This window comes from Bufo bufo, chromosome 9, assembly GCF_905171765.1.
Source record: "Bufo bufo chromosome 9, aBufBuf1.1, whole genome shotgun sequence".
Taxonomy (NCBI): Eukaryota; Metazoa; Chordata; class Amphibia; order Anura; family Bufonidae; genus Bufo; species Bufo bufo.
The window spans coordinates 222,896,018-222,968,106 of record NC_053397.1 but is presented as its reverse complement, the minus strand read 5'-3'; the positions used below and the strand labels follow the sequence as shown (position 1 = coordinate 222,968,106).

Sequence of the window (72,089 nt, the reverse complement as noted above, 5' to 3'; positions counted from 1 at the left end):
TGAGCAGATTATATATACAGAGGACCTGTCACCATGTAATCTGCAGGCAGTGTGTAATAGAGCAGGAGGAGTTGAGCAGATTATATATAAGGAGAACCTGTCACCGTGTAATCTGCAGGCAGCGTGTTATAGAGCAGGAGGAGCTGAGCAGATTATATATAAAGAGAACCCGTCACCATGTAATCTGCAGGTAGCGTGTTATAGAGCAGGAGGAGCAGAGCAGATTATATATATAGAGAACCTGTCACCATGTAATCTGCAGGCAGTGTGTTATAGAGCAGGAGGAGCTGAGCAGATTATATATAAAGAGAACCCGTCACCATGTAATCTGCAGGCAGCGTGTTATAGAGCAGGAAGAGCAGAGCAGATTATATATACAGAGGACCTGTCACCATGTAATCTGCAGGCAGGGTGTAATAGAGCAGGAGGAGCTGAGCAGATTATATATAAAGAGAACCTGTCACCATGTAATCTGCAGGCAGCGTGTTATAGAGCAGGAGGAGCTGAGCAGATTATATATAAAGAGAACCTGTCACCATGTAATCTGCAGGCAGCGTGTTATAGAGCAGGAGGAGCTGAGCAGATTATATATAAAGAGAACCTGTCACCATGTAATCTGCAGGCAGCGTGTTATAGAGCAGGAGGAGCTGAGCAGATTGTATATAAAGTGAACCTGTCACCATGTAATCTGCAGGCAGCGTGTTATAGAGCAGGAGGAGCTGAGCAGATTATATATACAGAGAACCTGTCACCATGTAATTTGCAGGCAGTGTGTTATAGAGCAGGAGGAGCAGAGCAGATTATATATAAAGAGAACCTGTCACCATGTAATCTGCAGGCAGTGTGTTATAGAGCAGGAGGAGCAGAGCAGATTATATATACAGAGAACCTGTCAGCATGTAATCTGCAGGCAGCGTTTTATAGAGCAGGAGGATCTGAGCAGATTATATATAAAGAGAACCTGTCACCGTGTAATCTGCAGGCAGTGTGTTATAGAGCAGGAGGAGCTGAGCAGATTATATATAAAGAGAACCCATCATCGTGTAATCTGCAGGCAGCGTGTTATAGAGCAGGAGGAGCTGAGCAGAATATATATAAAGAGATCCTGTCACCATGTAATCTGCAGGCAGCGTGTTATAGAGCAGGAGGAGCTGAGCAGATTATATATAAAGAGATCCTGTCACCATGTAATCTGCAGGCAGCGTGTTATAGAGCAGGAGGAGCTGAGCAGATTATATATAAAGAGAACCTGTCACCGTGTAATCTGCAGGCAGTGTGTTATAGAGCAGGAGGAGCTGAGCAGATTATATATAAAGAGAACCTGTCACCGTGTAATCTGCAGGCAGTGTGTTATAGAGCAGGAGGAGCTGAGCAGATTATATATAAAGAGATCCTGTCACCATGTAATCTGCAGGCAGCGTGTTATAGAGCAGGAGGAGCTGAGCAGATTATATATAAAGAGAACCTGTCACCGTGTAATCTTCAGGCAGCGTGTTATAGAGCAGGAGGAGCTGAGCAGATTATATATAAAGAGATCCTGTCACCATGTAATCTGCAGGCAGCGTGTTATAGAGCAGGAGGAGCTGAGCAGATTATATATAAAGAGAACCTGTCACCGTGTAATCTGCAGGCAGTGTGTTATAGAGCAGGAGGAGCTGAGCAGATTATATATAAAGAGAACCTGTCACCGTGTAATCTGCAGGCAGTGTGTTATAGAGCAGGAGGAGCTGAGCAGATTATATATAAAGAGAACCTGTCACCGTGTAATCTGCTTCTAAGGAGAACTTCAGGCATGCAAATCAAAGTCTCATCTATTTTTCTAAAAACAGCTGCACTCTTGTCTATGGCTGAGTCTGCTTAAACATAGTATCTGAGCCTGTCACCATGTAATCTGCAGGCAGTGTGTTATAGAGCAGGAGGAGCAGAGCAGATTATATATACAGAGGACCTGTCACCATGTAATCTGCAGGCAGCGTGTTATAGAGCAGGAGGAGCAGAGCAGATTATATATACAGAGGACCTGTCACCATGTAATCTGCAGGCAGTGTGTAATAGAGCAGGAGGAGCTGAGCAGTTTATATATAAAGAGAACCTGTCACCATGTAATCTGCAGGCAGCGTGTTATAGAGCAGGAGGAGCAGAGCAGATTATATATACAGAGGACCTGTCACCATGTAATCTGCAGGCAGTGTGTAATAGAGCAGGAGGAGCTGAGCAGATTATATATAAAGAGAACCTGTCACCATGTAATCTGCAGGCAGCGTGTTATAGAGCAGGAGGAGCAGAGCAGATTATATATACAGAGGACCTGTCACCATGTAATCTGCAGGCAGTGTGTAATAGAGCAGGAGGAGCTGAGCAGCTTATATATAAAGAGAACCTGTCACCATGTAATCTGCAGGCAGCATGTTATAGAGCAGGAGGAGCTGAGCAGATTATATATAAAGAGAACCTGTCCCCGTGTAATCTGCAGGCAGCGTGTTATAGAGCAGGAGGAGCTGAGCAGATTATATATAAAGAGAACCTGTCACCGTGTAATCTGCAGACAGCGTGTTATAGAGCAAAAGGAGCTGAGCAGATTATATATAAAGAGAACCTGTCACCATGTAATCTGCAGGCAGCGTGTTATAGAGCAGGAGGATCTGAGCAGATTATATATAAAGAGAACCTGTCAGCATGTAATCTGCAGGCAGAATGTTACAGAGCAGGAGGAGCTGAGCAGATTATATATAAAGAGAACATGTCACCATGTAATCTGCAGGCAGCGTGTTATAGAGCAGGAGGAGCTGAGCAGATTATATATAAAGAGAACCTGTCACCGTGTAATCTGCAGGCAGCGTGTTATAGAGCAAAAGGAGCTGAGCAGATTATATATAAAGAGAACATGTCACCATGTAATCTGCAGGCAGCGTGTTATAGAGCAGGAGGAGCTGAGCAGATTATATATAAAGAGAACCTGTCACCATGTAATCTGCAGGCAGCGTGTTATAGAGCAGGAGGAGCTGAGCAGATTATATATACAGAGAACCTGTCAGCATGTAATCTGCAGGCAGCGTTTTATAGAGCAGGAGGAGCTGAGCAGATTATATATAAAGAGAACCTGTCACCGTGTAATCTGCAGGCAGTGTGTTATAGAACAGGAGGAGCTGAGCAGATTATATATAAAGAGAACCTGTCACCGTGTAATCTGCAGGCAGCATGTTATAGAGCAGGAGGAGCTGAGCAGATTATATATAAAGAGATCCTGTCACCATGTAATCTGCAGGCAGCGTGTTATAGAGCAGGAGGAGCTGAGCAGATTATATATAAAGAGAACCTGTCACCGTGTAATCTGCAGGCAGTGTGTTATAGAGCAGGAGGAGCTGAGCAGATTATATATAAAGAGAACCTGTCACCATGTAATCTGCAGGCAGCGTGTTATAGAGCAGGAGGAGCTGAGCTGATTATATATAAAGAGAACCTGTCACCGTGTAATCTGCAGGCAGTGTGTTATAGAGCAGGAGGAGCTAAACAGATTATATATAAAGAGAACCTGTCACCGTGTAATCTGCAGGCAGTGTGTTATAGAGCAGGAGGAGCTGAGCAGATTATATATAAAGAGAACCCGTCACCATGTAATCTGCAGGCAGCGTGTTATAGAGCAGGAGGAGCTGAGTAGATCATATATAAAGAGAACCTGTCACCATGTAATTTGCAGGCAGCGTGTTATAGAGCAGGAGGAGCTGAGCAGATTATATATAAAGAGATCCTGTCACCATGTAATCTGCAGGCAGCGTGTTATAGAGCAGGAGGAGCTGAGTAGATTAAAACTTGTAATTTATTCATTTCTATTCCTGCTCTTTGTGGGTTGTGAAGTCCAGGTCGGTCCTATCAGTGACTGACAGCTATCTCTGTAAACAGAGTCACAAAGGGAAAGCTGTCAATCACTGATAGGACCGACCTGGACTTCACAACCCACAAAGAGCAGGAATAGAAATGAATAAATTACAAGTTTTAATCTACTCAGCTCCTCCTGCTCTATAACACGCTGCCTGCAGATTACATGGTGACAGGTTCTCTGTATATATAATCTGCTCAGCTCCTCCTGCTCTATAACACACTGCCTGCAGATTACACGGTGACAGGTTCTCTGTATATATAATCTGCTCAGCTCCGCCTGCTCTATAACACACTGCCTGCAGATTACATGGTGACAGGTTCTCTTTATATATAATCTGCTCAGCTCCTCCTGCTCTATAACACGTTGCCTGCAGATTACACGGTGACAGGATCTCTTTATATATAATCTGCTCAGCTCCTCCTGCTCTATAACATGCTGTCTGCAGATTACACGGTGACAAGTTCTCTTTATATATAATCTGCTCAGCTCCTCCTGCTCTATAACACGTTGCCTGCAGATTACACGGTGACAGGATCTCTTTATATATAATCTACTCAGCTCCTCCTGCTCTATAACACTCTGCCTGCAGATTACATGGTGACAGGTTCTCTTTATATATAATCTGCTCAGCTCCTCCTGCTCTATAACACACTGCCTGCAGATTACACGGTGACAGGTTCTCTTTATATATAATCTGCTCAGCTCCTCCTGCTCTATAACACGTTGCCTGCAGATTACACGGTGACAAGATCTCTTTATATATAATCTGCTCAGCTCCTCCTGCTCTATAACACGCTGCCTGCAGATTACATGCTGACAGGTTCTCTGTATATATAATCTGCTCAGCTCCTCCTGCTCTATAACACGCTGCCTGCAGATTACACGGTGACAGGTTCTCCTTATATATAATCTGCTCAGCTCCTCCTGCTCTATAACACACTGCCTGCAGATAACATGGTGACAGGTTCTCTTTATATATAATCTGCTCAGCTCCTCCTGCTCTATAACACGCTGCCTGCAGATTACATGGTGACAGGTTCTCTTTATATATAATCTGCTCAGCTCCTCCTGCTCTATAACACGCTGCCTGCAGATTACATAGTGACAGGTTCTCTTTATATATAATCTGCTCAGCTCCTCCTGCTCTATAACACGCTGCCTGCAGATTACACGGTGACAGGTTCTCCTTATATATAATCTGCTCAGCTCCTCCTGCTCTATAACACGCTGCCTGCAGATTACATGGTGACAGGTTCTCTTTTTATATAATCTGCTCAGCTCCTCCTGCTCTATAACACTCTGCCTGCAGATTACACGGTGACAGGTTCTCTTTATATATAATCTGCTCAGCTCCTCCTGCTTTATAACACACTGCCTGCAGACTATATATAAAGAGAACCCGTCACCATGTAATCTGCAGGCAGCGTGTTATAGAGCAGGAGGATCTGAGCAGATTATATATACAGAGAACCTGTCAGCATGTAATCTGCAGGCAGCGTGTTATAGAGCAGGAGGAGCTGAGCAGATTATATATAAAGAGATCTTGTCACCGTGTAATCTGCAGGCAACGTGTTATAGAGCAGGAGGGGCTGAGCAGATTATATATAAAGAGAACCTGTCACCATGTAATCTGCAGGCAGAGTGTTATAGAGCAGGAGGAGCTGAGTAGATTATATATAAAGAGATCCTGTCACCGTGTAATCTGCAGGCAACGTGTTATAGAGCAGGAGGAGCTGAGCAGATTATATATAAAGAGAACTTGTCACCGTGTAATCTGCAGACAGCATGTTATAGAGCAGGAGGAGCTGAGCAGATTATATATAAAGAGATCCTGTCACCGTGTAATCTGCAGGCAACGTGTTATAGAGCAGGAGGAGCTGAGCAGATTATATATAAAGAGAACCTGTCACCATGTAATCTGCAGGCAGTGTGTTATAGAGCAGGAGGAGCTGAGCAGATTATATATACAGAGAACCTGTCACCGTGTAATCTGCAGGCAGTGTGTTATAGAGCAGGCGGAGCTGAGCAGATTATATATACAGAGAACCTGTCACCGTGTAATCTGCAGGCAGTGTGTTATAGAGCAGGAGGAGCTGAGCAGATTATATATACAGAGAACCTGTCACCATGTAATCTGCAGGCAGCGTGTTATAGAGCAGGAGGAGCTGAGTAGATTAAAACTTGTAATTTATTCATTTCTATTCCTGCTTTTTGTGGGTTGTGAAGTCCAGGTCGGTCCTATCAGTGATTGAAAGCTTTCCCTTTGTGACTCTGTTTACAGAGATAGCTGTCAGTCACTGATAGGACCGACTCTTGGACTTCAAAGCCCATAATGAGCAAAAATTTTAATGAATGAAATGCAAGTTTTAGTTAATCTTTTCCTATTAAACTATTCATCAATCTGCTCAGCTCCTCCTGCTCTATAACATGCCGTCTGTAGCTTAAATTGCATTTGCATTGTAACAGTTTCCCTTTAAGTGATTGAGTCTCGCAGTATGCAAGGGAATTGGGCTCAGACATGGACGGTGGTGGCGCTGTTTACAGAAAACAGAAGACCCTTTTTGTAATCCTTGGGAAATTCTTGATATTTATCTGCTGCACTTCGGATTTTTTTTTTCCCTGCTTCATAGCAAAGATTTTCCCTTTCATGAGACTCATAGGTTTGTCTTGGATATTTGCAGCGGCATGAATGTAATTTGCTGAGACTTGTGAGCTCAGTGAATAGAAAGTGATGCGCGGCCAGTAATCTCAACGGACGGCGCTTTACAGCGCCCCACGGGCGTTTATGTGGCGGCTGGCACCCTACCTACTGTATGTGAGAATTATTCCTACAGAGGTCCGTGCTTGGAAAAGATACAGGTTTCAGATGTTTTTACACCAAAAAGAATGAATGTCCCCCCACTAATAAAGAACAATCAAATACCAAATATAAATATCTTTTTTAAATTATGCAAATCGTAAACATATAAAAACAGTCGGCAAGCAAAGAGGATATATTGGTAATGCAGTAAATGGTTATATATATTTAATGAGCTACATCCATCTCAATATAGCGTCCCAGTCTATCTCAGGATCACAAAATGTTTACAAAAATACGTCTAAAGTGCATAGAAAGCTGTATAGTGTGTGTGGCATTGGAGCCACTTTGGTCTGTATGCTTTTGATTATTATGGGTTATATTCTGGCTTGTTAGGATGTGATGTAATTCGATGTGCTTTTTAGCTGTCCTTTTGTTCTATTCTCTTTTTGGGACATGTATTATTTCTACTATGTATTTCAACTTGCACTATGCACTTTAGACGTATTTTTGTAAAAATTTCTTGATCCTGAGATAGACTGGGATGCTATATTGAGATGGATGTAGCTCACTGAATATACACATACACCTAAAGAATTATTAGGAACACCTGTTCTATTTCTCATTAATGCAATTCTCTAGTCAACCAATCACATGGCAGTTGCTTCGATGCATTTAGGGGGGGGGGCTCCTGGTCAAGACAATCTCCTGAACTCCAAACTGAATGTCAGAATGGGAAAGAAAGGTGATTTAAGCAATTTTGAGCGTGGCATGGTTGTTGGTGCCAGACGGGCCGGTCTGAGTATTTCACAATCTGCTCAGTTACTGGGATTTTCACGCACAACCATTTCTAGGGTTTACAAAGAATGGTGTGAAAAGGGAAAAACATCCAGTATGTGGCCGTCCTGTGGGCGAAAATGCCTTGTGGATGCTAGAGGTCCGAGGAGAATGGGCCGACTGATTCAAGCTGATAGAAGAGCAACGTTGACTGAAATAACCACTCGTTACAACCGAGGTCTGCAGCAAAGCATTTGTGAAGCCACAACACGCACAACCTTGAGGCGGATGGGCTACAACAGCAGAAGACCCCACCGGGTACCACTCATCTCCACTACAAATAGGAAAAAGAGGCTACAATCTGCACGAGCGCACCAAAATTGGACTGTTGAAGACTGGAAAAATGTTGCCTGGTCTGATGAGTCTCGATTTCTGTTGAGACATTCAAAAGGTAGAGTCTGAATTTGGGGTAAACAGAATGAGAACATGTATCCATCCTCTGATGGCTACTTCCAGCAGGATAATGCACCATGTCACAAAGCTCCAATCATTTCACATTGGTTTCTTGAACATGACAATGAGTTCACTGTACTAAAATGGCCCCACAGTCACCAAATCTCAACCCAATAGAGCATCTTTGGGATGTGGTGGAACGGGAGCTTCGTGCCCTGGATGTGCATCCCTCAAATCTCCATCAACTGCAAGATGCTATCCTATCAATATGGGCCAACATTTCTAAAGAATGCCATCAGCACCTTGTGGAATCAATGCCACGTAGAATTAAGGCCGTTCTGAAGGCAAAAGGGGGTCCAACACCATATTAGTATGGGGGCACTAATAATTCTTTAGGTGAGTGTATATAACCATTTACTGCAGTACCAATGTATCCTCTTTGCTTGCACATGTATGCCGCTGTTGTGACTGTTTTTATATGTTCTCGATTTGCATAATTTAATAAAGATATAGATTTTTGGTATTTGATTGCTCTTTATTAGTTGACATTCATTCTTTTTGGTGTATAGATTAGTCTGGCCCCACTGGATCCCACTGACAGCATTAGTTGGTGGGCTCCATCTTTTGTTGTTAAAGAGACTGTACCATGAAAATTTACTCACCGAAATTTTTGTTTCCTGGAGTCCGTAGGCAGCACATGACCAAAGGGTTAAGTCCCCTAGGTACAATGAGGATAGAGACACATTAGAAAGCAATAAACTTAATTAAATGATTAGATAGCCGGCCATATAAGGCTACATATGACATCAGAGCCCTGGATTTGTATGTAGCAATTTATTAAGGGAGGGTAAACTGGGGCTTGTATCAGTCTCTTCTTTACATCTTTATATTCTCTTCTTTTGTCTTGCGTAACTTTAGAAAAGTCTGGGTATATCTCTATATTAGCATCGTTGTATTTCGCCCAACTAAAATATTCCATGATGTATCCCGCGAAACTACGGGTTATTTACAAAGAAACAGTTCAATTCTTCTCCAACCCAAGTGATGCAGCTGATTGGATGGACTCTAAGGGCATTAAATAATTAACCTGCAGTAATACAGGGGAGAGCTGGGGGGTTCGACGGCGGGGGGGAGGGGGGGATAGCCTATAGTTAGAGACCTATGAGTCACACTCAGCGACTCGCTGGTCAGCATGGGGGTAGGGGGGGGAGGGAGGGTTTTTTCCGCGGGGGACTGTCGAGGTATTGAGGGTGTACTGTTGGGGGCGCCCCTGTCTGTAATGACCGGCGACACGCAAAGGGAGGGAAATGGGAAGGCCCTGTCCAAGGGAGAGGGAAAGATGGTGACCCCTGACTCACCTTGCGGCTGGCACCTGACTGTCCTGACGTCCCTAGACGGGTTCCTCACCCGTACGCCGATCACGTGCCTAAACCCTGGCTTTCCCTAAGATGAGCCCTATGTAGTGAACGGGGCGGTGGGATCGCTAGTCCGCACCACTGACACTCAGAGGAAAACACCAAGGAGAGGACAGACAATACAGACAAACACATACACCCAGGTGAACGACAACAGCAGACAACAAAAGTCCAAAAGGGATCTGGAAGGTAATGCTCTGGAACAACAACCAGGAATCACAGCTACTCAGCTCCAGTGGGTCAGTATAGAAGTCCAGGCAGGAAGCTCTATATCTGGCAACCAGAGAAGTGAGAGAGGAATATAAGGAGGTTGGGATTGCTGGACAAGAAACAGCTGAGGAGAAGGAGCTATGGATCCCTGAGTGAGTCAAAAAGGATTGCAAGGCAAACCCAGAAAGCTACCATTAAGAATCAGCACTATCTTTAGACATAGAGCGCGCAGCCACCCGCTGCGACTTCCTGACCCCGGGTATAACGGAGTCAGGCGTGGCTCTTGACACCCTCGTGACAGTACCCCCCTCTCTACGAGGGGCCTCCGGACACTCAAGACTAGGTCTCTCAGGATGAGAGGCATGAAAAGCCCGAACTAACCTGTCGGCGTTTACCTCAGACGCAGGAACCTACATTCTTTCCTCGGGACCGTAACCTCTCCAATGCACCAGATATTGAAGAGAGCGGCGGACCCGACGAGAATCAACAATTTTGGATATTTGAAACTCTAGATTACCATCCACAACAACAGGAGGGGGTGGCAGCGGTGACGGTTCTAGAGGTGGAACATACTTCTTGAGTAACGACTTATGGAAGACGTTATGGATTTTAAAAGTCTCAGGTAACTCCAGGCGAAAAGCCACGGGGTTAATGATGGCTACTATTTTGTAAGGGCCAATGAACCTAGGACCCAGTTTCCAAGAGGGAACCTTTAATTTAATATTCCTAGTAGACAACCACACATAGTCATTCACTCCTAGGTCCAGACCTGGCGACCGTCTCTTATCAGCCATGCATTTATATTTACCTCCCATATTTTTCAAATTAGCTTGCACCTTCTGCCATACAGATGAAAGAGATGACGAAAACCGTTCCTCTTCGGGAACCCCAGAAGACCCCCCTCTTTGAAAGTGCAGAATTGGGGATGAAAACCATATGCACCAAGAAATGGTGACTTGCCAGTAGATTCCTGACGGCGATTATTTATGGCAAACTCAGCTAACGGTAAATATGATGACCACACCTCTTGGTTTTCAGACACAAAACACCTTAGATCAGCGGTTCTCAACCTAGGGGTCGCGACCCCTTTGGGGGTCGATCGGCCCTTTCCAGGGGGTCGCCTGAGGCTTCCTATTGTGGGTCCAGGCCCGTCGCTAACAGACAGGCAAAACAAGCAATTGCTTGGGGCCCCGAGCTGGTTGGGACCCCGAGCTGGCCCGGGGCCAAGCAGAGCCGGTGCTTGTTTTACGGCTGAGTAACTCAGAAGATCCGATGGTATATTCTAACCCCCAGGCGTTCCCATGAGCAATGATTAAAGTTAAAGTAGTTACTGATTAGTTTATAAATATACTGTTGTGAGCGTCGGGGAGGGAGATCTGTGGATGGCACTGTAGGCGGATCTGTGGATGGCAGTGCCATCCACAGATCCGCCTACAGTGCCATCCACAGATCCCCCCTCCCCTAAACAGTGCCATCCACAGATCTCCCCACTAAACAGTGCCATCCACAGATCCCCCCTAAAAAGTGCCATCCACAGATCCCCCCTAAACAGTGCCATCCACAGATCCCCCCCTAAACAGTGCCATCCACAGATCCCCCCTCCCCTAAACAGTGCCATCATGGCACTGTTTAGGGGAGGGGGGATCTGTGGATGGCACTGTTTAGGGGGGATCTGTCAATGGCACTGTTTAGGGGGGATCTGTGGATGGCACTGTTTAGGGGGGATCTGTGGATGGCACTGTTTAGGGGAGGGGGGATCTGTGGATGGCACTGTTTAGGGGGGATCTGTCAATGGCACTGTTTAGGGGGGATCTGTGGATGGCACTGTTTAGGGGGGATCTGTGGATGGCACTGTTTAGGGGAGGGGGGGATCTGTGGATGGCACTGTTTAGGGGGGGATCTGTGGATCGCACTGTTTAGGGGGGAGATCTGTGGATGGCACTGTTTAGGGGAGGGGTGATCTGTGGATGGCACTGTTTAGGGGGGATCTGTGGATGGCACTGTTTAGGGGGGAGATCTGTGGATGGCACTGTTTAGGGGAGGGGGGAATCTGTGGATGGCACTGTTTAGGGGGGATCTGTGGATGGCACTGTTTAGGGGGGGATCTGTGGATGGCACTGTTTAGGGGGGATCTAAGGATGGCACTGTTTAGGGGGGGATCTGTGGATGGCACTGTTTAGGGGGGAGATCTGTGGATGGCACTGTTTAGGGGGGAGATCTGTGGATGGCACTGTTTAGGGGGGAGATCTGTGGATGGCACTGTTTAGGGGGGAGATCTGTGGATGGCACTGTTTAGGGGGGAGATCTGTGGATGGCACTGTTTAGGGGAGGGGGATCTGTGGATGGCACTGTTTAGGGGGGATCTGTGGATGGCACTGTTTAGGGGGGGATCTGTGGATGTCTTTGTGATTAATTACTCTGCTTTAATTATGTTCAATTTGTAGCAATAAAAATACATCCTGCATATCAGATATTTACATTATAATTCATAACAGTAGCAAAATTAGTTATGACGTAGCAAGGAAAAAAATGTAATGGTTGGGGGTCACCACAACACGAGGAACTGTATTAAGGGGTCACGGCTTTAGAAAGATTGAGAACCACTGCCTTAGATATGTCTCAAGGTTTTGGTTGGTGAACCCCCAAACGGGAACAAAAAGCTTTCCAAAATTTAGAAATAAACTGGGTACCCCGATCCGAAACAACATCGGAAGGGACCCCGTGAAGCTTCACGATTTCACTGATGAATACCTGAGCAAGAGTCTTAGCATTAGGTAGTGCGGGTAACGCAATGAAGTGTACCATTTTGCTAAACCTGTCCACTACTACCAAAATAACTGTTTTACCCGCAGACAAAGGTAAGTCAGTGATAAAATCCATTGACAGATGTGTCCATGGTCTATTGGGAATGACAAGTGGCAATAAAGACCCTGCAGGACGTGTATGAGAGGCTTTCGCGAGCGCACAAGTAGAACAGGAAGACACAAAATCCAATACATCCTGACGCAACCTTGGCCACCAAAAACGACGAGACAATAGCTCCAAGGTTGCTTTACTACCCGGGTGCCCAGCAAGTGCCGAATTATGATGTTCCTTTAATAATTCGAGACGCAGGTTTAACGGTACAAACAATTTCTCTGAGGGGCAAGAGACCGGGGCGTCCCCCTGGGCCTCTAACACCTTCCCCTCCAGAACAGAGTGTACCGCAGAGACAACCACTCCTCTTTGAAGAATGGGCACCGGATCACTCACATTACCCCCTCCAGGGAAACAACGAGATAGTGCATCAGCCTTGGTGTTCTTTGCCCCAGGACGATAGGTAATCACAAAGTTAAACCTGGTAAAAAATAGCGACCACCTAGCTTGTCTAGGGGTGAGACGCTTAGCTGATTCGAGGTACAGAAGGTTTTGTGGTCCGTAATCACAGTGACGGGGTGGATTGCCCCCTCTAAAAAGTGACGCCATTCTTCAAATGCTAGTTTAATAGCTAATAGTTCCCTATTGCCGATATCGTAGTTCTTTTCTGCTGCAGATAGTTTTTTAGAAAAGAAAGCACAAGGACGCCATTTGCCAGGAGACGGACCCTGAGACAGCACAGCCCCCACTCCCACCTCTGACGCATCTACTTCAACAATAAAAGGCTGGGAGACATCAGGTTGGATTAGTACAGGTGCCGAGGTAAACCTCTCTATTAGAGAGGAAAAAGCCATTTTAGCGGCGTCAGACCATTTAGAAAAATCAGTCCCCTTCCTAGTCATGTCAGTAAGGGGTTTGACAATCACCGAATAATTTTTAATGAATTTCCTATAGAAATTTGTGAAGCCCAAGAACCGTTGCAGTGCTTTGAGGTTCTCAGGAAGATCCCAATCTAAAATTGCCTGGACCTTCCTAGGATCCATACGGAAACCTGACGCAGATAATAAATAACCTAGGAACTGTATTTCCTGAACGGCGAAGACACACTTTTCAATTTTGGCATATAATTCATTCGTCCGTAGGACCTGCAGTACTTGTCTGACATGCACCTCATGTGTTCTCAGATCAGACGAATAAATTAAAATATCATCTAGGTATATTACCACAAACCTGCCGATAAGATGACTAAAAATGTCATTAACGAAATGTTGGAAGACAGCAGGGGCATTGGTCAGACCGAAAGGCATGACTAGATTTTCATAATGCCCCTCAGGGGTGTTAAACGCTGTCTTCCACTCATCCCCCTCCTTAATACGAATCAGATTGTAGGCCCCCCTAAGATCAAGTTTGGAGAACCACCTAGCACCCGCAATCTGGTTAAACAGGTCAGGAATGAGAGGAAGAGGGTATGGGTCTCGGATGGATATCCGGTTTAATTCGCGAAAATCTAGGCAAGGACGCAGGCCCCCATCTTTCTTTTTAACGAAGAAAAACCCTGCAGCCACGGGTGAAGAAGAGGGTCTGATGTGTCCCTTAGCCAAGCTCTCGGAGATATAATCTTTCATGGCTTGTCTTCCTGGACCCGAAAGATTATATAACCTGGTCTTGGGTAATTTTGCACCGGGAATCAGGTTAACCGGGCAATCATAAGGACGATGAGGTGGTAACTTCTGACAACCCTTTTCAGAAAAAACATCCTCAAAATCCGAAATAAATGTAGGTAGGGTAGTTATGGAGGCGACTAAGCAATTGCTATTTAAGCAATTTTCTCTGCACTGCTCACTCCACTCCAATATCTCCCTGGCCTGCCAATCCACCACTGGATTGTGCGTTACCAACCAGGGAAGACCCAGCACTACCAGTGTGGGAAGCCCCTCCAGAACATAACCTGAAAGCATCTCGTTATGGTGGTCCCCTACCCGAAGGTGTAAATTATGGACAATGTGGGTGAGGTTTCTCTGAGACAGGGGAGCAGAATCAATAGCGAATATGGGAATGGGTCTCTGTAAAGTACAGAGAGACAAACCCATAGTGCGGGCAAAATGGGCATCTATCAAATTTACCCCTGCTCCACTGTCTAGAAAGAAAGAAATAGTCTCCGTCTTATCACCAAAAATAATAACCGCTGGTAACACAAATTGCGATGTACGTATGGAGGAAACGTATACCCCCCGGCTGACATCCTCCACACAGCCTGGGGTTAGTAGTTTTCCGACGGTCTTTTGTTTTTGAGGAAGGAAGGACAGACATTAATAAAATGATCCTTCTCCCCACAGAAAAAACAAACCCCACGCCTACGGCGAGCCTCAGGAGGACGGGCCTGACGAGCAGTTCCTCCTAGCTGCATAGGCTCGTCTAAGTCCGTACAGACTAACTGCTGCTTGGGAGGGGTTACCAATGGCTCCGGATTTTTCAACCTGACCCTAAGACGTCTATCTATCCTGATAGAAAGGGACATAACCGCATCCAGGGAAAAGGGGGTCTCATATAATGCAAGCGCATCCTTAACCCTTTCGGATAACCCAGAGCAGAACTGACTCCTGAGAGCCGGGTCGTTCCATTGGGTATCCGTAGCCCACCTACGGAAGTCAGAGCAATACTCCTCTACCGGCCGCTCTCCTTGTAAGAGTCTCCGTAATCTTGATTCAGCCAGTGCGACTCGGTCAGGGTCGTCATATATGAGACCCAAGGCCCCGAAAAACTCATCCACTGACCGAAGAGCCTGGGAATCAGTAGGTAAAGAGAACGCCCAGGACTGCGGGTCCCCCTGCAGCAGGGAAATAACAACCCCCACCTGCTGATCTTTATTACCAGAGGAGTAAGGGCGCAGCTTAAAATATAATTTACAGGCCTCACGGAACGTCACAAATTTGTCCCTTCCCCCAGAAAATCTGTTAGGGAGAGGGACCTTGGGTTCCGCAGCAACCTGGTTACCAGTAGCAACCGCTGGGCTTGCGGTCTGTAGCAATTGCTGCTGTTGCTGGAGGACCGACGCCTTCAATCCTGCCACCTCCAAAGACAGGCCTTGAAGTTGCTTTGACAAAGCAGCAATTGGATCCATACTGGATTCTAGATAGGTAGAAAGAAAAAGTAAATTTTTATTTTTTTTACCTACACAAAATAAGGGCCAGATATAATGTAATGACCGGCGTCACGCAAAGGGAGGGAAATGGGAAAGCCCTGTCCAAGGAGAGGGAAAGGTGGTGACCCCTGACTCACCTTGAGGTTGGCACCTGGCTGCCCTGACGTCCCTAGACGGGTTCCTCACCCGTGCGGCGATCACGTGCCTAAACCCTGGCTTTCCCTAAGATGAGCCCTATGTAGTGAACGGGCCGGTGGGATCACTAGTCCGCACCACTGAACTAAGAGGGAAACACCAAGGAGAGTACAGACAAAACAGACAAACACATACATCCAGGTGGGCGACCACAGCAGACCACAAAGGTCCAACAGGGATCCGGAGGGTAACGTTCTGGACCAACTACCAGAGAACGCAGCAACACAGCTCCAGTGGGTCAGTATAGAAGTCCAGGCAGGAAGCTCTATATCTGGCAACCAGAGAAGTGTGAGATGGGAATATAAGGAGGTTGGGAGTGCTGGACAAGAAACAGCTGAGGAGAAGGAGCTACGGATCCCTCAGTGAGCCAAAAAGGATTGCAAGGCAAACCCAGAAAGCTACCATTAATAAACAGCACTGCCTTTATACATAGAGCGCGCAGCCACCCGCTGCGACTTCCTGACCCCGGGTATAACGGAGTCAGAGGTGGCTCTTGACACCCTCGTGACACAATCTCGCCACATTGCATTGGAGAAGCCTGGTTGCCCGCCTGTTTCCTTTAGACTATGGCCCCATGTTGAAACGCTTGATTTTCCCCTGCAAAGACATGAAAGCCGGGTCATTTGGTACTTGCCCTATGTGAACAGTGATACCCCAGATAGCTATGCCATGGAGCCCATTCGGATAACAAAAGACTATGTGAAAGACTTTGGCTCCATGGCGCTTGAACTGTATTCGTGTAGTCTGAGTGCCATTCACCTAATAATTGAATGCACTCAGACTAAAGCTATCTGGGGATATGTTAAATGTCTATGTTTACTGTAATGGTTGTGACATTGTATATTTGAATAGTGATTTCTGTCCACTGCTTGACCCTCAACACGGAGCCTCGTCTCGTTCTTGGGGGGATTCACTGTATGCTGTTAGAGACTGATTGATAGGAGTGTAAGCCGCTTGGGTGCGTTTCCTATTCGTCTGCTAGCAGTAATTCGTGAGGTTCCGTTCGGGAGTTTGGAGCATTCCCTTGTAGGCCGTTACACCTATGAATTATCACCTTAAAGAATACAATTAATGCTCATTAATTATTGACCCAGTAGTAATAAAGGCATGAGGATATTAATGAAATTACCATTTACTTCTCTTCCAACACGTCTAAAATGATTCACTTGATTGATGTTTGTACAATTAAATTCTTGTAGAACGTAAGATTTTCACATTGTATTGTAAATTGCATTGCAGATTGTTGTTTAATCCTCACATATTAAATATTAAGAAAACAGCTTATAACATATTACTGTTCGGCAGGCTACAAAGTGTCTTCTGAATAGATTTCATCAAGCCGACAACACCCAGAAAATGTTTGCATGCTGATATTCTGTCACTATGACACAGACATACAGTACTTACACACTGACACACAGAGAACATGAGAGCGACGCTGAGATTCCGGGGTTAATGCATTCACCTCTGTCCATGTGATTTGCTGGTAATTACGTCAATACAATTCACTCATTTTACATTCATGTTATTTTCCTGAGGGTGTTTTGCAATAATCAAAAAAACATGACTGAGAATGTTTTTAGGTTATTTATAAAATCCTGTTTCCCTGTAACACTGGGAACATGTCCTTAGATAACTGCAACATTGTTACATCTTAACATGTTACATTATTGCCAGGGGCAATATCAGTAAAGTGGGCTGGAGAAGATTCTATTAGTGTCAATTCATATGGTGACAAATACATTAGAAATAAATGATTTAAATATCTAGAGATAATAGTAGTAGTAGTAGTAGTAGTAGTAGTAGTAGTAGTAGTAGTAGTAGTAGTAATAATAATTCAATTTTCTTTAGTTTTTTTTCTTTCTCTCTTCTTCTCTGGACCCTCACCTGTGGAGTTGTGAGTGGATGAAAGAGTCAAATCTAGTTGTATGTGATATATATATAATGTTAAGGTTCTTTGTATTTTGATAACATAGAAATAAAATATTTAAAAAAAACTTTCAGCAAATACAAAATATGTATTCCAGTTTTTGTAATGTCGTAAAAATAGAACAGATGCATAATAATGTGCAAAATAAATATGGACACAACTAAAACAAAATCATTACTAGTTTAGCTGCATTGATATCTAGCAGAACCCGGTTACCATCGTATTGTTCAGGATTTTCATAGCAAACGTTCATCTGTTGTTATAAAGTGTCAGACAGGTGAAATTATTATTCTGTAACCTGATCCTGACAATTCCCCCAAACTTAAGGCTACTTTCATACTAGCTTTTTTCTTTTCCGGTATTGAAATCCGGTAAAGGGTCTCAATACCGGAAAAAAAATGCATCAGTTTTGTCCCAATGCATCCTGAATGGAGAGCAGTCTGTTCAGTATGCATCAGGATGTCTTCCGTTCCGTCCCTTGTACGGTATTTGACCGGACAAAATCCCGGAACACTACTGCCCTTGCCGGATCCGGCATTCATTTCCATTGAAATGTATTAATGCCGGATTCAGTACCAAGTGTTCTGGAAATTGCCACATCGCCAGATCCGGGTTTTCTGGTTCTTTCTAGCTTTGAAAAAAATTTAATACTGGATCCGTTATTCCGGATGATACCGGAAAGACGGATCCGGTATTTCAGTGAATAAGTCTACCGGATCCGGATAAAAAAGATATCCATTTGTTTACGGATTTCCGGATCCAGCAATGGAACTGCCGGCTGGATTATAACAACACAAGTGTGAAAGTACCCTCACCTAAACCTTAAATGTTCCCCAGAACCAATACTCTTCCACTAAGCCATACCTTATACCCTGTTTCCCCGAAAATAAGACAGTGTCTTATATTAATTTTTGCTCCCAAAGATGCGCTAGGTCTTATTTTCAGGGGATGTCTTATTTTTCCATGAAGAAAAATACGGTACACATTTATTGTTGAACAAAAAAAAAGGAAATCAGGGTGGGGAGGGGGATCACTTAAAATGAAACGGGGGGATCAGAAGGGGGAATCAAAATGGTACAGGAGAATCAGAGGGGGGGGATTACTACAGCATTTTAGTACCCCCTTCTGATCCTCCTGTGTCATATTGATTCCCCCCTCTGATCCCCCTATGTCATTTTAAATGATCCCCCTCCCCACCCTGATACCCCTGTGTCATTTTGATTCCCCCCTCTGATCACCCTGTGTCATTTTAATTACCGTTTTTAGTCTCCCTCCCCCATCTTCACCAGACATCCCCCCACCTTCCATCAGATATTCCCCCCCCCTACCTGTCACCCCGTCCCCTGTGTGTCCGTGCCAGCCAAGTTGTGAGACTCCATCAGGGCAGAGCGAGCAGCGGGCGGAAGAAGGCGGCAGCTTGTCCTGGCGGCGGCTGCGGCCAATCAGTGAGCTCCTTACATTCAGGGGTGGCTTGCTTTATAATCGGGGAGTCATTATGTCCGGCCGATACTTTATAATCGGAGAGGCATTATTTTCGGGGGATGCTTTATTATCGGGGAGGCCTTATTTTCGGGGGATGCTTTATAATCGGGGAGGCCTTATTTTCGGGGGGATGCCTTATATTACAGCGATAGGCAAAACTAGAGGTAGGTCTTATTTTCGGGGGATGTCTTATTTTCGGGGAAACACGGTAATAACCAAATCACAATTCCCAACAGTCCCTTGACCTGACCCTCCATAATACGCCTGACTCTACTCCTAACCCTAGTTATATCCAAATCTCTAACCCTATCCCTATTAACCCATCCCTTCCCATTACACATCACTCTATCCTCAACTCTTATAATGATCATAGTACACTTGCTAACAATGCTACCCCTAACCCACTGCACATAACTCTTCACCATGACCACATCTGACCTCCCCGATACCACAATCCATATCTCTACCCCTAAACCTATTGCTTTCCACTGTATATTACTCTACCCAAACCCTAACCTATCCCATTGCACATCACAGTTTGGCGGGTTCACTCCCCAATTTCTGTGCCAATTATGTGGAACAAACCTTTCTCCGAATGCTCATTCCCAAGAGGTGCCAAAAGGTCCCAAGACTGTGGACACCTCCTCGTTTTTGGGCAGCACGGTGCTCTATGTAGACAGCAATCTTCTGCCGAGAAGCAATGAACCTGTGTGAAGCAGGGACCTACACAGATGGGGCTCTATAGCAAACTGTTTCCCAGGATGTATTCATCAATCTTTTCCAAAGAATGTAGAATACAAAGTGCAAAGCCCCAGATTTCCGATGAATTGCATTTTTTTTTTATTCAAGTGGAAGAAATTTTAAATAAATACAAACTGTAATTTAAAAAAAATAGCTTTTGGCCTCAACCGCTTAATCTGACTTTTATGTTGGCAAACGTGGAAGAGGTGCTTCAAAAATATGGAGCTTATTCTGAGCACTTTATTTCTCAATGTATTTACATGAGACAACTGGCAAAATACACTGATAAACTTCCTTCTTGCCTGAAGCCACCACTAGGGGGAGCTGAGTGCATAGGAATTTATACAATTACAATGAAAGCTGGAATTATCTCTTTGCATTGAGCTCCCAAAAGTGGCAGCTGCATGAAAATGCAGGGAGGAGAAGAAGTAGTTTAAGTCTGTCTGACTGACGAAAGGGAAGCGTTCCCTCCTGGCAATCGCCTGCTCACTAACAGAGGAGACCGCTGCTGTTACATGCAGCGATGTCCTCCTCGGCATGAGGAGAAGCTATCATTATGATATCGCTCGTCCCCATGATCTGCCGCTGCTTAAAAATCATAATTGCCCAAAGAACGAGATTTTGATCATTCATCGGGCAATGGTGGTATTACCCTGCGAGATGATCGCTAACGAGCCTTTGTATGAACACTCATTAGGTGTAATGCAGGCTTTAGTGCTGAGCACTCCTTCCTCCCGGCTCGTAGCAGTCGCAGGGTCTGTCCATGTTGCAGGAACACCCCCGGCATGAGGACGAGCGACTGCAGTAGCCATTGCTCAGCCCCGTACAGTGGAGGCGATGGCTTCATGTAAATGCAGCTCCGATGGATCGTACCGCCGAGCCGACCTGTTCATGGAGCAGACTCCAGCCCAGCACGTTCTTCCAGCTCCTGTCACTTCATGTCTCCTCCTCGATTACTCAGGTATGAGGAGCCGCTTCACCTGCGTCACCCAGAAGACAATGAAAAATATAGATTAATGTATGCAGAAAATATCTTATTAAAGAATTTCACCCAGATCCTCCTGGGGCTGAATACACCGGCGAGTACGGAGATATTCCAAGATTTCTCTGCTGCATTCTAGGGTTTGTCTATCACAACATGTACATTGGTTAAAGGACCGGCCAGGCGCCAGGTTATCGGATATTCTGGATTACTGGGCTGTCATAGAGTGAAGTTCTGGATTATCAAATGCTGAATTAAAGGATTTTTACTGTACAAGGATTACATATTATGTGGTTAATTTCTGCAATAGGGCCACGCGGCGATTCTCTCTGTCCGACCTTGCATCTACTACTGAATTATACTGACATAACGCTGTCAGTATAATACAGTAGATGCAAGGTCTTGCAGAGACACACAGCATTATAAATCAGTATAATACCTTGTGCTCCTTGGAAACGAGCAGTGTCCATAACGGGAAATCACGCTCCGACACAGAGTGCGATTTCCGCACAAGACACGTTCGTCTAAAATTATAGCAAGAGGAATAGGAACAATATGTGATATCCATGTAGGTGTGTGTACTGGAAGCCATACTGAAGTTGTGCTGCCATCTACTGGTCATTTGTAGTATTAGTGTTGGATAATGTAGGTGCACAAGGACGCTTTAGTCACCTGACTAAGGCTGCTTTCACCCTAGCGTTAATATTTTCCGGTATTGAGATCCGTCATACGGTCTCAATACCAGAAAAAAACGCTTCCGTTTTTTCCCCATTCATCGTCAAAGGGGACAAAACGTAACTGAACTGAACGGAGATCTCCAAAATTCATTCCATTCCGTTATCATACCGGAGAGCAGCGTGCTGCGGTTTGCTTTCCGTCCTGGGATGTGGAGCAAGACGGATCCGTCATGACCCACAATGCAAGTCAATGGGGACGGATCCGTTTTCTCAATAGAAAACGGATCCGTCCCCCATTGACTTTCAATGGAGTTCATGACGTCTTGGCTATGTTATAGATAATACAACCGGATCCTTACATAACGGATGCAGCTGGCTGTATTTTCAGTAATGGTAGTGTTTTTGCTGAACCCTGCCAGATCCAGCAAAAACGCAAGTGTGAAAGTAGCCTTAAATTACATAATTCATTCAGGCCTTTAAAGGGCCTGTCCGGTCTCTTGCTGGAGGAGGAGGGGGTGGGGATAGCCTAAAATAAAGAGTTCAGCTGCGCCTACCTCTCAGATCCAGCGCCACTGCTCCGGTTTTCCTGGTCAGGCTACGCTTACTAGGCTGCAGCCGTCGAGACTATTGCAACAGACGCCACATCTGTCCACAGGTTGTGCGTGGTATTGCAGCTCATCTCCATTCACCTCAATAGATGATTTTTTTAATCCTGAACCCCTAAGTAAGTCTTAGATAAAATGTCATAGTATATATGTATAATGTAAATGTCTGGGAACACCGGAAGGACAAACTCAGCTCTGCTATATGCTGTCGGTCAGTATAGCAGTATCTACATTTAAAGTTCTATGAAGGTAAAACGTAAAATCGTAATGGATCAATTGGAGTGAAGAATGTGATAAAACCAATGGAACTAGAGTGACACTGCCATCTCCGGGCCACGTGCAGGTATTACACTGTGTCTGTCGGGGGGCGCAATGCACATGACTGTATGAGAGGGGCTCTCCCACAAATGACATTTATCATCCATCCACAGGCCAGGAGATACACGTAAGATCGCTGGTGTCCCCAACACCTCTCTATTGACTTCTATGAGGGAGCACCGGGTACGTCAGAGCATTATACCGACAGGTCATCTCATCAATTTAGGGATTATTCTTTAGAGAAGGGAAGCAGAAAGACCCCTTAATGAATTATCCACATTTCCCAGTCCCACCATTAAAAGTAATACTTGACCTTCCATGTAGCAGATGGCAATGAGACCTAGACCCTTCGGTATTGAAATTAATTAATTCCCCCAATCCAATTTTCCCTTAACATCAACGGTTGGGGGAAGAGCCTGTATGGTGGCCTTAGAGCCACCAGTTCCACCTATCTGCCTATTATAAGCAGTTGGGGGGGGGGGGGGGGGGGAGCTCATTTGAACTGTAAATGCAAATAGAAAAGAAGAACAAAATATAAATAAATAATAATGTTTATTACATTATCAGATTAGATCAAGCGTTAGTTATAGGGAGTCTGAACCTCACTGCAACAAATGATACATCATAAGTGACACAGATACAATATGTTACACTGTTACATCCTGCAGTAACTATCATGGCAGACATGGGTGCCTGTAGAACGATCACGTGAGAATCCCATCCACTGCTCATTTTTTTCACTGCCACCCCAGCTTCGTCATTTGTGGGATTCACTAGAAAAAAAAAAAAAGTCCTTCCCTGTCTATAGAAGCAATCCCCCATGATATCCTCTAAGGAGGTCCGCATAATGGGGAAGATCCTTCCATCAGTAGTTTTATATCAGTGAAAAGGACACCTTCTAGAAACGTGCGCAGTGGTGCACGGACCTCGAGTAGAAAATATTGCAATAACTTTATAAGAGCCGCAAGTAAAAACAAAAAACAAACAACTAACAACTAATCCAGAACTGAGGACTAATGAGGAGAGCAAACGAAAAAGTAAAAGGAAGAAAAAAAGAAAAATGGTGGCTAGGGCGATATCATCTGCTGTCTTCAACCTGTGGCTCTTCAGCGGTTGCAAAACTACAACTCCCAGCATGCCTTGATAACCTATAACTGTCAGCGGACACTAGGAGTGTCAGTTTCAGTCACAGGTTGGAGATTACTGCTCTGCTCCACGTCTCCTCCAAAAAACTGTGGCAATTTTTAAAGATTTGCCCCAATGAGAATGGATCCATAGTGATCGCTAAATTCATATCCAATGTTTTCAGGACGGATATCTTCTTCCTATACAGTGTTCATGTCAATGTGCCTTTGTCATCATCACAGCGAGCTCCAGACAGTGGGCAGGTACGTCTTGTTGGTGAGGCCACTGGGAGGCTGACTATTGGCGCTGAGGTCTGGATTCACCTCCAGAGGCTCCAGGTTTGGCCAGTATTCCTCATTCTGGTAGCTCAGTGGAGCCAGCTGAACATAGTCCCGGGATACCTGCTGACCTTCACTGGTTAGTGTCAGTTCACAGAGGATCTCCAAACGTGACGGTTGCGCTGCTTCCTCTAGAGGCTTCTGATACGGAGTAGAATCAGGCTGCGAGAAGAACACAGTGGTCACACAATAAATCGGACTATTGCAGCCATATTAACTCTCATGGGGAAAATATCACTGTCCCCGGGTCAATTCCTTTCTTCTTCTTCTCTCATTTGTGCCAAATCAGGTCTCTAAGTTGTTGTTTTTTTAACCAGTCTAACTGCAAAAAATGCTGGGAAGTGTAGTGCTATAGTGAGAACAGTGCAGGAGGACGTAGCGAACGTCTCATCTGGCTTAGAGTTTCTTAGAAATCAATAAAGCTACAGCCTGGGCCATAATTCCTGGAACAGAAATACCATATTCTGTAGGAGCAGTAATTATGGACACATTGCTGCCCGGAGTTACCAGAAATGACTGAATTAAAATTTTAATCTACATTTCAAAAGATGTCAACTGTAGGAATCATTAATTATATTGATGCTGACAACTTTGTATTTATGATAATGAAGTCTTACTAGGAGTTTACCTGATACTGTTTCTGGATCTCAGCCAGGAATGTGTCCAGCACTCGGTGAAGATTCGGTAAAGGAGGCCACAACTTGTCTTTCAGCTTCCTAAAGAAAAAGTATCTTATAAACATGAAATATTCTATAGAATAACACACAGGTATTTATATTAATATACTATTATGTATTGTTTTTGCTGCAGTTTGGCCATTACCAGAGCAACATCTTGGCGTTATTTTGCCAGGTCCAAAGATTCACATTGCTGTTTCCATCCCTGTACCTAGTCAGAGTGGCTGGTAGGTGCCTTGCCTTCCCCCTACAACAATGCCCCTGGTAGCTGCATTGCTACAGAAGTTACAATATAGCAAATAAGACCTACAAACAAATCTTAATCAGACAATAAAGGAGGAGATAAAGGCACTCAGGGACCACCCACTTAGCCATGAACTTGCAGCTCCACAGGAAATACCCACTGAGCAGTAAACCTGCAACTCCAACTCCATAGGAAAAACCCACTTATTTCTAAACCTGCAGCTCCACAGGTGACACCCACTGAGCTCTAGACCTGCAGCTCCACAGGTGACACCCACTGACCCCCATCCTGCAGCTCCACAGGGATCGCCCACTGAGCTCTGAACCTGCAGCTCTACAGGTGACACCCACTGAGCTCTAGACCTGAAGCTCCACAGGTGACACCCACTGACCCCCATCCTGCAGCTCCACAGGTGACACCCACTGAGCTCTGAACCTGCAGCTCCACAGATGACACCCACTGACCCCCATCCTGCAGCTTCACAGGGATCACCCACTGAGCTCTGAACCTGCAGCTCCACAGGTGACACCCACTGATCTCTGAACCTGCAGCTCCACAGGTGACACCAACTGAGCTCTAGACCTGAAGCTCCACAGGTGACACCCACTGACCCCCATCCTGCAGCTCCACAGGGATCACCCACTGATCTCTGAACCTGCAGCTCTACAGGTGACACCCACTGAGCTCTAGACCTGAAGCTCCACAGGTGACACCCACTGACCCCCATCCTGCAGCTCCACAGGGATCACCCACTGATCTCTGAACCTGCAGCTCCACAGGGATCACCCACTGACCCCCACCCTGCAGCTCCACAGGGATCACCGACTGATCTCTGAACCTGCAGCTCCACAGGTGACACCCACTGAGCTCTAGACCTGCAGCTCCACAGATGACACCCACTGAGCTCTAGACCTGCAGCTCCACAGATGACACCCACTGAGCTCTAGACCTGCAGCCCCACAGATGACACCCACTGAGCTCTAGACCTGCAGCTCCACAGATGACACCCACTGAGCTCTAGACCTGCAGCTCCACAGATGACACCCACTGAGCTCTAGACCTGCAGCCCCACAGATGACACCCACTGAGCTCTAGACCTGCAGCTCCACAGATGACACCCACTGAGCTCTAGACCTGCAGCCCCACAGATGACACCCACTGAGCTCTAGACCTGCAGCTCCACAGATGACACCCACAGACCCCCATCCTGCAGCTCCACAGGGATCACCCACTGAGCTCTGAACCTGCAGCTCCACAAGCAGACATGTCAGGGAAAGTAGGTCTTAAAAGAAGATGTTCTTTTTTTACTTGCCTGTAAAGTGAGGGGAAGACACAAGGCAGGCAAAGTACAGCAGCCAGGAAAATGAGAATGGAAATGATGATCACTGGAGTCACCCAGGCTGCAAAAGAGGAACAGACCGTAATATTTACTGATCGGCTATGACAGCTTCCATTAGTGTTATGACCCAGCTTTCCTAGAAGCCTGAATGGCAGATGTGCTTAGTTCACATTTAGCTTAATTTGACCTTTTCCTGGGTGATAACCCTTTTGAAAATGTTTAATGGTGGGCACACCGGTTTCCACTTATTGTTTCTGTGTACAGATATATACATACTGTATATTGACTTCAGATTGACTTTATTTTTGGTGGCCATCCCTGTCACTATACAGTATATTCCAATCACTTCTTTCCTGTGAGAGTTTTGCTGCACATCCCCATGGAATTACAAAGCTGATCTTCTACCAAACCCATTTAATATTACAAGTGTTTTTTTTTTTCTGGTGCCCTTATACAGAACCTACGACCCTCCTGTAATATTTCTCACCAATACTGGAAGGAGATTTGGTGGAGACTCTTGCAGACCACTGGCTCCAGGATCCTTGGATTTCCTTTTGGTTGGGACTTGCTCTGATTTGCAGGGTATAGCTTGTATCAGAGACCATGGACATCAGCTTGCTGTTAACACCAGACGGGACCTGCAGAGTCTGATATAAAGCACACTAAGAGCCCAGGTTCACAGTGTGCTGCCACAGCCAGACATGTAACCTGAAGTCTATGGGCCCCAATGCAATATCTGTAACAGGGCCCCCTCAGCCAAATACACTTCCCAACCATGTCTCGCCCACCTCACCCACTGCTATGGCCCCCGCTCCTTCTCATCTCTTCCTCTCATCTTATACTTTACCGTCCAGGACTTCTCATTGTCAATTGAAAAGCGGATCTGATAGATCAGGTGTTTTCCGAGACCTGGGATTGGACTTGTCCAGTTAAGAGCCAGCTTGTTCCCAGGCAGTCGATGGATGTGCAGCTCTGGGGCTGGTGGGAGCACTGTGTTCAGGAAAAACTGAGTTAGTTCTCTACTAGGATATATGCAGAATTTACAAATAATAAGCAAACAATAAGCTACACCTCCTGGGATCTCCTCAGGGGCTGGACTAGGACTAGGAGCACCATACTCACCACTCGCTGGGCCCTGAAAATAAATCCATGTGTCCTCCTCTCAAGCCCCTTCCTGATTTTGCGTCCCATAGTAGCCATTTCACCTTCTCCCATGGTAGCTACGCCCCTGCACCTTGGGATCTCCTCAGGGGCTAAACAAGCTTTCATGATGCTCAAGGCAGGAATTCCAGAAATTCCCTCCTCTCAGTCCTTGAACCACATTTGGCTCTGCCAACCATGAATATTGGGAAACACTGGGGGTGTCCCAATCTAAGCTGATACAGTAGTTCGATCACACCAAGAGGGTACTGTGTGGAAATGGAACATTAATGAGAAAAATGCCTTCAATACCTGATGGCTTGGAGGACTCCCTCCTGTACTCATGTTCACATGTAATGTGCCTGGTTCACCAGCAGGTGGCAGCGAACACGGCAGAGGTGTATGTAGATAGAATGGAACTTACCATCCTCTGGAGAGAAGTGGGCGAGCCCTACTTCCTGCAGGAAGGGTGGGGACCAGTTAGTTCCAGTCTAGCTTACCCCCGCTGCTATGGAAAGGGTGTGCAGGGGCACGTCTCTGTTTGACGTGCCCAAGCCAGGCAGAGCACCTTAAGCTCTGCTGGCCATGGAGGCCAAAGCTTGAAGCCTCAGGAGCCAGGAGGAAAGTTCCCTGGCATAACCTAGAGTCAGACTACAAAGTAAAGTGCAGCATACAGAAGAAGCTGAGTTATACAGCCAGCCTGTCAGTACAGCAGAGTCAGAGAGCAACAAAGACATAGCAGAGTTGAGTTTGCCTGCCAGTTTAATGCTAAAGCCTGCTGGAACTAAGACAAATCCTGAAACTATTTGGAGAAATGTTTATTCAAGTAAAGCGGCCATTGAACTTAATCTCAAAGTCTGGACTCCAGTTATTCTTTTATCCCTCAATCATTCCCCCTATTTATTGCTTCGGAGGCAAAGCCTGGGGTCCAGCGGTATCCAGGTAGGAGCACTGTGACACACATAAAAACACAGATAGGCCGCAGTATACCACTCGGCATTCCTACACCTGGGAAGTTATATAGAGGGCCCTGGGCGGAGGCGCCCGTTGCACATCTGGACCTGGAGTCAATGTAGTCTTGTCCTGAGGAGCACTTACCTACATGGTTGATCCAGAAGGGCTTATGATAATATAAGTCTTCCTTCCCATCCACAAATGTTACTTTCAGTGTCACAGACATGGACCTGTCGTTTCTTGATGGGAACACACAGTGACAGTCCCTCGGATGTGCAGAGTCCTCGCACGGCTGCCATGTGGAGGTGCTGCGTACAGGAAGAGAGCATCAGATCGGACAAGATATAAGCCTTGTAGTGGATTTGGGTCATCTTGGTGCTACATGACGAGGGGACATCCTCTGCGTCTGGAGGAAAGAAGGTTTCTACACAAACATAGAAGAGGATTCTTTACGGTAAGAGCAGTGAGACTATGGGACTCTCTGCCTGAGGAGGTGGTGATGGTGAGGACAATAAAGGAGTTCAAGAGGGGCCTGGATGTATTTATGGAGCGTAGTAATATTACAGGATATAGCTACTAGAGAGGGGTCGTTGATCCAGGGAGTTATTCAGATTGGAGTCGGGAAGGAATTTTTTTCCCCTTAAGTGGAGAAAATTGGCTCTGGATCAACTTTCAGAATAACAAGCTGGATGGACGGAGGGCTTTTTTTGGCTTTATATACTATGTTACTATGTTAAGACATAATGCCCCTGCAAGGCTGCCCCCCACCACCCATATGTAGAAGGCAACACATAGAGCTGTCCTCAGTCTGTATGAGAAGTTAGACTTGCTTATGGATATCTTACATGGAGAAGAAGAAGACCTGATGCTCACGAGGTGCAGAACTCTAGATTGTAGGGGGCAACCCCATAATGCAGCCACCAGCCCCATCTGCCGTGGGAGCCAAAACTAGTGCATGGTGGCACTAGTAGCAGATCATGTAGCGGAGGACGCCAGCGCTGCTGATGCGTCTACTGACTACAATCCCCAACATCTCATATGGCATCATTCCATAAGACGCCATATGACACTATAGCATCTCTTTCTGCTCCAGGTCTTGCTGGTTGGTGCATGGATTGAGCTATGAGACATCTTACACCTACCTCTCTTGTCCATATCTATAGTGCACCTGGAGGAAAGAGGCGTCCATCTTTTCATCCCACTTGCAGCAGACCTGAGAGAGGTCAGAGGTGAAGCAGTGGAGCCCAATGTTTTCTGGGAAGAGCAACGTATCTCAGGATTAGTTTCTCTGACCATGGCAGAACATACTGCAGCACACCTTCACAAAATAATGAATCTGCTTTTCTGTAACTGCTTTGAAATAATTTATTGTAACAATCTGTGCTGCACTGTAAAGCATTGTGTCCAGGGCAGATCTCAAACAACCAATCCACAGACTCTAGATGGGAGAGTCCCCAGTTATCTCCACATGTCTGCCCCTGAACCCCATACTGGTACCTCTTACATGACCCATGACTTTGAATGAAACAAAAAACATATTTTTTGCGCAGCTCACCCTCAATTTGCGTAATCCAGACACTCCCATAATATGAAGAAAAAGGCAGCACGGATGAATCCCCCGATCTGGGGTCATGAGAGACTTCAGTAACACATTTTCAATAGGTCCAGCGCCTTGGAATTTAAAATTAAACGTCCCTCGAGGACACTATGGAGGTTTTTTATTTATGTAAATAAAAGTTACGTTTTATTTTAAATTCCAAGGCGCTGGACCCTAAGTGTGAAGTCAAAAAATGAGGAACACAGGATGACCGAAGATTAAAAACCTAGAGTTGCCGAAGCAGCTGCCAATATCTACCCACATCAAAGGGTCCATGGGCTGAGATATGGGGAGCTTTTTGTCTGCAGGGTCACAGGTGAGGAATCTGCCAAACAGCACCTAATATCTTAGCTTCCCTGTGAGGCTGACCGCAGACTCTACCTACCTGCAAACTCCAGACCATTGAAGGTGACAGCCCCGGACCAGGGACCCCATAGTGATGGCTTCTCCGCCTTCCATGATGTGCGGACCCGGAGGTGGTAGAGCTGAATGGGCCTGAGGTGCGGGAGCAGAACCTCCTTCATCTCCTCTGCTATCACAGACTGTATAGAAACACAAGGCGGAGGCAGAAGGTTATATGTGTCCATCAGGGTGGGGAGAGGGGGCCCTGCAGGTGCAGGAGGAAGGTCGCCCACCTCGTGCTGCTCCTCAGTCGACCAGAACTGGACCTCGTATTTGAACATAAAGTTCATATCCATATCCGGAGGTTTCCAGGTGACTCGGAACCGTTCAGTACTTTCTTCCCACACGACCTTTATGTCCTGCGGAGGCGGTAATATCGCTGCAAGACAAAACATGGAGGAGAATTACTGACCTCCCCCACCCTGGCTGCCAGGAGGAGCAGAGAGAGGGATGGGGGGGCTTACAGGTGACAGTGAAAGCATTACATGAGAGCTAATATGGCTGCTCAAAGATCCAGACAGCTACTTCCTGCCCCAGAAACTAAGGGCAGGAGGAAGAGACTGCACAGGAGGAAGAGACTGCACAGGAGGGAGAGACTGCACATAAGGAGTCAGCGGTACAGGTGAGTCTTAGTTTTCGGCCCACCCTGCACTGACAGGATGTTATATTACATCATGCGGATATACTTTTATGGCAGCCTGTACTCTGCACCCTCCCGGCACAGTGTAGACAGCGCCCAGATACCTGCAGGAAAAATCCTGAGCTCTTACCAAAAAGCTCTAATTCGAATGTGCGGCTGCGCAGAGTCTGGTTTGTCATCTTGTCCTTCACACAAACATTAAGGTCATTGAACAGGACGACCTCGTCATCCTCGCAGACGTAGAGGGTGCGACGACCAGGACCCGTCTGTACCGAGAGCTCACAGTCCTTCTCCGATTCCCTGTGGGGAATGAAAACAAGTCTGATCTTTTAGTGTCCAATCATCAATGTATCATCAATTGTATTTCACTTTTAGGTTTTGTTTTTCTCAGTCTTTTTTTTTTTTTTTGGAGGGGGGGGGGGGGGTGCTTGGGCAGCGTCTATCTTAAAGTTGAGCTCCGGATCTGGTGGAGAACTGTTAGGGGGTGAATATGCTTTCATAGTATAAATTGTATGCTTTCATTTTCTTGCTGTCCAGCAAACCTCTCTCTGTCCACTATTACTTCTGCAGACTAAGGACTCTTTCACACCTGCGTTCTTTTCTTCCGGCATAGAGTTCCGTCGTCGGGGCTCTATGCCGGAAGAATCCTGATCAGGATTATCCTAATGCATTCTGAATGGAGAGAAATCCGTTCAGGAAGCATCAGGATGTCTTCAGTTCCGGAACGGAACGTTTTTTGGCCTGAGAAAATACCGCAGCATGCTGCGCTTTTTGCTCCGGCCAAAAATCCGGAACACTTGCCGCAAGGCCGGATCCGGAATTAATTCCCATTGAAAGGCATTGATCCGGATCCGGCCATAAGCTAAACGTCGTTTCGGCGCATTACCGGATCCAACATTTAGCTTTTTCTGAATGGTTACCATGGCTGCCGGGACCCTAAAGTCCTGGCAGCCATGGTAAAGTGTAGCGGGGAGCGGGGGAGCGGTATACTTACCGTCCGTGCGGCTCCCGGGGCGCTCCAGAGTGACGTCAGGGCGCCCCAAGCGCATGGATCATGTGATCACATGGATCACGTCATCCATGCGCATGGGGCGCTCTGACGTCACTCTGGAGCGCCCCGGGAGCCGCACGGACTGTAAGTATACCGCTCCCCCGCTCCCCGCTCCTACTATGGCAACCAGAACTTTAATAGCGTCCTGGGTGCCATAGTAACACTGAACGCATTTGGAAGACGGATCCATCTTCAAATGCTTTCAGTACACTTGCGTTTTTCCGGATCCGGAGTGTAATTCCGGCAAGTGGAGTACACGCTGGATCCGGACAACGCAAGTGTGAAAGAGGCCTAAGGCACTGTTCACACTAACATCCAGCATTATCACCCATTACAGAGTGTGAGATGCCTGCAGCCGAGTGACCTCGGAGAGGCAGAGCTGCAGGTAAACAAAGTGTTTATGTTTCTTTAGTATAACTGCCTTTTTATATATATATTAAGTAGACTGAGAGCTCCTCTGTAATGAGTTATTATGTTTCATTTGTAACATTTGTTTTGGAAATGTAAAGTGTGTGTATCCCTTTAAGGGCTCATGCACACAAACGTATTTTCTTTCCGCTTCCTTTACTTTTTTTTCCGGACCGTATGCGGAACCATTCACTTCAATGGGTCCGCAAAAACAACGGAAGGTACTCAGTGTGCATTCCGTTTCCATTTCCGTATTTCCGTTCCGCAAAAAAGTTGTGCATGTCCTATTATTTTCAGCAAATCACGGTCCGAGGCCCCTTTCAAGTCCGCAAAAAATACGGAATGCACATGAAACACATCCGTATGTCATCATTATCTGGCGGCATCTCGGCCCATGTAAACGGCCCTTTAGTCTCACGGTTATATTGTCTGGTCTGCACTTGTATCTATAGGTAAAAGAATACTTTGTGTCTCATTTATTATCAGTGAACGGAAACGTTCTTTTTGTATATCCAGAAGCTGAAGACTTGTACAGACCTGATACATCTCACAGCTGAGGGTTTGTCACAGTTGTATCCACTCTAGATATTCCTTCCTGAGCTAAACACATAAGCAGCAGAGACTGGCGCGTCCCTGTCCTGAGTCTTTGTTACAGTGTATCAGTGCATAACAGACTGTTATGCACACGAACGTATTTTCTTTCCGTGCCCCTTCCAGGTTTTTTGCGGACCGTATGCGGAACCATTCATTTCGATTACTCCGTGTGCATTCCGTTTCCGTATGTCCATATTTCCGTTCCACAAAAAATAGAAGATGTCCTATAATTGTCCGCATTACGGACAAGGATAGGACTGTTCTATGAAGGACCAGCTGTTCTGTTCCACAAAATACAGAATGCACACGGATGTCATCCGTATTTTTTGCGGATCTGTTTTTTGGGGACCGCAAAATACATACGGTCGTGTGCATGAGCCCTAAAACTGACACAGGATTGTCTAGACTGGATACAATTGTAACAAACCCCCAGCTGTGAGGAGTATTGGATCAGGAAGTGTTTTCAGAGTCTGGTTGCCAAAAAGAGCATTTCTGTTCAATGACAATTGTCAGAGATCTTGAAAATGGTGAAGAATTGAAGCATAAAGTAAAAGAGTATGAATGTGAAGGAGAGCACAGGGGATATGGGATCAGACAGCAGGGAAGGGTCTGTGCACAACCTGGTGACTGGGTGACCAAAGACCACACAAGACTCCTGCAAAATGGTGGATTATAAGTGCAACTTACTGTCCCCAATTCTAGCAAGAAGAAGCGGACAGGACAATGGTGAGCGACTTCTCACACTGATCGATCAGTCTCAGATACATACTTATCATAGCTGTAATGAAATCTATAGGGGGCATCTTCCCTTCTTGCATCAGCATCTGTCAGCAGCTCCTCAGCATCTGTCAGCAGCTCCTCAGCCCCCCAGTAACAGGTGACAGATTCCAGGTTTCTGGAGAAACAATGAGGGACGTCATGGTCTCCAGATAAGAGGATGAGGTCTGCAAAACATGAGATATGGGCCCAGCATAAGGACGAGTTCCGTACATTCACACCTGAGAGCACAGACAGCAGAGGCCCCTGTACAAGTATGTGGTCCCCAGCAGAATAGTGAGTGCAGCTCTGGAGTGTAATACAGGATGTAACTCAGGATCAGTACAGGATAAGTAATGTATGTACACAGTGACTCCACCAGCAGAATAGTGAGTGCCGCTCTGGAGTGTAATACAGGATGTAACTCAGGATCAGTACAGGATAAGTAATGTAATGTATGTACACAGTGACTGCACCAGCAGAATAGTGAGTGCAGCTCTGGAGTATAATACAGGATGTAACTCAGGATCAGTACAGGATAAGTAATGTATGTACACAGTGACTGCACCAGCAGAATAGTGAGTGCAGCTCTGGAGTATAATACAGGATGTAACTCAGGATCAGTACAGGATAAGTAATGTATGTACACAGTGACTGCACCAGCAGAATAGTGAGTGCAGCTCTGGAGTATAATACAGGATGTAACTCAGGATCAGTACAGGATAAGTAATGTATGTACACAGTGACTGCACCAGCAGAATAGTGAGTGCAGCTCTGGGGTATAATACAGGATGTAACTCAGGATCAGTACAGGATAAGTAATGTATGTACACAGTGACTGCACCAGCAGAATAGTGAGTGCAGCTCTGGAGTATAATACAGGATGTAACTCAGGATCAGTACAGGATAAGTAATGTATGTACACAGTGACTGCACCAGCAGAATAGTGAGTGCAGCTCTGGAGTATAATACAGGATGTAGCTCAGGGTCAGTACAGGATAAGTAATGTATGTACCCAGTGACTGCACCAGCAGAATAGTGAGTGCAGCTCTGGAGTCTATAATACAGGATGTAACTCAGGATCAGTACAGGATACGTAATGTATGTACACAGTGACTCCACCAGCAGAATAGTGAGTGCAGCTCTGGAGTATAATACAGGATGTAACTCAGGATCAATACAGGATAAGTAATGTATGTACACAGTGACTGCACCAGCAGAATAGTGAGTGCAGCTCTGGAGTCAATAATACAGGATGTAACTCAGGATCAGTACAGGATAAGTAATGTATGTACACAGTGACTCCACCAGCAGAATAGTGAGTACAGCTCTGGAGTATAATACAGGATGTAACTCAGGATCAGTACAGGATAAGTAATGTATGTACACAGTGACTGCACCAGCAGAATAGTGAGTGCAGCTCTGGAGTATAATACAGGATGTAACTCAAGATCAGTACAGGATAAGTAATGTATGTACACAGTGACTGCACCAGCAGAATAGTGAGTGCAGCTCTGGAGTATAATACAGGATGTAACTCAGGATCAGTACAGGATAAGTAATGTATGTACACAATGACTGCACCAGCAGAATAGTGAGTACAGCTCTGGAGTATAATACAGGATGTAACTCAGGATCAGTACAGGATAAGTAATGTATGTACACAGTGACTGCACCAGCAGAATAGTGAGTACAGCTCTGGAGTATAATACAGGATGTAACTCAGGATCAGTACAGGATAAGTAATGTATGTACACAGTGACTGCACCAGCAGAATAGTGAGTGCAGCTCTGGCGTCTATAATACATGGCACCATTCTTGAGAACCAGAAGATGCTCAGCTCCAGCACTTACCTTCTTCTGTAACTTTGTATTTTACAGCAGAGCAGAGCAAGATGACGAACGTGCACAAGGTGACAGGTAGATGTCTTCTCCTCATGGTTCCAGACGTGTTTCGGTCTCAGAAGCTGTAGCTCTTGATGTTCTGTCCACACTTATCTAACGTGATGGCTTGCAGCTTCAGGAAACCCCTTTCTTGAGGGGTAAAGGGGTGGCCCCATGAAGCAGCAGCCTGTGGTAAACACTGTGACAGTGACATGGCCGAGGCCCTCCGTGCATCCTGTTAGTGGCTGGTGCAGGAGGGTGAAGCCTGAGCAGCAGGAACCAGAGAAGGAAATAGGGGAGAAGATAAGAGACATTCCCCAATTTTACTCTAAGAATGTGAGGCTTCACATGGCGGCCGCACCTTGCAAGGATCAACAGGTGACGAGACATCGTTGTCCAACAAGGATCTTTCTTTAACCTGCGGATCTCCCACTGTTGCAAAACTACAACTCCCAGCATGCCCTGACAGCCACAAGCAGTGCAGTTTGGGATGATGTCTGAAATCTATCTATAGCTGTCAGTAAATATTAGGAGTTATAGTTCCATATCAGCTGAAGAACTACAGGTGGCCGACCACCACTAGCGTCCACGACTGATGTAACGGGACTTGTCACCATTGTACCCAGGCTACAGGTCGCCTGCGCTGATACATTGTCACAAAACTTCAAGAATGCAAAGAGATTCACGCTGTGTTTCCCTCACAGGGGTTCTAGCCTCTGAATGTAAAATATGAAAGTCTTCATTCACTGACAGCAGGCAGAGATCTGGAGAATACTGATAAATTGAACTACAAAGAGGTGAAAATAATAAACAGTCGCATTGACCCGATAATTATAGGAGCCTCGTACGATTTAGTGACATTAAGGGCTCGTTCACACGAACGTTTGTTGCGTTCCGTATCCGTTCCGTTTTTTGCGGAACCATCTACTGAAAATGTTATATGCCCAGCCCAATTTTTTCTATGTAATTACTGTATACTGTATAGGCCATACGGAAAAACGGAATGGAAAAACGGAACCGAAACGGAAACACAACGGAAACAAAAAACGGAACAACGGATCTGTGAAAAACGGACCGCAAAACACTGAAATAGCCATACGGTCGTGTGAAAGAGGCCTAAAGAGGACCTTTCATCTGGATATCCTTAAAATAGTGCGGCCCCCACTGATGTCTTGGCACTTTTTTTTTTCTGAAGAACCCCCCGTTCGTCCGCTGTGGTCCCCGTATCTTTTGGCGCCTCATATGCTAATGAGGCACCTCGGTTATACTAGGCGTGGACTTGTATTTCTCCTGGGCGCGGTTATCTTCTCCCTGGCTGCGAGCGCATCCAATCAGAGCGCCCCGCTCTTAGCCAGGGAGAAGGAGCTCAAGTTCTCGCGGGAGAAGGAGCTGCGATTTTCGTAAAAAAAAATGTGCAAAGACATCAGTGGGGGCCGCACTATAAGGGTCCATTCACACGTCCGCAATTTCATTCTGCATTTTGCGGAACGTAATTGCAGACCCATTAATTTCTATGGGGCAGCACGATGTGCAGCCTGGATCTGGAATTGCGGATCCGCAATTCCGTTCCCAAAAAAAATAGAACATGTCCTATTCTTGTCTAAAATTGTGGACAAGAATAGGCATTTTCTATTAAGGGCCGGCCATGTGCCGTCTGCAACATGCGGAACGCACTTTGCTGATGTCCGTGTTTTGTGGATCCATGGACCTATAAAAACACAGACGTGTGAATGGACCCTTAGGTAGGACAATAATTAGATTAAGGATATCCAGGTGAAAGGTCGTCTTTATAGCTTTATAAAACTACCCAGAAACACCTGCTTTAGGTCGGATTTGCATAAGCCCCGCCCCCTAAAAGGAACATTCCACAAGTAAGTCCTGCACAAATGTGATGGTTGGGAGGTACAAGCATTGGAGGTCCTCAGAGGGATGCTACACAGCAGGTGACCCCAGTGCCGCAGCCGTAGACACCTGGACCTGTATTTACACCGATGAAGATACAATGTATCACACTCCAGGCTCATGTTCTCCATATTTATACTTTGTAGCAGTTGCTTCCAGAAAGCAAATTGGGGAGGTTTCTACAGGTAGCAAAACTTTCATGAGTCCCTATAGATACATGTCCTTAGAGATTTATATACTGCATCTATAGGGTTCTTCCTGCATCCTATATACATTAAACCCATTCACTGTCTGGGCATTTGAGAAACTCTTTACATATGACTAAAGCACCTACCAACCCCCCCCCCCCCCCCCCAATCAGATTTTAGGGGTCATAGCCGAGCAAAAGTGGACAATCCCTTCAAAGGGTTTTCCCCATGATAGGCCCTGGATAACTCCGCCGGACACCAGCTAGGTGACTCTCTATCAGGGCTCATGCACATGGCCCTAGTTTTGGTCTGCATCCGATCCGTGTTTTTCGTGGATCGGATGTGGACCCGTTCATCTCAGTGGGGCCACAAAACATGTGCACATCACACACGCATGCTGTCTGAATCCGTAAGTCCATTCCGCAGCCTCGCAAAAAAAAAAAAAATAGAACATGTCCTATTCTTGCCTGTTTTGCGGCAGGGATAGGCTCTCAGCCGGTATCTGTGTTTTGCGGATCCACAATTCGTGAACTGCGAAAACGGATACGGTCATATGCAGGAGGCTTTAAAAGGGACCCGTCAGCAATCCTGATCTTCTGACATGTCGGTTTTGATTACTTTTCCATAAAATACCAATTCTGGAGCATCTTTTCTTATGAATCTGCATTGTGCCATTCCTCTGTTATTCCTCCTGGAAATGCATATTGACAGCTGGCATGACCGTTATCAAACAGCCAAGCGGGCTTGTTTTGGGAACAGAGACCTATATGTCGCAGGGGTTGGAGCCTCGGACTTATGCAGGTGATAAGACACAATGTAGCGCTTTTTGCAGGATGCGCCATTGGTGCCTTTGCAGGAGTAAGATGACGAGATACAATAAAGTATAAAAGTAAGAAAAGCTACAAATAGTAATGAGGTTTATTGTGGCCCTATAGGAGCAGAGGACTGTACAGGGGGCACTTTACATACAAGTGATGGCAGTGTCGAGCTGTAGTGGGGGAGGGGGCTCGCTCTTATCACGTTCCTCCAGCCGCACTCTTTGACATCTCCATGTTGCCCACTCGTGTGGTTTGTGGACGGAGATGACTGACACAACAGAAGCCTTGGATCCGGCCATGGGCTTTGCTGCTCTCTGCAGTCCACCAGGGGACGGCGAGAATATTAGTCCTTATCTCCAACAAGCAATGTGCGGAGTCCATAAAGTTCTCGCTCGTCTTCTTCTCACGCCTCTTCGGCGGTCGCATCAATTCCAGCATAAGTGAAATTCTCAAACAGCGCCATGTTGACATAGGCCTAGAAGACACAAACACGAGAGGTGATACGGTCATCGGGATTCTGCCTTATAAGTGTCCCCCCCCCCCCCGATGCCTGGCATCACATTGTCCGGCACAACACAACAGCGACATATGCACTGCAATAATGGGCACCGAGCCATGCTTGGCACTTCTACACATTACACAGGCCATCATAGACTGTTTAGACCCGAGAAGAACTCTTGCCCTTTAATTACACCTTGTTGCAAAATTCTTTGCGCCCCCTTTTATTAGCTCATATCTACTCTTGCAACAAAATAATGATGCATGAGATTAATAAAAGTGCCATATCTGAAATGATTCTGTAATGAACTAGCCCTAGAGGCCACTGTTATGGTGTCCAGAAGAAGAGAAGCTCCAAACTCCGCATGTGGTACCATAATGATGAGAGGGATAATGGGTACTGAGCCATGCTTGGCACTTCTACACATTACACAGGCCATCATGGACTGTTGCCCTTTAATCGCACCCCATTGCAAAAGTCTTTGCACCGTTTTTTAAATAGTTAATTTCTATACCTGCTACAAATAAGATCAAATTAGTGCAATATACTAAGTATCCAGTGATGAACTGGCCGTAGGAGCTGCTCCAACACTGAACCTTGATTTCCCAGGTCCAAAATCTGCATGTGGGAGATGGGCACCATAATATTGGCAGTTACACTGGGTAGCTGGCCATGTCCAGCACTTTTACACATTACACAGGCTATCACGGACTGTTGCCCTTTAATCACACCCTGTTGCAAAAGTCTTTGCACCCATTTTTAATCAGCTATTTTCTATATTTGATACAAATATCGATACAAGAGATCAAATTAGGTGCAATATACTAAATATCCAGTGATGCCCCATGACCCACGCCAGGGTCGTAGTGGTCACTGGCATCTAAGTATCGGGAGCTTCCTGTAGAATTCCTACCTTCCTGGCCTCCAGCATGCGGATGAGCTGCAGGGATATCTGGGTAAATGGAGGCCGCTCATAGGGACGATCCCTCCAGCACTGCCGCATCAGCTCATACCTGCAACAGACACACACGATCAGATAGGGGACAGGACAGGAGCGGTTCTGTGTAATTAGTGCTGTCGTCACTTACACCTCGTCATCACAGTTCCGGGGTTTTTCCATCCTGTAACCCTGCGGTAATTTTTCATAGAGCTCCGCACAGGTCATACCGCAATATGGTGTCCCACCTGGAAGAACATATGATGGAGCCGGTTAGGAAGACACTGGTTTACTGACTCTTATAGCAGTGAGCGCAGTGGGAGGGTCCAGTGTGTAAGCGATGGGCCCCAGTGACTGGATAGTCTCCAGAGAGATCCCCAAACTGCACATCCCCTTTAAGTCTCCAGACTACGACTACAAACATTTGCAAACTGTTAGTCATTTCTTGTGTGGTTTTAAAGGGAATGTTAGTTGATGTTAAATTTATGGAGACATGTCACAGATTAATATACAGTCCCCAGGAAGTGATGGAGTGCAGCCAGCGGCCCAGCGCCCCTACCCCCCGAGGCCCAGCAGTGAGTTACATCTGTCTGTATACTGCTACTGTTGTGCATTATCCAGTTCTACACACTACAGCTTTTATTAAACCCCAGTGTCCTGTGATGATAATGAGATGACTCTGTTCACCATGTCCCAGTCTGTACAGCAAAGCTGTAGGATACAGAAGTCTGCTCTAGTGACCAGTGTGAAATCTGCAAACGTTCACATTTTTTATGTGGACAGTAACGTGCAAATTAAAAATAAATAAATGCAAAAATATATGTTTATGATAACAACCTGATAACATTTACCTTTGACAATCTTCACTTACCTAAACTGACAATCTCCCAGAGGAGGACCCCGAAGGACCAGCTGTAGAAAGAAGGCAAGGGTTAAATAAAAAGAAAGGTTTTAAAGGAAGGAAAGGGTTAAATAAATTACAGACCTGCTTAAATAAAATGTGGGTCCCAGGGGCATCAATCTGCTCCTCAGTCCCCGAACATGACCCCCATCCCCCTCCCCCCCCCCCCCCCCCCCGGGGTGTCAATACTTCTCTAGGTTGGTACTTACACATCACTCTTCGTAGTGTAGACACTGTAGTTGAGGGACTCGATGGCCATCCAGCGCACGGGGAGGCGCCCCTGAGGAACAGGAGTGTCATTAATACAAGGTGTCCGCTAGAGAGAAAAAGATCCACCCAGGGAGGAGATAGTTGTCACATGACTGTGTGTACCTGGAATGGGGGTGGAGTCTGACAATATGGGCCAGGGAGACAATAGCCGCAAGGTGCTACAATGTAACAGTGTCGTGGTCCACAATGAGATTGTCAACTTTAGTACAGGATAAGTAATATCATGCATTTACAACTATTTTCCAGTGTAACAGATGGTGTCAGTATATTGCAGTAGCTTTCTTTACGTTCATACATCGGTACAGTTATTCACATCATTTACCATTGTCTTCTTCACATAAACTTCTTCTCCTCGTGAAAGACCAAAATCTGCAATCTTAGCTACTAGATTTTCCCCAACCAGAACATTTCTTGCGGCGAGATCCCTGTGAATGAACTAAGAAGACAACAACAGTCAAGTACAGACACAATCACGCTGTTCATCCTGATCCTCCTGGTGCATGAATACCATTCCAGATCGACAGTTAAAGAGATATAGCAATGAATACTATGAATAGCAGAGCGGATTTGTCATTCAGGGTGTGTGCAGAAAGCTGGGCGACATCCCCCAGGGGCTGCCATTAGTGGTGGTCCCCCGACCTCTGCTGCGCACAAGGAGGAGGACAGTAATCCTCATGGTGTCACCTGCTTCTCGCTGAGGTACTGCATGCCTTTTGCTACATCTGAGGCAAACTGCAGGAGCTGCTGAGAGGTCAGAGTGGACGCTGTCCCGTGCTCCCTGGCGAAGGCGGGATCCGTCTCCAGGACTCGGCTTTTTCGCAAGAAATCCAGCAGGTTCCCATAGGGGGCATACTCGATGGCGATGTAGAGATAGCCTGCAAGAAGGAGAGCGGCCGTAGATATAACAGCAGGTGAAGTCTCAGGACACTTACAAAGTCTTAGCTTGATGTCAGTGAATGGAAACATTTTTTGCAATTCTGAGGCTAAAAACCTGTCCTGACTTAATACAGCTGAGGGTTTGTTGCAATTATACAATTAACATGTCAGCAGCACAAATCTCTCTCCTGTCCTGATACTCTGTTACAATGTATCAGTCTGGAGTCCAGCCTGCTTGGCTCACAGAGGAATGTCTATACTAGATACAATTGTAACAAACCCTCAGCTGTGAAAAGTTTTAGGCCCGAAAGGAGTTTGTCCTTTGGACTGTTTCCATTCACTGACAGATTTGACTGCCAAAATAAAAGACACCAGATGCAGCAGTCAGGTACTTTATGAATTCAGGCAGGGATATTCTGGCTTCAGAAAGTAAAGGTCCTTCGATGTAATGAAAGGTGCTGCAAGTTCCCAGTATCTTATATCAATTTCTTATAGATTTCAAGAACTCTGCTTGCTTTCGTTCAGTAAAAAACTATTTTCTGATCCTGGTCATGTGACGGACACACCGTTACATTACAGCTATACAGTTGTATCCTGTAAGAAGCCGTGCAGCTGTGTGCCCATCACATGATCAGGACAGGTTATTATTATCCCTGGGTGACAGCAAGCAGAGATCTTGAAACATACAAATTTTTACTATACAGAAGAAAATAACATTTATTTGCTAAAATTTCACGTAATTGTACATGGCGTGCAACAATCTAAAAATGGTGCTCTGATGTGCGCGTTACCTCGGTTCTCACAAGCCCCCAGCAGGTTGATGATATTCGGGTGATGCCCCAATTTACAAAGGACTTCCAGTTCTCCAGCAAAGTCTCTGTGGTCGTTCTCCGATGCAAATTCTGTGTGGGGGGGGAGGGGGGGGGATAATGACAGGATAAAGTTAAATATTTGATATTTTACTTACAAGCCTCCTTCTTAAAGGGCCAGTCCATTTTTTGTTGATAAGGCTTACCCATTGTATAATGAAATGTTTTGTGGATGACCCCTAACAGTAGAGGGAAATTAACGAGCGCTTTGCACCAGTTTTTTGGTCGCAATGCATTTTTGCACTGCAGTGTGCGACATTTTAGGTGCGTTTTAGCGGATGGAAGGGGCTTCCAATGGATTTTTGGAACTATGCGTCTCTTAATAAATTTGGCGTCTCGTACTGCAGCGCACTTCACATTAAGTCTAGTGTTCCGGATAATCGCGCTCTCACCTTTTAGCATCTTGATGGCGGCGTTCATCCGCGCCCCGTCTTTTTTGATCATGGCTTTAATGACCTGCCCAAAGTTCCCTTCTCCGATCACGTCTTCAAACTTAATGTCTGCCCATTCCAGGATGGGGTACGAGAAGGGCTCCGTCTGGGGTCGTGGCCGCCGGGTGAGGGTCAGCGTCCCCGAACTGAACTGCAGGATGGTTTCTTCTCCCTTCCAGGTCAATGACATCACAAATATCAATGAGGTCATCTACTGACATCAGGCTGCGGCTATTGCCCTCTGTTATCACGTAGCCAGAGTCCGACCCTACAGTTCACCTCTCAGGTGACCTTTCCACTAGTGTTCAGCGAATGTGCAATTTGCAAGTTTGGCGTTGGGGTTATCGAAGAATTCCATAATGGGTTTCGTAACCACGGACCATAATGGAATTCTATGACGGCACCACGGACGCCTATAAGCGGCATTCCAGGGCCCTGGGGTGGCTGTTACCTCCGAGCCCCCTGTAGAGGGGTCACTTACCGATCCGGACTGATACGTGAACATCCTGCGCCGATGGAATAAATTCTTTTTAATGCAAAAAAGAGCGAGAAGCGCGATGATGATGGTGAAACACGTGACGGACACGGAGCCGATGATCGCCAGGATGAGCTGCTGCCCCGAACTGGGGTCTTGTAAACGTCGAACCTCCTCACTGGTGGCCATGATGGAAGGCTCTGCGGAGATAAGCGGCAATCGGTGATCGTGAGCCCGAGCCAGGCCTGGAGCCTCCACAGAGATGACGGAGAGATCTGCGCCTGGCGGCCTAAGGCTACATGCGCACGACCCCCGCGGGTCTGCAATACACGGGCACCGGCCGCGGGCATTCCGCATCACGGATCGCGGACCCATTCACTTGAATGGGTTCGCAATCACGGAGATGCGGAACGGAGGCACGTGTCTGAACCCCACGGAAGCGCTACGGAGTGCTTGTGTGGTGTATCTGGCCGTGCCTCCGCACCGGAAAAAAAGTAGCGCAATCACTACTTTTTCGGGACCATTGGATGCGGATCGCGGACCCCATTCAAGTGGCTTCAAGTTCGTATGCATGTAGCCTAATAATAAGGGTACCAACATTACTACTATTAGTATTAATACTACTAAGGGCTCATGCACACAGGATCGAATGCGGACCCATTCACTTCAATGGGGCCGCAAAAGATACCGAGAGCCGCTCGTGTGCTGTCCACATCTGTGTGTCCGTTCCGTGGCACCAGCAAAAATATAGCACAAGTCCAATTCTTGTCCGTTTTGCAGATGAGGATGGAAATCACTGACCGAACACTCAAGTGTGAACAGGGCCTTAGCAGTATTAATATTAATAGCAGTAATATCAGTAGTATTATTAGTAGTTATATTAATGTGAGGTGTATTAATCTCCGCAGCGCTGTGGCCGCGGTACGGAGCAGTGAGGACACTTACTGTCGCTGTAGGTGGCCGCGGTACGGAGCAGTGAGGACACTTACTGTCGCTGTAGGTGGCCGCGGTACGGAGCAGTGAGGACACTTACTGTCGCTGTAGGTGGTCGCGGTACGGAGCAGTGAGGACACTTACTGTCGCTGTAGGTGGCCGCGGTACGGAGCAGTGAGGACACTTACTGTCGCTGTAGGTGGCCGTGGTACGGAGCAGTGAGGACACTTACTGTCGCTGTAGGTGGCCGCGGTACGGAGCAGTGAGGACACTTACTGTCGCTGTAGGTGGCCGCGGTACGGAGCAGTGAGGACACTTACTGTCGCTGTAGGTGGCCGCGGTACGGAGCAGTGAGGACACTTACTGTCGCTGTAGATGGCTGTGGTACGGAGCAGTGAGGACACTTACTGTCGCTGTAGATGGCCGCGGTACGGAGCAGTGAGGACACTTACTGTCGCTGTAGGTGGCTGCGGTACGGAGCAGTGAGGACACTTACTGTCGCTGTAGATGGCTGTGGTACGGAGCAGTGAGGACACTTACTGTCGCTGTAGATGGCCGCGGTACGGAGCAGTGAGGACACTTACTGTCGCTGTAGGTGGCCGCGGTACGGAGCAGTGAGGACACTTACTGTCGCTGTAGATGGCTGTGGTACGGAGCAGTGAGGACACTTACTGTCGCTGTAGGTGGCCGCGGTACGGAGCAGTGAGGACACTTACTGTCGCTGTAGATGGCCGCGGTACGGAGCAGTGAGGACACTTACTGTCGCTGTAGATGGCTGTGGTACGGAGCAGTGAGGACACTTACTGTCGCTGTAGATGGCTGTGGTACGGAGCAGTGAGGACACTTACTGTCGCTGTAGCTGGCCGCGGTACGGAGCAGTGAGGACACTTACTGTCGCTGTAGATGGCCGCGGTACGGAGCAGTGAGGACACTTACTGTCGCTGTAGATGGCCGCGGTACGGAGCAGTGAGGACACTTACTGTCGCTGTAGGTGGCTGTGGTACGGAGCAGTGAGGACACTTACTGTCGCTGTAGGTGGCCGCGGTACGGAGCAGTGAGGACACTTACTGTCGCTGTAGGTGGCCGCGGTACGGAGCAGTGAGGACACTTACTGTCGCTGTAGGTGGCCGCGGTACGGAGCAGTGAGGACACTTACTGTCGCTGTAGCTGGCCGCGGTACGGAGCAGTGAGGACACTTACTGTCGCTGTAGGTGGCCGCGGTACGGAGCAGTGAGGACACTTACTGTCGCTGTAGGTGGCCGCGGTACGGAGCAGTGAGGACACTTACTGTCGCTGTAGGTGGCCGCGGTCACACTGTGGCTCCATTCTCCGGGGACTCTGGAGTTTGCTCGGACTCTGAACTGGTAGTCGGTGCTGGCGTTCAGGCCGCTGATGATGTGCCAGGTCTGGTTGTGGCCCTCGGTATCAGCCCACTGCTGCTCCCCGGGGGCCCCCCGCCTCCGGCTCTCCACTGTATATTTGATGATCCCTCCGTTGGGATCGTCAGGGGGAGACCAGATCAGCTTCACGCTCTCCCTGGAGATGGTCTCGGCGTGGACGTCCTTGGGGGGTGACGGACCTGCGGACAGGAGGGTGAAGAGGTTCAGAGGGAAGCAGAGAAGGAGAACATCGTATGAGGACCATGTGATGGACCATGTGATGAGCGCAGTGACGTCACCAAAGGACCTTTTTCTCCCAGGTCCTCAAAGAAGAAGAAAGCAGACGAGCCGGGCAGCGCGAACAAGTGGCTGAGGTGAGTTTAATTTAAATTTTTATTTTTTTCACCCCTCCAGCCCTATTGTACTCTGCATTCTGTATTCAGAATGCTATTATTCTCCCTTAGAACCATCTTATAAGGGAAAATAATAAAATCTACACAACACCGATCCCAAACCCGTACTTCTGTGAAGATATCCGGGTTCGGGTCTGGGTACCAAACATGACGATTTTTCTCACGCGCATGCAAAACGCTTTAAAACGCCTTGCACTCGCACATTTTCCCGCAACGCCCGTGTGAACCCAGCCTTACAGTGTCTAAACGTCCGGGACAAGGATTTTTGCTGCTGCTCTGTAGTCTAGACTGATACACTGTAACAGACCCCCTGCTAGGTGACCAGGGCTAGGTCAGGGCAGACTTTCAGCCTCTGGGTATACACAATCAATGTTTTAATTCACTTTCTGCAAGCAGAGATCTTGAAATGGTAAGAAATTGAAAAACCAAGTTAAAAATGTCACAGAACTTCCCAATATACAGCGATTAAAGCAGCTGTTGAGAGTATAATAAGAAGTTCTACAACTTCAGCCATTTTCAATATAGGTGCTTGCTGTCAGTGAATGCAGGCAGTACTAGTCAGAAGCGCTGGGGATGGGGGCCGTCCTCACCTTTGCTGTTGAGTATGATGGTGTAGGGGTCGGACGGGGGCCCCAGGCTGGTGCAGTGAAAGATCAGGACCCTGAAGGTGTATTCTGTCTTGGAGCTGAGGCCATAAATGCGGGCGGACAGGACGTCTATGGAGGTGATGTTCTCCTGGCGGAATAGACGGTTAGCGGGGTGATGAATCCTGACCAGGTAGCCGCCCCCGACAGCGCTATAGGAGGGGAGCTGCCAATTTATGTACAGGGTGTTGCGGTCTTCTATGGAGTAGCCCCTGATCTCCGGCTTCACTGTCGGCTCTACAGGGAAGACAAGAATTTATAAAACCGCCATCACGTGTCCTGCAGACCAACGCATCTAACACCGTGATCACAGAAAGACAAATTAAGGGGTATGAAAACTTTTGCAACCCATTTTTGTAACACTTCAATGAGTCTAAAACAGGAAATGATGCAAATTTTCTACCGTTTTGTGCATACAGCTCCTATGCAGACCTATGTATCTCTGTATGCCTGTGTAGTCTGACTCTGCAGTCACAGGCTGCACTCTACTGACGTCTGTAGTAAGGTCAGTGGAGACAGCGGAGGAACACGTGACTGCAGAATGAGAGTAGTAGTCTGTCACTGCTCAGAGACATAGATCTGCATAGCAGCTGTATACACAAAACGGTAGGCTTTCATTCAAAGCTATTTGCAAACTTGCTTCATTTTTTATTTTAGATGCATGGGAACCATAAGAAGGCAGGTGCAATGGTGCACACGCTGTGCAATGTTTATTACCTGTACCTGTCATGTATGCAGAGCAGCAGGTTTATGTGAAATCATAGTGGTGTCATGTGCTTCCACCTGGTGGTCTTAGCTGGTACTGCATGTTCTAACATTATAGTCTGGATGTTGGAGAAATTTCTATGGACCTGTATAATTTATACATCTCCGACCGCCAACAATCCAGTCCAACTACAGACAAACTAGAAAACCTGATCATATAGTCATTAAAACAAGCATTGTGTGTGCATAACTACCTATACAGTCTGTGTGCAGAACCACCACCGGTCCCAGAGGTCCTTCTCCTCCAGGGCCTGGTCGACTCAGCTGAAACTGCACCAAGTAAGCAGTGACCGGCTTCAGGTTGGGAAGAGTTATGTTGTCTTTAGGATCCACTAGAAAATGAGAAGATTCCCTGTAATTGATTCAATCCAGTAACGAGTCTCATTGGACCATACTTATAAAACAGCAACACAACCGCCAGAATCCATTACTTATCCTGTACTGATCCTGAGTTACATCCTGTATTATACTCCAGAGCTGCACTCACTATTCTGCTGGTGAAGTCACTGTGTACATACATTACTTATCCTGTACTGATCCTGAGTTACATCCTGTATTATACTCCAGAGCTGCACTCACTATTCTGCTGGTGCAGTCACTGTGTACATACATTACTTATCCTGTACTGATCCTGAGTTACATCCTGTATTATACTCCAGAGCTGCACTCACTATTCTGCTGGTGCAGTCACTGTGTACATACATTACTTATCCTGTACTGATCCTGAGTTATATCCTGTACTATACTCCAGAGCTGCACTCACTATTCTGCTGATGCAGTCACTGTGTACATACATTACTTATCCTGTACTGATCCTCAGTTACATCCTGTATTATACTCCAGAGCTGCACTCACTATTCTGCTGGTGCAGTCACTGTGTACATACGTTACTTATCCAGTATTGATCCTGAGTTACATCCTGTATTATACTCCAGAGCTGCACTCACTATTCTGCTGATGCAGTCACTGTGTACATACATTACTTATCCTGTACTGATCCTGAGTTACATCCTGTATTATACTCCAGAGCTGCACTCACTATTCTGCTGGTGGAGTCACTGTGTACATACATTACATTACTTTTCCTGTACTGATCCTGAGTTACATCCTGTATTATACTCCAGAGCTGCACTCACTATTCTGCTGGTGGAGTCACTGTGTACATACATTACATTACTTATCCTGTACTGATCCTGAGTGACATCCTGTATTATACTCCAGAGCTGCACTCACTATTCTGCTGGTGCAGTCACTGTGTACATACATTACTTATCCTGTACTGATCCTGAGTGACATCCTGTATTATACTCCAGAGCTGCACTCACTATTCTGCTGGTGGAGTCACTGTGTACATACATTACATTACTTATCCTGTACTGATCCTGAGTTACATCCTGTATTATACTCCAGAGCTGCACTCACTATTCTGCTGGTGGAGTCACTGTGTACATACATTACATTACTTATCCTGTACTGATCCTGAGTGACATCTTGTATTATACTCCAGAGCTGCACTCACTATTCTGCTGGTGCAGTCACTGTGTACATACATTACTTATCCTGTACTGATCCTGAGTGACATCCTGTATTATACTCCAGAGCTGCACTCACTATTCTGCTGGTGCAGTCACTGTGTACATACATTACTTATCCTGTACTGATCCTGAGTTACATCCTGTATTATACTCCAGAGCTGCACTCACTATTCTGCTGATGCAGTCACTGTGTACATACATTACTTATCCTGTACTGATCCTGAGTTACATCCTGTATTATACTCCAGAGCTGCACTCACTATTCTGCTGGTGCAGTCACTGTGTACATACATTACTTATCCTGTACTGATCCTGAGTTACATCCTGTATTATACTCCAGAGCTGCACTCACTATTCTGCTGGTGCAGTCACTGTGTACATACATTACTTATCCTGTACTGATCCTGAGTTACATCCTGTATTATACTCCAGAGCTGCACTCACTATTCTGCTGGTGCAGTCACTGTGTACATTATATTACTTATCCTGTACTGATCCTGAGTTACATCCTGAATTATACTCCAGAGCTGCACTCACTCTTCTGCTGGTGCAGTCACTGTGTACATACATTACTTATCCTATACTCATCCTGAGTTATATCCTGTATTATACTCCAGAGCTGCACTCACTATTCTGCTGGTGCAGTCACTGTGTACATACATTACTTATCCTGTACTGATCCCGAGTTACATCCTGTATTATACTCCAGAGCTGCACTCACTATTCTGCTGGTGCAGTCACTGTGTACATACATTACTTATCCAGTACTGATCCTGAGTTACATCCTGTATTATACTCCAGAGCTGCACTCACTATTCTGCTGGTGCAGTCACTGTGTACATACATTACTGTATTATACTCTAGAGCTGCACTCACTATTCTGCTGGTGCAGTCACCAATACAGCTAGTTAGTTCCTACATCACATGACCGTGCAGGATTTGGTGTAAAGTTCACACTTTCCATAATGCAAACTCTCTGCGGACACTGAATAAACAGGGAGTGCTTGTAGGTTTCAGCTCTAAATCCTGCAGTATTATAAGAGAAGCTCTGGAGTATAATATAGATGGAGACTTACAGAAAGAAAATTCTAATACTCTGAGGTGGTTTCTATCGATCATTTCATGTGATATAAATCTCTGAATGTTGATAAACCACCATGCAGATATTCAGGGATAATAATGGTGTGAGGCTCCTTTAAACAATTTTGTCTCCAGGACTGTAGATTGCGGTGGGGACCTCTTACCTACAATGTTGGACCAGTGGGCTGCGCTTTCCTTGGGTCGATACAGCAACTTGATGGATGAAATCGGCCCGTCTCCAGTAAAGCTTTGCAGTGGAGCGAGGATCAGATGTCGGCTCCCCCGGCTGAGCAAACGTGGAGGCTCCAGAGGTACAGGAGGCACTGCCAGGAGAGACAAGTACAGCATTGATGGGGGGTTCACCGGTCTGATGGGGAGGTAAGTGTCTGGGAATTCCTCCAAACCCAGGAATATCATCCTAACCACTATGTAGATCTAAAGCATGCAGTACCAGTGATGACCAGCAGGTGCCCGGAGAGTCAAGCTGCTGCACTTTATGGCATGTAGTAATCTGTACATTATAATCTCCAGTACCTGGATCCTGCATGCCATATTGCATCACATAGTAGTTCAGTTCATTTCTGCTTGCTGTCAGTGAATGGTAAGTTTTAATGTTTACATCCAGCAGAGGGAAGCCCACCCTGATCACACAGCTGATTGATTGATCTCTGTAATGTTCCGGACTCCAGTCTGCTACATTGTAACCACTCTATAAGCAGGGCAGAGTTTTGCGTTCCCATTCACAGACGGCAATCAGAGTTCTTGAAAATGGTGCAAAAATTGAAGACGGTGATTTATGGAATGAGCTGACAGCTAGCCCTAAAGGATTTACCTCTGACAAGCACTTGAAATTTGCGGCTGTCCTGCCCCCCACTGGTGGAGACGCGACATTCCCAGAAGCCGTGGTCGGCCCGCGTCAGCCTGGACACGTTGAACTTGCACGTGCTGCGCTCTGAGTCCAGCACCGCCTGACTGGCCTGATGGGGGGAGACCAGAGAAGGATCATCACCGGGGATGGGCTGTACGCAGCCGTCCACATACCCGCCACCACTGGTCACTGCGTCTGATGATAACATTATACAGCAGTGATCTGCAAGCTGTGGAACTACAAGTCCCACAATGCCCTGAAATAATCCGCCGGGTCCATAGGGGGCAGGCCACCGCTATACAGAACCTATAGGACACATTCACCCAGCGGTTCCATCTGGAAACATCACATTTCTGTAGCAGAATCATTCTAACGTCACATGACAGGATACATTGTGTCACTCAGATTGCTACATTGTGACCGGTCTCCGTTCCGTATACTCCACGCGGTGCCATTTGTTTTGGTTTTTGGATACAGTGTAACATTTTGTGTCACTGAATAGCCTCACATCGTGTGCCGGATCGGTCCGGATGTCACCCATTATACCGTATGACTTACGCTCAGGACAGAGCCGTCCGGCCGGCGCAGCACTATACTCTCCCGCACCGGCTGAGGTTTCCCAGACGCAGCGCAGCTCAGGCTCGCAGCGGAATTCAGGTTAAACTCAACCTGCATCGGAAGATCAATGATCTGAGGAAGATGATCTACGAGGAGGAAGAAGAAGGATTGGAGAAATGAGGCAGGTACCAGGAGTAAAGAGTGAGAGAATCTACTACAACCCCCATCTGATAAAACCTTCAGGTACAGTGCTTATTACTCTGTGCTGCTGTGGCAATCTGCTCCTTTCACTATATAACTCTCAGTCTGTAAATCCCCCCACAAGATCAGCACACTCCTATCCTGAAATACTCTGTGCTGCTGGAGTCCTTGCCCCATCAACTTCCTTTCAGTTTGCTGCCTCCCAGAAGATCAGCACACTCCTATCCTGAAATACTCTGTGCTGCTGGAGTCCTTGCCCCATCAACTTCCTTTCAGTTTGCTGCCTCCCAGAAGATCAGCACACTCCTATCCTGAAATACTCTGTGCTGCTGGGGTCCTTGCCCCATCAACTTCCTTTCAGTTTGCTACCTCCCAGAAGATCAGCACACTCCTCTGCTGAAATACTCTGTGCTGCTGGGGTCCTTGCCCCATCAACTTCCTTTCAGTTTGCTACCTCCCAGAAGATCAGCACACTCCTCTGCTGAAATACTCTGTGCTGCTGGGGACCTTGCCCCATCCATTACCTTTCAGTCTGTTACCTCGTAGAAGATCAGGACACTTCTCTGCTGAAATACTCTGTGCTGGCGCCCTGCTGTTTCCATAAGGAAACTCTCAGTCTGTAAACTCTACCCCCCACAAGTCTCTCCTGAAATGCTCTGTGCTGCTGTAACCATTCCCCTGAGGGTTGTCCTGTCCAGTGACCGTACCTGACTTCTCGCAGTGTTGCCCATGCCAGCCGTTGGGGCACACGCAGCCGCTGAACCTGTTGCAGGACCCCCCGTTCTTGCACTCACACTTCAGGGCACAGTTTGCTCCGTACAGTCCTGGGGGACACTCTGTAAAATGCAGAAGCACAATTCAGGAAGATGGGTGTGAGGTGCCAGGGCGATTCCAACGTGTCCTCCAGGCAGGGAAAACCCAAAACCTGTTTATTCACTGCTGCATCCAAACAAATCCCTGAGTCTGCCCAAAGTGTGCACCTTACATCCCCATCATACCAGGTGGGGGCAACGCTCTGACATTTCCACGTAAAAAAGGCAAGAGTGGGCGGGGCTATGACAAACACTCACTATTCTTGCGGCTTGGGTGGGAGGTCAAAATTAATAGAATGCCAGAAGTGCAGTGAAGACTGACACACAAAGTAGGAAGTATGAGAGGCCCAGAGAACCTCACATGGGCCACTCCAACTCTAAGTCCAGGCAACTCAAAATGTAGGTTGGGATGTCCACCACTTCGGTACCTGCTTGACACTGTGTCCCGGTCCAGCCACTTCCGCAGGAGCATCCATAGGGGTCAGGGAGGCAGAAGGTGAGGCCCTTACAGCCATGTTCTCTCTTACACGTCTCCTGGCAGTTTCTTCCAAAGTTTCCTTCTCTACAAGCTGCAAAACATGATGGAGAGTAATGGCGGAATTATCCGGAGGAGTCAAAGACCCTTCACCTGACCGCCATCTGCGGCCATGTCGGCCTTCCATCGTTTCTCCCAATTGTTCCATATTTCATGGGAAAACAGAACCTCTAAGGGCAAGATTTATGCAAATATGACCCAAAGTGAAGGAAAAGATGGCACGGTACTGGGCAACGCACATATTGGAGACTAGGAACTGGTGCATGGAGTGGAAATAAAAGACACCTATTAAGATGAGCATCTTTAAATATGAGGGGGGGGTACACCATGAAAGTTACATCGTCTACGTATCCCACTAATACTGGTCGGATGAGCCAACAATTATGTCTATGGTTTATGAGGGGGAATCCAGGATCAGATGTTACATTCCTGATAACATGGATGGAGAGAATCATGAAGGTGAACCCTTGAGGAACTAGAAGACAAGGATGAGATGTTCTGGAGAAACGTTGCACTAATGGGTCAACAAGATCCAAGAACCACAGAAGAATTAAGACCAAGATTTCCTTTCCCGCTCGTCCCCTGTAGATTTCCCAAAAAGTCTTTACTTACCCTTTTCGCAGAGCGTTCCCATGAACCCTGGAGCACATATGCATTCGCCGCTACTGTCGTGACACACGCCACCGTTGAGACAGTTCAGACAGTCCTTCTGACAGGATGGACCCCACTTACCAGCCGGACACCCTGCAGAAGACGATACATGGGACCGTTACAATGGAAATCCAGCTATTCTGGGGGGTAAATGGTATCGGAGGGTGTGGATCACCTCTGACCTCTTACGATCAGCCTGAAGAAGGCGTTGACAAGGGGAATCGCCCCCATGAAGCCGGCGCTGTAAATCCCGGCCTGACTGTGCTGCACCGACTCGAAGGAGAGCTGGGCTATCCCGCTACTCACATCGTTCTTGTACGTCGTCTTGAAAAAGGTTCCTGGAATGTAAGGGTTAATGTGTGAGAACTGAAAACCCATCAATTTTTTCGGGTATTTTTTGGTATTTAAGAATTACGTTGAAGACAACAACTCCCAATATCCCACAGAATCCCTACGAGTGACTAGGAGAATGTCAAACTATGAATGAGGAGAAAGAAACATTGTAATTATTGATTCATTTTTTATGAGCTGATTTTGAGTGGTCCAATGTCTGCGCAGAAGGTTCTGTCCTCATTTGGGGTCTTCAGGCTTCTCAACAAGGAGGTGGCTTATAGGGCCCCTCAGGAAAAGCACACGTGGGCCCTCTCCATGCAGCATAGCAATAACTTTAAAAAAAAATAATAACTGAACAAAAAAAATTCTGTTATCTCTCTGAAAAACAGTCCGGTGATAACATCCCTGGTGGTCTGTGGCAGAGAAGTGGTTCATGAAATGGTTAATTATAACACCCTTAGCTATTTGGAGCAGTGAAGGGGTTAATAATAACTTCTCTGGTGGTCTCAGGCAGTGAATAGGTTAATAATATCACCCCTGGTAATTTTGGGCAGTAAAGGGATTAATATAACATGTGTGGTGTTCTGGGACAGTGAAGGGGTTAATAATATCATCTGTGGTGGTCTAGAGCAGTGAAGGTGTACATTATAACATCCCTGGAGGGTAGTGAAATTGTAAATCTCATCATCCCTGGTGGTCTAGGGCAGTAAATGGGTTAATAATGTTACCAGTCATCGATGGGCCTTCTCCAGTGCGGATGCACCAGAGTCTGGAACAGGGTCCCCACCTGCCATGTGCATTTATAAGACTGGTGACGCCAGGCCCCTCCAGGCCCCTGGTGTAACCACCCCCTCAGGACCCTCCATGACGCGGCCTGGCTGGAGGCTTTGGGCCATCACCCACCATTGTACTTCCACAGAATGTCCGGGTGCCCAGGCTTGATGACTTTGGCTTGCAGTTGGGCGTCTTGGTTCACACTGACGGTCACTGTCACTTTAACTGGAATCAGATCAGCTGAAGGAAAAACACAGGAGAGGACCAATAAGGATCAGGCACGTTGGAGATAAGTGGTGCCATAGACACCTGGTGACTACTTATCTCCTCTCACTACACCCAGCATCAGGTTCCTTCAGGTCTATAACAGACAATCTTTCAGCCGATCGCCTCATCTCTTTTTACAAATTTCTCAAATGATTCCAGTCCTGGAGCAGAGGTAATAACTGTAACCCCTGCTGTCATAAAGGGGAACTCTGCCCTGATGTATCCTCCTAAATATTAAAGGAGAATTCTACCAGTGCTTATACTGGAACATTTCTGGGGTTTTCTGTAACTTCAAAACTAATCTCGTGTTCCTACGATAAACTGTCAATCTCAGATTGGTGGGACTGAGAATCAGATTAACCCCTTTATATAGGAATTTCACTCCACATCTACTGAAAAATTAAAGGAGAACTCCAGTTTTTCTTATCGTTTTAGGAATTAAAGAAGATCATTTACACATCCTCTGATATAATAAAGAAGAAGTCCTTAATTCGTCCTCCCAGGAATTAAATGGGACCCCACGATTACTTCTGTTTAGGATTTTAAGAGGAACTCCACCTTAAGTCATCCATCTAAGAATAAAAGAGTGCTCTGCTTTTACTCATCCTCTGATATATTAAGGAGGACCTCCATCTTTACTCAACATTTTGTTTGATAACATAAGTATGGATTTGACATCTTGGAAGTCAAGGGCTCTTCACAATGGGTTTGAGCAGCTCCTGCTAATGCCAACCTGTCTTCTTAGTTTGTATATATATAGATTCCTGGAGGTGTATAAACTCCAATTTAAATGTGCCTGTTTTCCATTTACAGGCCACATCTAGGTGCACCTGTAAAGCCTGGGACATATCAGCCAGTCTTGAGTGGGACTCGCAGACTCCTCCCTCCTCCCATTGCAAGCATGGCTACATGCTGGAGGTAACTGGTGAGCTGTTTGTGAGTCGGCCTGATGCGCCTGTAATTTGCCCACTGGCTCCTGGTATTGCCCAAGCGGCTCAGGTAGGAGAGTGTTAGGTCCCGGGCTACTTGAGAAACCTTGGCGTGGTGCCCGGGCTTAGACATGTTCTACACCGTAGGATATGTTGACTAATCTCTCAATTTTAAAATCAGTTTGAGGGTTTAGTGAGACTGCAGAGTGCACCTATCTTTGTTATTTTGTTATATTGCTCTTCACAATTAGCAGCGCGTTGGAGATTACTGATTGCATCTGCGTTCAGTATTTGCTTTAAAAATTCAAAGTTCCCTGTATAGATAGTTGTAACATTAAATTAGCACTACCTGCAGCCACCACTAGGAGGAGCTCACTGCATACAGATTATACAGCCACCACTAGGAGGAGCTCACTACATACAGATTATACAGCCACCACTAGAAGGAGCTCACTACATACAGATTATACAGCCACCACTAGAGGGATCTCACTACATACAGATTATACAGCCACCACTAGAGGGAGCTCACTACATACAGATCATACAGCCACCACTAGAGGGAGCTCACTACATACAGATTATACAGTCACCACTAGAGGAAGCTCACTGCATACAGATCATACAGTCACCACTAGAGGGAGCTCACTACATACAGATTATACAGCCACCACTAGAAGGAATTTACTACATACAGATTATACAACCACCACTAGAGGGAGCTCACTACATACAGATCATACAGCCACCACTAGAAAGAGCTCACTGCATACAGACTATACAGCTACCACTAGAGCGAGCTCACTGCATACAGATTATACAGCAACCACTAGAGGGAGCTCACTACATACAGATTATATAGCCACCACTAGAAGGAGCTCACTACATACAGATTATACAGCCACCACTAGAGGGAGCTCACTGCATACAGATTATATAGCCACCACTAGAGGGAGCTCACTACATACAGATTATACAGCCACCACTAGAGGGAGCTCACTGCATACAGATTATACAGCCACCACTAGATGGAGATCACTACATACAGAATGTTGAACATAAAAACAAGATAATAATAAAAGTTGAGATTCCCTTTAAATGTCTTCACTAATATAAATACAGTAAACTACACCCTCCAGATGCCCCCCCCCCTAACACACACACACACACACACACACACACACATCCTTAGTTTCCTTCTTATCTCGCATTCTTTTTCTTTCCTGCTTTTAACCATTAGAGAATTCCTCCTGTAAAGTGAAAGTTTCTTCCTTGTAAATGTTTCACTTCTTTTTATTTTTTACCTTGAGAACTCTGGAAGTTTAGTTTTTTTCAGTGCTCTTATCAGAGGCGCGATAAGATCACCATTACAGTACAGTACAGGAGGAAGGAAACACAATCAGTGAATGAAGGATTACAGCTCTGGAGGACTGGAAGAAACAAAGGTTCCACAAACACTACCTAGAGCAGCAATAACAAACCACAGCACAAGACACAAGAAGTCTGGAGAAGTTGAACGCTATGTTTAAGGGAAGTGTCCACTTTTATGCAAATTAACCTTAGTCTCTTTTAATCTGTAGCTTCCTATACGACTTTCGGAGAAATTTCTCATCATAGCGGTATTTCTTGTGTTAACTAGCGCCAAATTTATGAATGTGGCGCATGGGTTTCATAACTATGGCACAGGTAGAATGTTGAGCTTATTTCCGTTAAAGTCCACCTGGTGTTTAACTGGCGTGGAGTCGCGACTGGCTGTGACTTTTTTGTGATATATAAAAATATCCCACTTCATAAATGTAACTTAAGTATCATTTCCTAAAAAAACCTGACCAACTTCTTTCTCTTCTTCTGAAAGTGGCTGGGGAAGGCACAGGTCGCCAAAAGTCACAAATGTGCAACATTTTGACAAAAAATGTTACACATGACATTACTTGCAACATTATGATGCGACAAAACTGGTGTAGCATATTCAATGTGTCCTCCCTCATGTTTCAGTTCTTCATTTACAAGTTATCTGTTTGCTATCAGTAACTGGAAACATTCTTGTTAATATTCTGAAGACATCTAGCAAGTATACTTCTCACAGCTGAGGGTTTGCTACATTTGAGACTAAACTGTTATATTTGAAATAAACAGCCTGAAATCTACTTGTACCGACAAAATCTAACAAAACTATCAGGACAGTAGAGAGGTTTGTGCTCCTGATGTGTATAGCTCTCCGTAAATTGTCTAGATGCAACTGTAACAAACCCTCAGCTATTACATAAACAGTAATGTTCTTAGCCGAATTCAATAGACAGGACGTGTTTCTGGAATCAAGCAGCCATGTTAGAAAGTCGCAGTTCATATAACATTCAGCAGGGGGAGACACTGCGCACAGGAATGGGTTCATCCCACAGTAAAGAGCTCATGACATCTGCGCTTGGTCCTCAAACCATAATGGGAGTGATGGTCAAAATAAATAAAATGGCAGCTAATAATACTCACTTTATACCAAACATTTCCCAGCATTCCTGCACTTACCAGATGGGCTGTTATATGGATAGAGGATCTTGGTCTGCTCAGAGGGCCGCTTGGCAGTGCAGAAAAAGACGCCGACTAGTTCCTGAAAAGAGAATCCACTGGCGTGCAGCTCCTTGTCCTTTGATTTGGTTGTGAATGGCGGCACAGGAGGAATGAGCACAATCTTATTATCTCGTTCAATGTGCAGATCTGAGCTCTTCATATCCCGTTCCCCAGTGACACATAATAACGATAAGTCCCCTTTACGGTGTTCAGAGATTAATGAAACCAATGTGACATCTAATACAGCTCCTGCAATGTACAAGACAAAGGGCCACAGGGGGCCAACGTCAGTGACACCTCTGAAGCCCGATAGTAAAAATACACTCACTGGGTAAATACATTACATTACTTATCCTGTACTGATCCTGAGTTACATCCTGTATTATACTCCAGAGCTGCACTCACTATTCTGCTGGTGGAGTCACTGTGTACATACATTACTTATCCTGTACTGATCCTGGGTTACATCCTGTATTATACTCCAGAGCTGCACTCACTATTCTGCTGGTGGAGTCGCTGTGTACATACATTACATTACTTATCCTGTACTGTTTCTGAGTTACATCCTGTATTAGACCCCAGAGCTGCACTTACTATTCTGCTGGTGCAGTCACTGTGTACATACATTACTTATCCTGTACTGATCCTGAGTTACATCCTATATTATACTCCAGAGCTGCACTCACTATTCTGCTGGTGCAGTCACTGTGTACATACATTACTTATCCTGTACTGATCCTGAGTAACATCCTGTATTATACTCCAGAGCTGCACTCACTATTCTGCTGGTGCAGTCACTGTGTACATACATTACTTATCCTGTACTGATCCTGAGTTACATCCTGTATTACACTCCAGAGCTGCACTCACTATTCTGCTGGTGCAGTCACTGTGTACATACATTACTTATCCTGTACTGATCCTGAGTTACATCCTATATTATACTCCAGAGCTGCACTCACTATTCTGCTGGTGCAGTCACTGTGTACATACATTAAATTACTTATCCTGTCCTGATCCTGAGTTACATCCTATATTATACTCCAGAGCTGCACTCACTATTCTGCTGGTGCAGTCACTGTGTACATACATTACATTACTTATCCTGTACTGATCCTAAGTTACATCCTGTATTATACTCCAGAGCTGCACTCACTATTCTGCTGGTGGAGTCACTGTGTACATACATTACTTATCCTGTACTGACCCTGAGTTTCATCCTGTATTATACTCCAGAGCTGCACTCACTATTCTGCTGGTGGAGTCACTGTGTACATACATTACTTATCCTGTACTGATCCTGAGTTACATCCTGTATTATACTCCAGAGCTGCACTCACTATTCTGCTGGTGGAGTCACTGTGTACATACATTACTGATCCTGTACTGATCCTGAGTTACATCCTGTATTATACTCCAGAGCTGCACTCACTATTCTGCTGGTGCAGCCATTTATCACGAATCCACCTAGGTTATCTTCACACACATCAGATTTGTTCCAGAAAATTTCTGTCACTGAAAATCTATTCCATACATCTGGGGTTGGTTTGACATCAAGTACATGGATTATTGTACTCCCCAGATGTATGAGATGTGAACATCTGATAATAATCTGATATTTTTCTGGATCCAGAGCTGGAGGATTAACCCCTTAGTGACCAACCTATTTTGGGCCTTACAGACCAAGCATTTTTCTTCCTTTTTTCATTGTCGCGTTCCAAGAGCTATAACTTTTTTATTTTCTGTCTATATAGCTCTATGAGGGCTTGTTTTTTGTGTGTCTGCTGTAAAAACACGTATGGGTGGTCACTAAGGAGTTAATGGAACCTTAGCTGTTTGCTCCGTGAGTTATTTGCTTCATATGTGGTTTCTTTCCACATTTCTATCCTCCAATCTATAAGGAAAATCTGCAATTTTCTAATAGTCTTTGTTTTTTAAATATTATTTTCAAGATCTTTTCTTGCTGTCAGTGATGGGAACAGTCTCATCTGCATCTATAAGTTGTAACCCAACCTGCCAGGGGCAGACTAGGAACTAAAAGTGGTCCTGGAAAAAAACGTAAGGGAACATAATTAGACAGGGCCAATATATGAAGGCAGGAACAACAGAAGTCGGTGGGGCCAGCAATACCATAGTGCAGAGCAATATACCGCCCCAGCTGAACCAAATACCATAGTGCAGCACTAAATACTGCCACCTGCGCCACGGTATTCAACTGTCAACACAGTTAAGTTCAGGAGCGCACCTGCGGCTGCTGGCCATGTGCGTAGGAGAGAATCAGATGATTATGTACCCAGCTGGCGGCCATGAGGAGGGCTTGGGTAGTCTTCCTAGGCATCAGCCCACCGGGAAATTTCCCTGTAGGGTCTATGGCCAATTCACCCCTGCAACCTGCTCACATAGCTAGGTTACATAGTTGATACAGTTGAAAAAAGACAAACGTCCATCAAGTTCAACCAGGGGATTGGTGGGGACATGAATCCCAGAAGGAAGTGAGACTCAGATTTCTACACGTTTCCATAAGCATTAATGTTGTTTACTTCTAAGAATTCATCGAAACCCTTTATAAACCCGTCCCCTGTTCCTGCTGTGACCACGTCCTGAGGTCTCTATTCCACAGACTCACAGTTCTCACAGTAAAGAAGCTTTGACGCTTCCGGAGACTGAACTTTTCCTTCTCCAGTCGGAGGCAGCGCCTTCTTGTCTGGACATTTTACATGGAACAGTTTTTTTCCGTATTTTTGTATGACCCATTTATATATTTGTACAGGTTAATCATGTCCCTCTTAGACGTCTCTTCTGAAGACTAAATAAATTCAATTCTTTTAATCTTTCTTCATACCTCAGACCCTCCAGGCCCCTTATCAGTTTGGTCGCTCTCCTCTGTACTCTCTCCAGCTCCAGGGCCTCCTTTCTATGCACTGGTGCCCAGAACTGAACTGCATATTCCAGATGAGGCCGCACCAGCGCTTTGTAAAGTGGTGATATCACATCCCTGCCCCGCGAGTCCGTGCCTCGTTCAATGCATGACAGAATCCTGGTGGCCTTAGAAGCAGCTGATTGTGACATTGTGCTGTTATTTAATCTACCATCCACAAGGACACCCAAATCCTTCTCTATAAGTGACTCTCCCAGTGTTACCTCCCCGAGGACATATGAAGCACAGAGATTATTACTACCAAGACGCAGAACTTTACATTTATCCACATTGAACCCCATTTGCCAAGTTGATGCCCAATCACTCAGAGTGTCCCAGTCAGCTTCTAGTTTATGGACATCTTCCATAGACTGTACAGTATTACACAGCTCAGTGTCATCTGCAGAAATAGAGATGGGGCTATTAATCCCGTCCTCGATATCATTAATAAATAAATTAAATAATAAAGGACCCAGCACTGAACCTTGGGGTCACCACTTATAACCCGGGACCATTCTGATTAGGAATCATTGACCACAACTCTCTGGACACGGTCCTTCAGCCAGTTTTCAATCCAATTACAAACTATAGGTCTGCAATTACCTGTGGAGGACCTAGATCCCTTTTTGAATATGGGCACCACATTTGCCTTGCACCAATCACCTAGAGAATCTTTAAAAATTATAAACAGGGGCACAGCAATGACTGAACGAAGCTCTTTAAGAACTCTTGGGTGTAATCCATCTGGACCCGGAGCCTTGTTCACATTTATCTTAATTGACTTGTCTTGGACCATATCTACAGTTAGCCAGTTGAGTATATTACTGGATGTACTAACAGCCCCAGCACCACAGATATCAGCTCCTTTCTCTTCTTTTGTATATACAGAGCTAAAAAAAAAAAACATTTAGCAACTCTGACTTTTCCTTATCTTCAGTGACTAAACCCCCTTTACCATTATTTTATTAGTTAGGGGACCTACCTGCTCAGACCTTGGTTTTTTAGCATTTATATATTTAAAGAATTTTTTGGGATTTGTTTTTCTCTATTTTGCTACCTGCTGTTCATTTTGTATTTTTACTAATTTTGTCTCTTTTATACAGATTTTATTAAGCCCTTTGTAATCTTCCAACGCTACAGCTGACCCCTCAGATTTGTATCTTTTAAATGCCCTTTTGTTGTCTTTTATGGCCCTTTTAAAATGTAGCTGGGTTTAATTTTAGCCGTTTATACTTGTTACCTAAAGGGATAAAAAAAATTGTGCAATTACTCAATGTGGATTTGAAGCTCTCCCATTTATCCTCAGTATTATTATGTGACAGTAGCTGCTCCCAGTCTATGCCCTGAAATGCTGCCCTCAACCCAGGGAAATTAGCCTTTTTGAAATTCAGTGTCTTTGCTCTGCCTGACAGAGTTTGCTTCTTATAGTTTAGGGGAAATATAATTATATTGTGGTCACTATTACCCAGTGTTTCTCGAACGGTAACATTACCAACAAGCTCTGCATCATTAGAAATGACCAGATCCAACAGAGCATCGCCCCTAGTGGGGGCTTCTACCCATAAAGTGGTCCTGCAGCACGTTTAATAATCTTCTCCCCTTTGCGGTTGAGGCAGAACCGTGACCCCAGTCAATGTCTGGGAAGGTAATGGGAACCTGTCACCTGCTAAACGCATATTAAACCGACCACAGTACCTTACAATGGTACGCTGCCTGTTATAGAGCGGCTGCACAAGCGGGTACAGTGACGGCCGGGCGCGCACGATCAAACTGTCCGACACATCCGCAGTCAGCAAAATGCAGGCGGGTGAGTGAGGATCGCGCTGTAACAGGCAGCGTACGGCGCATGCGCTAGAAGAGCGCGATCCCGGCATTACGGCAGCATGTCCATCTAATTGTAGAGAGGAGGGGTAAGGGGCGGGCTTAGCTTTACTTGAAGCACGGAGGCCGCTTCCCCCTTGACTTCAAGCCTGACTCGGAGACAGCGCCAACCGACATTAAAACAGCGTTTTTAACAAGTATGAAGAAACACAAAGAGGAAATAAAAACATGATTAGCAACACATGGGGGGGGGGGGATACTGTAAGGTACTGTGGTCGGTTTAATCTGCGTTTTGCAGGTGACAGGTTCCCTTTAAAATCTCCCTTTATGAGCACTGTACCCGCCTGTACCCGCCTGTACCCGCCTGTACTCGCCTGTGCAGCCGCTCTATTTGGTTATACAGTTGCGTTTCTAACTCCTCTGTGATGTTAGGGGGTCTATAGATTACACCAAGTATTATTTTTTCAGTGTTTATATCCCTTTGAACTTCCACCCTTAAAGGGGTATTCCCATCTCAGGCAATGGGAGCATATCGCTAGGATATGCCCCCATTGTCTGATAGGTGCGGGTCCCACCGTTGGGACCCGCACCTACAATTAGAGCAAAGCGGGGAGCGCTGTGGCTGGAGGACCCCGGATGCTCCCATAGAAGTGAATGAGAACGCACCGCGCATGCGCAGCCCATGCTCCCTTTCATTTCTATGGGGCAGACGGCAATATCCGAGCCAGCGCTCTGCTATTTTCAGCGGCCCCATAGAAATGAATGGAGGGCGGCTGCGCGTTCTTTTACCGGCTCCGTTCTCATTGTAGATGCGGGTCCCAGCGGTGGGACCCCCACCTATCAGACAATGTGTCAGGGTAGTTAACATCTGGAGTTCAGGGTAGGAGATTGATTTGTGCGTGTGGTTACCTCATAGAGGATTGTCGATACTGATACACTGTAACAAACCCTCAGGTGTGTGAGCAGGGATAGGACAGGATAGGTTTGAAGCCTCTAAATGTAAAGAAGCATGTTTCTATTCACTCACAACAAGCAGAAATCTTGGAGAAGAATTGAAATAAAAGTATATTAGAAAATTGCACAACTTCTTTTTAAGATCTCTGCTTGTCATCAGTGAATGGAAATATTTTCATAAGGGTTGTTAGAGTTTATCAGTGTAGGTAAGTGGCAGAGTCTAGGACAGATGAAATCTATTTGTTAGTGTGTAGTGTAATAAATCCGTCAGTTGTGTGAGCAGGATGAGGCTAGGATGGGTTAGGTCTTTTCACATAAACAATGATTGTTTCTATTCACTTACAGCAAGCAGAAAACCTGGTTATAAACAGGATCTATCTGAAAGTTGCTAAATTCTCCATTATACCTCACCATTTTAGAAAACTCTGCGTTCTGTAAGTGAGGGTTGTTTGTTACACTGTGCCAGTCTAGATCAGAGCTTGTGCTCTGGAAAGATCTGTATTTATTTCTGTGTAAGTCACAAGTGATTGTCTAGATTGATACATTGTAAGAAAGCAATCACCTGACTATATCAGTATATTAGTCCATTCACTAACAGCAAGCAGAGATCTTGAAAGCGATGAGAAATTGATGCGCAGACATTCCCTACATTGTTACAACTCTGGTATTACTCTATTCAGGATGAGGTCACAGGTTAATAAGAGACCCCCCCCCCCAGGTCACATGACTTCAGGTTATGCTACATGTAATTAACCCTTTATGAGACGATTATTTGTCACCTATTTCCTTGGAAAGTAAAGATCCGATCACAAGAATCAGGGAAAGAAGCGGCCTCAGCATTGTCCTTAATCCGATCCAGAGGAGGGAATGTGCCGGTGGGGTCCACGTGCCCAGGAATCACTGCCACATCCACATCATGTCCAGACAGAAAAGACAAAAACTGCCACGAAAAATATTCCAAAAATATCCACCCAGAAATTCCAAAATCTGTGACGATGAGTCTGTGAAATCCCGACAATGTCAATAATCAATCAGCCGTTACAATGTATCCAGCCACAAATCACCCGTCTCACATGATTGCCGACTCCGCCATAGATGGTCAGCTCTTAGGACAAATCCAAATATTCTAAGGAGAAATATTTGTCGTCTGAGCCCTCAGCTTTGCTCCCTGTGACTTTCTCACGTTCGCCCACCTCTGACTTCCACAGTTTTCTGGGATTTGGACATGGAAAGAGGAAAAAGGCGTAACAGAGGAGCGAGGCACAGGAAACGCTGGAGCTCAACACTCAGCAAAGGCCTCGGAGTATAGGAAATCACAATGTGAGCAAGTCTGGGAAAAGAAGATGACAAAGGCCCCCCCCCCCCCCCCCCCCCAACTTCCCTGAGAGTGAACTACATTGTTATATTTTATACCACAGATATCAGGACCACCCACTAATATCTCTACAACATGAGCCGCAGGTGCCCCCCCCCCCCAAATCCCCCCCCCCGAATAGTGATTTATCAGATATTGATTGACTAGATACATAATGTATATAACAGGAGCTGGTGCAGCCATTGTGGTCCTTCTGTTATCAGGCTGCAAACACATCAGCTTCCTGTGGTCTTGGCACATTCCATTCCTCCTCCTCAGCATTGTCCTGGGAGCTGAACTCTGGTGTTTACTGGAGGAAAGTAGGTGCAAAGTCATACAAGTGACCACATACCAACTGTTATAGATTAGATTGGTTGTGGATGTTGATTCAGTCTTAAATAGGAGGTTTATGTGTGAACAATTTATACATAGAATCAATTTCAACATAAAAAAACTGAACTCACCATGAGTTACATCCTGTATTATACTCCAGAGCTGCACTCACTATTCTGCTGATGCAGTCACTGTGTACATACATTACTTATCCTGTACTGAACCTGAGTTACATCCTGCATTATACTCCAGAGCTGCACTCACTATTCTGCTGGTGCAGTCACTGTGTACATACATTACTTATCCTGTACTGATCCTGAGTTACATCCTGTATTATACTCCAGAGCTGCACTCACTATTCTGCTGATGCAGTCACTGTGTACATACATTACTTATCCTGTACTGAACCTGAGTTACATCCTGCATTATACTCCAGAGCTGCACTCACTATTCTGCTGGTGCAGTCACTGTGTACATACATTACTTATCCTGTACTGATCCTGAGTTACATCCTGTATTATACTCCAGAGCTGCACTCACTATTCTGCTGGTGCAGTCACTGTGTACATACATTACTTATCCAGTATTGATCCTGAGTTACATCCTGTATTATACTCCAGAGCTGCACTCACTATTCTGCTGGTGCAGTCACTGTGTACATACATTACTTATCCTGTACTGATCCTGAGTTACATCCTGTATTATACTCCAGAGCTGCACTCACTATTTTGCTGGTGCAGTCACTGTGTACATACATTACTTATCCTGTACTGATCCTGAGTTACATCCTGTATTATACTCCAGAGCTGCACTCACTATTCTGCTGGTGCAGTCACTGTGTACATACATTACTTATCCTGTACTAATCCTGAGTTACATCCTGTATTATACTCCAGAGCTGCACTCACTATTCTGCTGGTGCAGTCACTGTGTACATACATTACTTATCCTGTACTGATCCTGAGTTACATCCTGTATTATACTCCAGAGCTGCACTCACTATTCTGCTGGTGGAGTCACTGTGTACATACATTACTGATCCTGTACTGATCCTGAGTTACATCCTGTATTATACTCCAGAGCTGCACTCACTATTCTGCTGGTGCAGTCACTGTGTACATACATTACTTATCATGTACTAATCCTGAGTTACATCCTGTATTATACTCCAGAGCTGCACTCACTATTCTGCTGGTGCAGTCACTGTGTACATACATTACTTATCATGTACTAATCCTGAGTTACATCCTGTATTATACTCCAGAGCTGCACTCACTATTCTGCTGGTGCAGTCACTGTGTACATACATTACTTATCCTGTACTGATCCTGAGTTACATCCTGCATTATACTCCAGAGCTGCACTCACTATTCTGCTGGTGCAGTCATTCTGTACATACATTACTTATTCTGTACTGATCCTGAGTTACATCCTGTATTATACTCCAGAGCTGCACTCACTATTCTGCTGGTGCAGTCACTGTGTACATACATTACTTATCCTGTACTGATCCTGAGTTTTACATCAAGACACGGAGGCTTCGTATTGCTTTCTCCTTCTTTACTGAACCACCAATAGCAGCAAAGAGAAAAAATTTACATACAAGGAACCATAGCAACCAAGGTCCCTCCCCACTGGCCCCTATAATAGGCCGCACTTCCTCTGTAACTTCTCTTTCTTTGCTGCTGCCAAGCTAAGTACTTCCTTTATTCTCTGCTGTTTTTAGCTACTGTGTTGTTATCTCTTGTAGTTTTGAGCGGCGTACATAGGGTGACTAACCCTGTTTGCTGCTCAGCGCTCCGCTTGCGTTTGCGTCTTGCTTTGCAGGTGGGGGGTTTATGTACCTCTGCGCTTATCCTCGCGCTTTGGGTATATTCATGCGGCCGCATTAAGGCTCTCCCTCCTTCCCTCCTCCCCACCCCCCAACCGGGTTCTTTTCATTCTGGGCTTGCATTTGTCCAGAAATCTGAATGCCCAGCTTGATGAGTTACAGCCTAGGACACAGGCGTCTCTAGGTTCTAGCCTGACAACCAGCCTTGTTCTCCACTTGTGTCCAGAACTTTCCTAGCTCATTCCTCATATGACTCTGCTGGAGGTATTTTAGTATGGCCGTTCGCCTCATTGCTTCCCCACCCCCCAGTTGCATTCCTACCTGCGCTGGCGCCACACCCTCTATTTCGGCGGCGCCATTCCCGGCGTTTCCTTCCATCTCGCTGGCCCTCTGTGATCGCCGGCCGCGAGATCTCGCGAGATCTCGGCGGCCATCTTGTAAGCCCTCTGCGATCGGCCGGCCGCGAGATCTCGCGAGATCTCGGCGGCCATCTTGGAAGCCCTCTGCGATCGGCCGGCCGCGAGATCTCGGCGGCCATCTTGGTGAGGTCGATCGCATTGCGCGGGCTTCCGGGGGCGGTCCTTCCACAGTTCCGGCTTCCGGTCACTCGTTCCGACTCCCTGCACGGTCGGCGGCTCCTGCGCTCCTGCTCCTCGGCTCATCGGCTCCTAACGCTTCAGGTGACATCAGACCTGGTCCCCTGGGTTAATCTTGCCCCAACGCTGCCCCAGTTAGGCATTTAGGTTAACTTTGTTAGGCATTCACCTCAGCCATGTCTGCCCCTACTCCACCTCCTACGGCCAGTCGCCCCCCATCCTCTCCGGTGGGACTTCACCCCACTGATGCGCAGGCACTTGCCCTGCAACGATCAGTGTCTGACGCGATTGTGGCAGCCATGGGCTCCATGTCGTCGGTGTTGTCACAGACTATTGTTCAGGCTATGTCCGCACGTCCTGCTAGTGCTCCCTTGCTAGACCCCATTGCCGTACCGCAGCCTACCTCTATTGAACCCCCTGTATTACAGGGGAATTTGACTGGTGCGCACCTTGCCACCCCAGAAGCCGTGCTTAGATCACGGAAAAGGGCCTCTTCCCGCCAGGCAGAACGGGCGCGGACATGGAAATGCGCTAGAGCGCAATTACCGGACCTGTCTGACTCGGAACGAGCTTCAGACGAGGAGGAGTTAGCGGATTTGGATTACGGCACAGATGAGGATCTCACCCCCCCAGGTCAGGGACCTTCGGCCTCCGCTGCGGCGGCCTCCTCTGCCAAGGAGGTGGCGTCGACTTCCGCTGCTACCCGTTCTGAGGTTGTGTTGGATGATTTGGGCGAACCGATGTTCGACCCCGAGTCGCTTCATCACCCTCGTTCGGCGGAATGGCTCCCCTCCCCTCATGTGGGAGCGTATTTGGAGCACTGGGTGCGTCACTCGCTCAGCCGCGAGTCACGCAATAAGCTTAGGTCCGAGTGTCCCCGGCCAGTGGTCCCCAATAAGGTGTGTGACACCCCGTTGGTGGACCCCAAGATGTCGCAGTTTCTAGCTAAAACGGGTTGGAACCCAAAAAAGGGCCTAGATTCAGCGCTCCGCAGCTGCCAGGACAAGATTTTAGACGTCTTTGGTCCATTGACCAGGATTTTGGAAATGGCTGAGGCGGCTAGGCTTGAGGGTACCCTGATTGACCCTATGGAATTGAGGGGTTGGGCCCAGAGGGCCATATGCCTTACTGGCAACGCTAATACGGCCGTTGCAATTGAGAGGCGCAAGGCTATCTTGTTCAAGATAGACCCCAAATTGGCCAATTTGGCGCTCACTGAGGCAGGGAAGGACGCCCAGGGCCTCCTCTTCGGCGAGTCCTTCATCAAGGACATGAGCCGGTTCGTGGGCACTTTTACAGCGCTAGACAAGGCCCAAGCATCCATGCGTAGGGTCTTCCAGGGAAGGGCCTCTCATCGGGCCGGCAGTGGTAGGGGCCGCATATCCGGCCGTGCAAATTTCCAGGCCCGTGGAACATACAGAGGTCCAGGTGGACATCGTCCTCAGTTTCAGGACCAGGGCAACGCAGCTCCGTTCTTCGCCACAAGAGGACATCAATGGCGTTCTCGCTCCTTCCGGGGCAACCCGAACATTCGCAGACCATTGGGTAAGTGCTCCCCGGTTTGGGGATTTCTATGCTAGCGCATAAGCTAATAATTCAGTGTTATAGCAATTGACTCATATCCAGTATTTCTGTGTTCTTACCCCTTTCAGCCTCTTACATTTCTATGTTACCTTGGGCAGGGAGCGGACTCCCGATTTGTTCCCACGCTTGAAGCCGTATTGCCACGGTCCCATGGGTACTTACCAGGGAGGGGATTTCACATAGACCTCAGGTGGTCCCCTTATCTAATTCCTTCCCCTCCGCTAGTTCACCCGGTAGCACGGTTCGTGCATCGGTGGACGCGGAATTACAGTCCATCAGACAGAAGTTGGCCCTAGAGCCGGCGCCCCGGCATTTGCGGGTGTGATCAGCATTATCTTCCTCGTGCAGAAGAAAGATGGGCGGATGTGACAGGGCATCAACCTTCACATTTTGAAGGCGGTAATTTCTTACCATCTCTTCGAAATGTAGGGATCCACCGGGGTCGCTGAAACGTCCAGGGCGGACCTATTGTCTGATCTCGGTTGCCCCCTCAACTGGGATAGATTCTGCCTTACTCCGACCCAAAGGTTGGAATTCTTTGGATTTACGGTGGGTTCACTCTCAGGGTCCCTCAGTCTGCCGGCGGCGAAGTGGCAGAGGTTTCCGCTAGGAGTTGCAACTTGCGCTCCTCATCTCCTGTTTCGCCACCTAGCCCGCATTTCGGTCCGGTTGGTCTCATCATGGCAGGTTGTTTTCCCATGCCCCACTGCATTATCGGGCGCTCCTGCGACCGAAGATCGCCCTTCTTCGGTACGGTGCCTCCTTGCGGACGCGGTGTTTCCGGGTTCGGGACCCCGGGAGGAGTTGAGTTGGGGGATAGTCAGCCTAGAGACATACATCGTGACCGTGGTCTGTGGATCTCTACCGGAGTTGGCTATCTAATCGGATGCGAACCTCCAGGGCGGGGGTACCCAGGGCTACGGGCTCTCCACTGGGGTCCCTGGTTGGCGGATGTAACCCTCCTACACATCTGGTGTTGGAGCTCCTGACGGGGTGTTCACGACAACTTCAGGTTTATGGGTCCGAGGTCCGTCGTTCGCTTCGCTTTTCGGCTCTACACGGCGACGTGCGGATCCAAAGGCTATGACGACGGACGCAGTCCTCCAGGACGGGTCTGTGTCCCGCCTATACAGGTTTTATCCATTTTCTTTGACCCAGAGGACACTTACACAGGTTTCTCCGCCTTCGGGGGGCCCAGGTTATAGTGGTTCCGTTCTAGGGGTCCCAGGTCTGTTTCCCTTCATTTTTTGTAGATTAGGAAGAAGACCCCGGTCCTTCTTCGAGCCGGTTGGATCTCCCACACAACCCTCGGGGTCTGCGCCATTCCCTTTCTCCTCGACGGATCCCTGCAGTGGCGCCTTCACATTTAGGCAGTTGTCAGCTTTTTTCCTGGCGTTATTTTGCCTTTTTTGCATTCATTAGGGTCTCGATGGTGAGGACTCTTGATTACGACGCATGCTCTGTTACCCCGGAGGGGGTCATTTGTAACATTCCGCGTCACATCATGACTAGCATTGTCTTATGTCCTTCCCAGTTTTATTCTTCCCTGATCTTTTGTTCCAGGGCGTTCCTTTGGGAATACGTGTCCAGGTCCCTGGCACATTGGTGTTCGGCCAGTTTTTCATTTATTTATTCCTATTGTCATCTTTTCGGATGGGGTTTTTTCCTCTACGTTAGCACGCT

The 72,089-nt window shown here is 46.5% G+C and overlaps 2 protein-coding genes across 4 annotated transcripts; both read right to left on the bottom strand.

Moving 5' to 3' along the window:
• Window positions 1–20,739: 20,739 nt before the first annotated feature.
• MPL (MPL proto-oncogene, thrombopoietin receptor) lies at window positions 20,740–35,855 on the bottom strand. 3 transcript variants are annotated; one of them, XM_040407821.1, is made up of 12 exons: window positions 35,579–35,855; window positions 33,739–33,913; window positions 31,047–31,237; window positions 30,510–30,655; window positions 30,260–30,416; window positions 29,420–29,531; window positions 28,422–28,585; window positions 27,031–27,173; window positions 26,671–26,830; window positions 26,157–26,244; window positions 24,552–24,639; window positions 20,740–20,858 (listed from the first exon to the last, which is right to left on the bottom strand). In XM_040407821.1, exons 1-12 carry the CDS (start codon window positions 35,661–35,663, stop codon window positions 20,832–20,834), a joined length of 1,536 nt encoding a protein of 511 aa, XP_040263755.1. In that variant the 5' UTR covers window positions 35,664–35,855; the 3' UTR covers window positions 20,740–20,831. The 3 variants fall into 3 exon arrangements, with proteins under 3 accessions (XP_040263755.1, XP_040263753.1, XP_040263754.1); XM_040407819.1 differs by lacking the exon at window positions 20,740–20,858 and adding an exon at window positions 23,572–24,085; XM_040407820.1 differs by lacking the exon at window positions 20,740–20,858 and adding an exon at window positions 23,572–24,085 and having other exon boundaries at window positions 31,047–31,216; window positions 35,579–35,853.
• Window positions 35,856–38,598: 2,743 nt separating this feature from the next.
• On the bottom strand, window positions 38,599–65,908 carry TIE1 (tyrosine kinase with immunoglobulin like and EGF like domains 1). Its single transcript, XM_040407817.1, has 23 exons — window positions 65,488–65,908; window positions 58,975–59,265; window positions 55,385–55,495; window positions 54,331–54,486; window positions 54,110–54,241; window positions 53,391–53,531; window positions 52,858–52,986; window positions 51,950–52,095; window positions 51,356–51,500; window positions 50,688–50,846; window positions 48,103–48,240; window positions 47,090–47,380; window positions 45,996–46,286; window positions 43,781–43,974; window positions 43,261–43,471; window positions 42,791–42,901; window positions 41,808–41,998; window positions 41,446–41,559; window positions 41,063–41,133; window positions 40,824–40,864; window positions 40,104–40,200; window positions 39,929–40,028; window positions 38,599–38,991 (listed from the first exon to the last, which is right to left on the bottom strand). Exons 1-23 carry the CDS (start codon window positions 65,546–65,548, stop codon window positions 38,920–38,922), a joined length of 3,393 nt encoding a protein of 1,130 aa, XP_040263751.1. The 5' UTR covers window positions 65,549–65,908; the 3' UTR covers window positions 38,599–38,919.
• Window positions 65,909–72,089: the final 6,181 nt, after the last annotated feature.

Bases quoted from the DNA above. Each gene is read 5' to 3' on its own strand.
- MPL (XM_040407819.1), bottom strand. From the start codon at position 35,663: ATGAGGAGAAGACATCTACCTGTCACCTTGTGCACGTTCGTCATCTTG. The intron at 33,914-35,578 runs GTAAGTGCTGGA...CATGTTTTGCAG, and splicing joins ATACAAAGTTACAGAAGAAG to ACCTCATCCTCTTATCTGGA. The intron at 30,656-31,046 runs GTAAGAGCTCAG...TTTGTCTTGCAG, and splicing joins ATTCGAATTAGAGCTTTTTG to CGATATTACCGCCTCCGCAG.
- TIE1 (XM_040407817.1), bottom strand. From the start codon at position 65,548: ATGCTGAGGCCGCTTCTTTCCCTGATTCTTGTGATCGGATCTTTACTT. The intron at 59,266-65,487 runs GTGACAAATAAT...TGTACATTGCAG, and splicing joins TTTACTTTCCAAGGAAATAG to GAGCTGTATTAGATGTCACA. The intron at 40,865-41,062 runs GTAAGTACCAAC...TTCTTTCTACAG, and splicing joins TACACTACGAAGAGTGATGT to CTGGTCCTTCGGGGTCCTCC.